This window comes from Rhyacophila brunnea, unplaced genomic scaffold, assembly GCF_057557595.1.
Source record: "Rhyacophila brunnea isolate RB1 unplaced genomic scaffold, BYU_Rbru_1.0 scaffold_4, whole genome shotgun sequence".
Taxonomy (NCBI): Eukaryota; Metazoa; Arthropoda; class Insecta; order Trichoptera; family Rhyacophilidae; genus Rhyacophila; species Rhyacophila brunnea.
The window spans coordinates 17,218,084-17,275,615 of NW_028233068.1; the positions used below are offsets into that span (position 1 = coordinate 17,218,084).

The window sequence follows — 57,532 nt, forward strand, 5'->3', positions numbered from 1 at the left end:
GGCCCGCGCATCTATTCGCTACAGAAGACTACTATCGGCGGCTATTGGCCACTATCGAGGGTAGTTTATCATATTTATATATTGGGGCGGTTAATTGTTACAATAAGATAACCGTCTGAACCGTCAAAAAATGCTATGTTTTAGCAGCACCTCTTTTATTGTAACAATTATAATACGTCAATCCATAATTATGATAAACTACCCTCGATAGCCACCGATAGCAGTCTTGTGTATAGAATCTGATGCGCTGATCAGTGTTGCCTACTGTTAGTCATAATAATATCCCAGATGGGGTAAGAAAATAAGCTAGATTTCAGAAAAAATGCAAGAATTTCTCAAAATTACAAAATCTCTAGCCTTTTACCTTTTCAAAAAAATTAGTATAATTATCGACATTTCTTTATGAGAATACTGATTGATGAAGATTTTTTTGTTTCAAAATTGATAAAGAGAGCAAAGAAAAAAAAATCCAGGTCCGAATTTTGGTCATGATTTATAATAATATATTACATCAAAATTGCGTGTAATTTATTGGTAAAATAGGCAGTATAAAATGGTTGCATATTCATTTTCAAACAAATCTAGCGTAATAGTCTAGCTTTTTTATGAGAAGTCGAAAAACGCTAAATTTAACGCTATACGCAAAATGGTAGATCTGGCAAGAAAAACTCTAAGTTGGCAATGAAGGCCCTGATTCTAATTACCATTAAATTAGTATCATTAGTTTCTAGATAGCGGCGTCGTACGGGTGTCTTGACAGATAATTTCGGATATTATGTCAAAATTATTTACAAGTTTAAAAGCAAGTAATTTAATAATATGTCAGTTTATACATAGAACTATATGGAGTATGTGTTTTGTTTTTTTATTGGTCTGTGTTAACTTATTCGATTGATTTTAAAAATGGTGAACATAAAAGAACTGCTATGTTTTGTGGTGCTTGTGATATCGTCAGCAATTGCGCAACAAGAAGGTACTTACATAAGTTTTTTTTTATTATTTTGTCTATATAGGTACCTTAATATCAATCCAAGGATGTATGAAAAATTATCTAAATTCTTGTTAATAGCTAGGAACTTTATGCTTATATCTATACTATAGGAACATGCCTCATGTTTACCACTGCAAAGGAAAATGTATTGGGTATGTAAAATTCTTATTACCACAATCATTAACAATTAAGTAGAAGAGCCAACTTTCAACAGTTAGCTATCTCGTTAGCAGTGCTCGAAATGGATTTTTTTGAACAGGAGTGCTCAATAATTTTCCGTAAATATTAACATACTTACTTAGTTATTTAATTTTATGTATATTTTATAAACACAAGTGTGTTAGATTCTTTTGCTGTCTAGCTTACATGGTCAAATTATTTTTTCCACGAGACGATAGATTTACGGAGCGATAATTTTGGGAATTTCATGTACCGGAACGGTCTCCGTTGCGCTCCAGTCCATTTCGAACCCTGCTCATTAGCTAGTAAACGCCAATTGTTATTACATATTGTGGACATTACAAATTATAAGTTTAAGACGTTCACAACATATATATAGCCAGGAATACGCCAAGGACGTCTGCCGCTCGTCTGACTAAAATGACTGCCCCCCCCCAAATTAGTCGACGAAACTTTTTACTATCCTTCACGGATCACAAGCTCGTGAAACAAATTGTTTTATTAATATTATAGGTAGGTAAATTTATCTCTCAGTTCATACTCTCATGACTGGGTTTTGGGACTTTCATCGCTCCTTAAACCAAACCGCGCGGTCGTTTCGCACCCTTAGCACTCCCGCTTGGTACGCCCCTGTATATAGCAATACAATTCATATAACCAAGAGAAATATAATCAGCTTGGAGAGGCCTTCATTCAGCTGTGGATTGAGCCAGGCTGATTACGATAAATTGTGATAGGTATATATTTTTTTATTATACACCCACGCCGCGGGTCTCAGGTTTGAATCCTGGGGCTGGCATGTACACATATTGTTTTTTCAATTTGTGTGTGAGTCAGAGTATGGACCTAATAGGTTGAGCAAGTGGCTGACATCCATTTCTCGTAAAAAACAAAATTTGTTAATACAAACCTCTACTCTGTGGAGGCCCATATGATCCTATTAGGATCGGACATGGTCGAAAAAAAAAATATGTTTTATATAATATTGTCGGGTAATATTAAAAATTTACTTGTAAAAATAAAATTTGTCAGTTTGACATTAATTTTTCTCTTATTTGTCACTTTTGCGAGGATCGTTTTTCAGATATATTTTCGAGTATAAGATCTACCATTGTAAGTTGGCAGCCGGTCGAATTTGAAACTAAAATTGTCTATCTAGGATAAATTTGTCACAAACGCCATTTAATTTTACAACATGTTTCTCGAATTATGGATTGCGCTTGCGTTTATTTAGCTCTCATGGCGTCAAAATATCAAACACACATTATATTTAGTGTTGATAAATAAAATATACCTACCTATTAAAAAAAGAGATCAACAAGTGAAAAAAGCTCTTTCCTTTTAAATAAGGAATGTACCTTATATATAATTTTATATTTGATATGGTATTTTATAATCGAATGAGTGTTTGTGGCTAATATAGGTAGGTACGTTGTTTTTCTTGCTCGCAAGATTTTTATTGTTTGTACATTTGAACACATAAAGAGCATTTTAGGTTATTAATAAACGAATGTGACCTTTTAATATTTGACATTATTTGATAGCTACTTAGCACCAATTATTTGGTAAGTATTTAAAGTAAGCTATATTTTAATATAATCAACAACGAATTATGTTCCCACGAAGAAATTAATGCAGACGAAGCGCAAACCGAAAATAACTTCGCAGTAAGTAGTGTTTACTGGTTGGGCGTTATGACAAATTTATTCCAGACTGAGTCAAATGTTTACGTTTTGAAACGTCAGCGTGCAGAATTCGGGATATATATTGTGTTATTGAAAATACAGAAGAAATAAGTATAGTGCATAATGGCAAGTAGTTCTAAAACAGTTCGTGGGAATGCCAGAGACATCATTTTAAAATTATGGCAATTCTGCGATGATTAAAAAGGACAAAAAGAATTGATTATTTATATCGATAATGGAATATAACGGCAAGCCGCCATGACAGTTGAAGATTTATTTTCAGTGTTACCAAGTTGCTTTTATATTACAACGCAAGTAATTTATTGTTTATTTTTAGTTTTGTTCAAAGATATGATATAAATAAAAATTAATGTCGGATAGCAATATAAATGAATACTTACTTATTATTTGTGTATGTAAACGGATTTATAAAGAAATTTAGTATATTAATTAAACTGACATTTACAAGTTTGAATTCCATGATATGACCTCGACTGGTTTTATTTTTACCGTAAATGGTCCTGAGAGTGACACAGAATCGGATCATAGTCTACCTGGAATTGAACCATTATAGTAGTTATATAATTTCTACATTGTTTGTGTAATTTATAGTTATCGTGTTTCATTTAAAATTCCATTTATATTGATACTATTTTACTGTCTTTAGAGTTTAATTTATTTTCGCTTTTTTATTATATTTTTTTCCATGACTAAAATATACACAATACTACTTTATATTTTCCAATTTCTGATTTTTCCAACTATGCATCTCTTCCTCGTGGTTATAAAAAAAGTAACACGTTTTTATTTTGATTGTGTTAATTTTTTATTTTAATAATATTTGTACAGAAATCTACTACCAATAAAAAATTATAAAATACCATTTTTTGTTAGTTATGGCAACATTCTCAATGTCATACTAGCGCCCTCGCTGAAATGCCAATTTATGATGGTAGATCTTAGTATGTATTTCAGTAAATAGTAGGTATAGGTACATTTTATTTTTTCAGTGAAACATGAGTCCGATAGATTGATCGAATGACCAACAACTATTTCTCTTCAAAGGTCTTTTAATTATTATACTCGTAACCTCCAATGTGTGAGGGGCGGTATGCCTGGCTTGGTATATGAGTGGAACAATAAATTATTTTTATGTCAGGAATTAAATAAATAAAAATCTATAAATACTATCGTAACGTAAAGAACGTAAAATTTGAAAATTTCTGAGGTCCTTTTGAATTTATATACCTCTTCCACCAAAAAGGCTTACCGGCGAATTCAAGAAATTCCCTTCAACGGGTTTTTTTTTATTTCGAACAACTTTTTTTGTTTCCTAATTCCAGGTTTCCTAATTTTCTTTTATTACGAGATTATAGTACTTAACACTAATTCATAGTACGGAAATATTGAAATTTTGGTACTTTTAGTGTATTTTTTTATGTTGAAATTAATCTTTTATCTTAAGATAAAACTATTTTTTTACGATATTCAAAATTATAGTATTTTGGGCTTAATAGTCTTTTTAATACCGCACATATATAATACGCGGACCAAAATTATTGTACAAATACTATAAATATAGTACGGTGAGCAACAGTAGTACTATAGTGGAATAATTATTTAACCCTGAACATGCAAAGATAGCTGTTATAATTTTCTTCTTGTGTGTATGGAATACAGTTGAAATTATTTATTGTTACCGATACTATTTCTGACTGCTCTTACATGAAGCCTAATAAGCTTAGTTTCCCACTTTCGGCATCGCTCCAACTATGTTATATTATTTTCTGTCAAAACTGTTGAACTTCACCTTTATGTGGTATGTTTATATTTATAAAGTTTATATCATAACATAACGTACATACCTACTGTTTAAATTATTGATAAGCAATATTATTAAAATTCTCCATAATTTTATTCAAATTAATGAAAACGAAAATCAAACATAATACTATAATGTGTTGGAAAATAATCTCACACCAGTTTGCTATAATACCTAGGTAGAATGGTGACAGATTTTTCTGGCATTGCGACCACGACGAAATTACGTTGGAACGGCGTTAGTGTTATTTGAAAGTACCTATTGGTAAACAGGGTGCACATGCAATTTCTAACAACAAATAAATTTATTATTTTAACAATATATTATTTATTCTAAAATGAGCTTCAATTGAGTTATGTATGAGTGGAAACATATTGGGTAGGTATATTATGATAATATATAAAACAAATCATCATATTATTATTCCGGTGTCATCTATATTCGTTTTACTTTCATCAAAATCCGTAGTATCCGTGTGTTGATAGTTTTATTACATTATTACTAGTAAAATAAAATTAATAATTATTTACTTTCAGAGCGCTTACCAAGTTTGGACCATCGGTCACTCAGATAGTATTTGAATCCTATGCAAATGCAATAAAGTGCATCGCGCATTAATACATACAGTATGATTTTAATCATTTTTTTTTCTAAAATAGGTGATGGCTGCATTTTTGCGCGAACCGCAACCGTAGGAACCTGTGTCAAAATCGAAAGCTGTCGAGCGGCTATTGCTAACATAAGACGAGGCATCGGCCCTCAGGTAAACCACCAATAAAAATATGGGCCGGTCCTAGCAAGTGCGCGGCCCAATCGGAGTATGTGAAGGGATTGCAATACCGAATGAAAATACCAATACCGGTTTTTCGGTATTTCTTATTGAATACCGGTATTCGTTGAAACATAAAAAAGTACTTATCAGTAAATATAGCTATTAAAATCTCTTTAAAACATCATTTTATAGTAAATACCTACCTGCCTACATTTACTATGTTGACATTTAAAATATGTATTGATCATAATATTGAAGAATTATTGGTGATTTTGACAAATAATTTGAATAAATTGATAATTTTAACTAAAACTCTTGAAAAGGCTAGTAAGACGCTTGTATAGTCATCAATAATTTTATTATAGAATAATAAAATTGAACATTTGTCACGGATGTTTTCTATTTCAACAAACGATAAATGATATAGGGAGTAAGATCATGTTAACGAGCGTGTTTGAACATGTACCTGACCGGAAAAAAATCGTTTTTTTAAACGGTACAGTTTCAAACACGCACGTTAACATGATCTTACTCCCTATATCATTTATCATTTGTCAATTTATGGCTACGGCCGTATGTTGCAGCTTAAACACTGGGAAATGCCAATAGAAATGGCGTATTTCAAAAAAATACTACCTTATTCTTAGGTCAATAATTTGTATAAAACAATCATTATTCGTAGGATGTTTATCACATTTGAATAGTCAAAGACAGTATCTTTAGAATTATCTTTAAATGTGTTAATCGTGCCCATTTTTTGAATAATAAAATGCCTAATCCTTGTCAAATTTGGGATCACAGAGATTATAAAATATAATTTTTTATCGTAAATATTTCACTATGTAATGTTAACATTAATTTTACTAATGGTATTATAAATGCGTTCAAAAATTGATAAGTTAAAAAATCTTAACACCACTGCACATGGATGTACTGAAATATAACTATAATCTAAAATATTAGATCGAGAGGTTAAAGACAATACTATTTAATGTAATAAAAATACTTTATGCAATCATCGAATGTTTAAAATAAATATAAAGGATAATAAGGCTTCAAAATTATATAAATAGATTATCTACAACGTTTAAGGAATATTCGGGCTAATGCTTTGAAAATACCATAAAACCTCCATTTTGACCTACGTTGGGCATGTGAGCCGTTAAGTGTAAAATATAATGGGATTTAGCTTTTTTCTTTTATCTTTCAGTTTTGTGGATTTAGTGATACTGGTCCAACTATTGTGTGTTGCGACAGCGGGGTGCCCCCAAACACTGTAACTACCACAACCACTCTTGCCTCACTCGGACGACCGCCTTCGGAAGCTCCCCCAAACACTGCTACTACCACAACCACTCTTGCCCCACCCGGACGATCGCCTTCGGAAGCTCTCCCAAGCACTACTACTACAAGCAAGACTACCACAACCAATCTTGTCTCACTGCCTTCGGAAGACGGATGTCCACCACTACCAGCAAAGACTGGTCAAAAATCATGGGATTGTAAGATTGTTTTAAAAACATTCATTCAAAAATACAATTAATTATTGATAACCTGATGGGTACATCGTGTCAATTGTCAATTTGTCAAGGATAAACAAACACAAAATATTATTAGTTTTTAAGCGGCGCCAGCAAACGCCGATTGTTCTTTTAAATAATAAAATATTTATACACAAATAATATCAGTGACGAAGACTCCATACTTGGCGATTATTTAAAGCTTACTTAAAAAAATAGACTTAAGACATTAGGTATACAGTTAAAAAAATAGCATAACCATCAGAATCTTCAAGTATTGAATTTAGAATTCGTATCAAAGGTAAGAAATTTGCGACAGCGCCATCTGTCTTGAACTATTGGATTTGTACAATTATTATATGCCAGTCAGATCAAGTGACCTCAGCCCCATCTACCGAATTGTATCTAATACGGTAGGCACGAAAGGCGAAGCCTAAAACTATGCGTTGAACAAAAACGAACCATAAGTGCGAGTGAGAAAGCATTCGGCACGCTTATATTCTCCGTAATATGCGTTAGAGGAAGATAGAATTTCTACGACTGAATTAAATATTTTTTGTACACGTCGCCGGTAAACATTGGTTTGGATGACTCCAGTCATTTAAAAACTGCGAGCACGTGTTGCTGAAAATTTATTGTTTAGTGTTAAATATAAAGTAATTACAATAGTTTAGATCTGGTAACCGTGCTGAGAAACAATATTATGCTAGTATAACGTTTCATAGTTAAGGTAATAATAATAAAATTGAGGTTCTACTGTGCGTTATATGTAAGAAACACGGTTTCGTATAGTAAAGTTAAACAATTTCCACTCTCTTTATATTATTTCTCTGAGGCTGAAACATTTCCGCATAATATTATTGTCTATGACTGAAGCTTTTTTTTTTTCGACCATGTCCGATCCTAATAGGATCATATGGGCTTCCACAGAGTAGAGGTTTGTATTAACAGATTTTGTTTTTTACGAGAAATGGATGTCAGCCACTTGCTCAACCTATTAGGTCCATACCCTGACTCACACACAAATTGAAAAAATATGTGTACTTGCCAGCCCCAGGGTTCGAACCTGAGACCCAAGGCGTGATAGTCCAACGCTTAAGCCGCGCGGCCACCTGTCCAGTCTGTCTCGCTAGATTTTGCAGAGGGCTTGGTGGTGTTGGATATTAATATAATTGGGAAGTATGTATAGACGGCGCCATAGTTTTCCCTTCGGGATGGAATTTCGCTGATTTGTCAGTTTTACGATTTGCAAGTCGGCACCGCCAATATAAATTTGGGGTCATATGCGTAGTCTATTCTGGAGTCTGGCCTTCACAATATTGTCTGACACCACCTCAGGCTGATAGGCCTAGCAGAACAGCTGGCAATTGCCGACTGCTACCACTGACAGAATACAATATGTTTATTTATTGCACTTTTTCATTCATACTTATTTGTTTTTGTTTAACTAAGAATAAATATTACACATGTTGTAGGATAGTTTTTTACAATTCATTAAACCCTGCCTAAACCAAACAATAGTAGTTAAAAATATTATTCTCTCTAATAAATATCCAAAATAATGTATGATTTCATGTTCATGACATAATTTTAAATATTTTATAGACAGGTGCATATTATGGCTTGGTTTCTCAGGGTTTAATTGAATTTTAAAAACTCACAGCACCATCTGTAAATTGTAGTCTTAGTTCAATGTAAACCATAACGTATAACTGACAAAGCTGAGTCTGTACTATCTATGGTGGATCCACCCTACCTCCAACCATCGCCACTGCAGGATAGTCTAATTTTTCATACATCTAGATTATTGCGTTATAATACGTTTTATTTATTCAATGGGGGAAGATTCCATTAGATTGAAAAAATGTGAAAACTATTTCTCATATTTTTTAAGATACTCGTTATTACCACTCTGAAAGGGTGTGTCCATATGATTTGCTTAGGAGCAAAAATGGTATTTTATTTTAAAATTAGTAAAGTACTTAATAATACTAATGAATAAATTACAACATGCTAAATTTATTATTTAACAAATTATCTGGATGGGGAAATAAAAAAAATATTATTTTTATCACGTACAAAAATGGAAAAAGTAGCAGGCACTTACTTATTGTACCTAATTGTGTCGTAAAAACGACATAATTGACTATAAGTAAATTATATTTCACTTAAAAGTGATCAAAGATAACATAGCAAACAACATGCATAATGTCATTAATAAAAGAAACATTATTGCAATTTTATTGAGTATTAATAGTTACTCATGATATAAAAGAAGAAGAAAGTATTACTGTAATTTTATATATAATTATTATTTTAAAATATATAAACATTATTAATTTTTAATTAGGTACTTGTATTAAACGTCACGTGAGTTTCATTTACCTACCTAAATATAAAAAATAATTCAATTATTACTGAATCACAATAACTACCTATCTATTTTATATGGAAGTATGTGATACTTACTATAATATTGAGAAGAACGTAATATGTACAATATAATATAGTTTCTTTTATTAGTCGTAAGTCTGAAATTATTCAATTTATTGATAGCAGTATTAAAATTATCTTCATCTTACTTGTCTTGATTGAAATTGATTATTTATGGGTGCTAATAGGAATTTCAGATTTTTTCGATTATTTCTGCAAATTTAAAATGTGAATTCTGACACGTCAAACAAACTTGTTATAGGCGTTTCGCGAAAGAAAACAAATGACAAACATTAGTCTATTAGTTTGACAGATAAAAAGCAGTGACATGGTTTTAGATTATATTTTCGTAGTAATTAGTTAGAAAATATGCATTTATTTCTTGTTAAAACTCATAACACGCCAATGTGCCTCTTACAGATTTGAATAGTTTTGTGGAATTATCATTGTGATTTGTGAAATATTGATTATCTAGAAAGTATTAAGCAACATTATAATTAATTTGCTCTAGATGGAAAGCAAGACGCAAAAATGTATGGTGAAGGATATAAAACACGATTTAAAAATGATATTATCTGTGATTGTGTCGAGTTTTATCAGATTTGTGCCAGATTCAAATTGAAATTAAATCGGGACTCTTTAAAAAATTAATTGAAATAGTTTGAAAATCAACGAAATGGTATTTAAATAAAAAAATTGGTGCGTTTTCCAAAATCTCTTAGGATAATAATATATAGGAGATAATCTCCATGGCATTTAATCACATATAAAATAGATTGTTTTTAAAAATAAAAATGAGTTTTATTAAATGATTTTATTTTACAGCATTTAATTGATTAAAGCTGCTGACCACTTAATGACCACATTAAATTATATTGTTAATTGCAATAATGGCTACGCACCAGGTGCAGTTTGCGCATTAAACGTCTTAAGGCTATACCTCAGTTGAGGCATGGTCTAAAAAGATCGTGGCTAGGCGATGCGCGGATTGCGGGTCGCGGGTGCAAATGACGCATGCCGAACGAAATACAATTTGTCATATAAATCCAACATCCGTCAATTTAATGTTCTGTTTATTGTTCTATTAGTAACAGAGGGCTCTGCCACAAATTCTAGAGTAAGACGTACACCGTGCAGCTCTCGGGTCTTTTGCGCTTTAAAAATCGAAAAGTGATCCGATTTTGAAAAAAAAAATATCTTTATTTTGGCTTGTAAATATCAACCTGGTGATACCAAATTTTTCCGAGAGATTCTTCTGGAAAGCCATAAAACTGGAAAATCTTTTTGAATGTTAGTTTTTTGATAAAGTGTAGAGAGAGAGTGTTTCAAAAATGTCAGTTTTTGCTCCCAGGCTTCGACGAGAGCCCCTTTGCATTTGAAGTCGTCGGAAAGTTTTCGGAAAATCTCAAGGTTTTCCGTGAATCGTGTGAAGACTTTTTTTTGTGCTAATTTTGACATTGTGAAGGCCCCCTTCAAGCTATAGTAACAAATTGTTTGTGAAATATTGGCGTACGTAGTTTTAACGTTTTGGTATTTGTTCGAAGAAATTCGGTCGAAACCAGCCGATTCTAGCTCCAAAAAACCATAATTTGTGTTGTGCCATTCGCCGAACACGTGAAAATTATTCATGTTTTGATTAGAACGATTTTCCAGTACTTTCTCGAATGATCTGGAACAATCGAATTTGGAAACCCGCGTAGGAATTACACTTACCTGCAAATCCTTCTGAAAGTTTCTCGAAACTTCTGGAGGAAATCGAAAACTTCGAGGGACTGACGCGTCACCCTTTTTTGTTAATAATATTACATGCATATATATTTTAAGTTTAAATTTAAATTTAGATTATTTTATTGAATTGAATATTATCATTTATTGTTTTTTTTAATCAAGAATCTCCACAGCAATTCCACAAGAAAAGCAACGGTATGGGAAAACCTGCGGTTGATCCGCCCCCGGGAGGGGATAAGCCAATAGTTCCCGAGGACTGGTACAATACGCAATCCGACCCCTCCTCCGAGGACTCTGACACAGATGCAGTGCTTGATACCACCAAATCCGAAAAGGAAACGATGAGAACCAGGGCTGAGGCTGCCACAAAGGCAAAAATTCTTGCTCAAAAGACTGCGGATCTGAAAGCGGAAAAAATCCTAGCGGAAGCTGCCGTGAAGGCCAAAGCATCCGAACGCCAAGCGGCCACAGAAAGAAAAGAGAGAGAAGAGGCGGCAGCCACCAAAGTTAAGGTGAAGGTCAAAAAGGTCAGGAAGGAAAGACGTTCCCTCGCTGAGGAAATACCACAGGACTCCCGAGGCCAAACGCCAAGAATCCGAAGAGCGTTGCTTCCCCCGGGGATAGGATAGCTGACTCGGATGTGACGGACTCACAAAACGGGGCTACTAAGGTTGCTCAAGCAATCCAAAGAGTGAAAGAATTACTCTCTGGTGACGGAAATATTCCCGCATCGACAATTAAGGCGATAACAATGGAACTGGAGGCAGTCGTCGCGGAGATTTGGTCTCTTGCAATCAAGTTTGAATACTGAATCATACTGGAAGATCGTGCCTCCTACAAAAACGCGGCTGCCGCTGCCACCGGTGACGCAGCCAGTGAAGGAACCAAGTATTCTTGGAGCGACGTCGCTCGAAAAGGCGTCAAGCCGGTCATACAAACTTCTCCGGAATGGCCAATTGTGCCACCAACAGCCGCCGCAAGGCCCGGCGTGTTTTTCTTTCCTAAACAAGAAGGAATGGAGTCTCCGGCCACTAAAAAAGTTGTCAAGAAAGCCATCGTGCCCGCGAAACTAAAAGTCCAAATAACGAGCTTGAGAATGATACGTGGAAGTGGGGTAATCATTCACCCCAGAACCGAGGAAGAGACTAAACGACTGGCCGCCACTCCCGGTCTAAAAGAGGCTGGTCTCCGGGCCGAAATTACAGGGAAAAGGCTCCCGCGGATTATTGTATTCAACGTGCCGGTCAAGACGACGGAGGACAACCTTAAGAAAGCCATTAAGGCCAACACTCAAAAGGTCACGGGTCTCCCCTCAGAGGCATACCGCCATGTTAAATTGAGCCACAAGGCAGGCCCCAGAATCGGGAAATGTCACATGGTGATATTGGTCCCGGCAAAGGTGAGGGAAACGCTCATCAATGACGGGCGCATATATATGGGATGGGAATCCTTCCCAACCAAAGACTTTTGTGGCGTCATCAAGTGCACAAAGTGTCACTTATACGGCCACATGGCAAATAATTGTTCGGCGAGAAGCGCCACATGCGGCCATTGCCCCGAGGAAGGACACGATAGGGCTGAATGCCCTAACATCAAGGCCCCCGGAAAGTTCCCGGCCTGCGCCAGGCACAAAAAGCCGCACCAACATGCAGCGATCGACCCTGATTGCTCAGCGCGCAAGTACGCAATGGCACAGGAGCGTAACCGAACGGATTATTTGATTTAATGATTCGGTTCGGTCAGTTAAATGCGGGCAAAGGGAGGGCTACAACGGCGGAGCTGATCAAGACGGTTCGGGAAATGGACATCGATTTGGTCCTGGTGCAGAAGCCTTACTCCTACGGTCCCAACCTGGGTTTCAGTGGGGGTCGGGTGATGCACCACGGCCTGGGGTCCATGGCCTTCACCTTCGTTGCGAATCCTACCCCAGTGGTGCTGAACCTTGCCCACCTGTCGAGCAAACTCTTTGCCGTAGCGGAGGCCTCCAACCGATCGGGGAACTCCATCGTGGTGTTCTCTTCCTACTTTAAATTCAGCGCAAACATCCTGAAATGCGTTGAGCAGCTCGGTAAAATTCAGGTTGCATGCCGCGGCAAACAGATTATAGTGAGAGCGGACGTCAACGTTCAATCAAGGGTGTGGGCTCCCTGGGGGCCTCGGTCTGGTCGAGACAATCCTGCGCCCCTCGAGGAACTCGTGGCAACTCACGACCTGACGGTGCTGAATACCTCTAATGGTCCAGCCACATTCTCCACCAACAATGGGGAATCTCACATTGATGTCACTTTGATATCCACTGGTTCTGCCGGACGCTTCGTAAACTGAACTGTCCATATGGACGCGTCAACAAGCGACCATCGTCTGGTCACGTTCGCCTACAGGACCGAGAGGGGCCACGCGTCTCTCGCTTCACTTGTGAGCGAGTCACTGCCGAGGCGTTTCAGGACCAAGGGAACCGACTGGGTACGTTTTGACCGCAAGTTTGCTGAGGGTCTGGACAGGATGGCTTCGCGCCCTCCGCCAAAAGACATGCACGCTGCGGCTGAGGACCTCACGAATCTCGTGATTGAAAAAGCGGAGAGCACTATCGGAAGGACGACCCCGAGACCGCCGGACCTCGCACCCTGGTGGAAACAGAGACTGACAAGACTGAGAGACGCGATGAGGAGGGCCAGAAGAGCCTTACAAGCAACGCGAAGAACGCTGGAGGGGCCGCCGCAGGCGGACCATCCGCTTGCGGTCACCTACAGGACCACTAGACTTAAGTTCAAAAAGGCAATCAGTAAGGCTAACAAGATGCACTGGAGGGAGTTCGTCACTGAAATGGGTGGCAATGATCCTTCACCAACTTCGCGTCTATGCGCTGCTCCCCTTAAACACTCCGCGATTCGCAGCCACTACCATGTCCGAACTAGGGATCCTGTTTGCCAGCCTCCTGGCCGGTAAAGCCCCGGGGCTTGACTGCATAGATAACGCGCTAGCGAGAAAGGCGTGGTCTCTTGCCTCACACGAGATCACGCAACTCAATGCATGAGTAGTGGCATATTCCCCGACTACTGGAAGAAGGGTCACCTCACGGTGATCTCCAAAGCCGGCAGTCGCCCTCCTTGTGACCCGAAAGCGTATAGACTGATTACGCTCCTTCCCGTCTTCGGGAAGATATTGGAAAGATTGATAAACAGCAGGATTGAGTCCCACCTGTCGGAAAACTGTCCAATCTCGCAAAGACAATTTGGGTTTAGACCCGGAAAGTCTACCGAGGATGCGATTCGCTTTGTGATCGATTCTGTGGAGAGCTCTGGCAAGTACCTCGTTGCTCGGATTTTTCTCGAAAACACGGGCGCGTTTGATACTGCGTGGTGGCTTTTGCTCCTGGCAAAGCTTCGGCTGAGACAAATCCCCGGGGACCTCTTTGCCTTGGTTCAAGGCTACTTTAGCAATAAGGAGATAACCTACAACTCCAGCCCCAGCCTGATTCACAGGAGAACCACCATGGGGTGTTCCCAGGGCTCCTTCCTGGGACCCCTTTTATGGAACATACTGTTTGACGACGTTCTGTCTCTGTAACTGCCTCCGGGCTGCACGCTCGTTGCGTACGCCGACGACTTGCTCCTGCTTGTTGGGGCGACGAGCCGACCGGCACTTGAGCGTGTAGCTACGGACGCCTTGGGCAGAATCCTCAATTGGGGGTTGCTGAACAAGCTGACCTTTGCCCCGAGCAAGACGGAAGCTGTCCTCCTCAGGGGTAGTTCTCGGGTCAACAAAATTCGACAGCTACCCACGGTTCGTTTTGGCCAGATCTCAATGCGTTTCTCCGAAAGGGTTACGTATCTGGGAGTAATTCTTGATGACAAGCTGTCTTTCATTCACCACGTCAAGACGGCCGTCTCTAAGGCCAATTCGGCCTATCAGAGAATGGCCCGAATGGCGGGCAGCAATTGGGAACTTAAGTCTAGAGCCCTTAAGGTTGCATACGGCGCAATTTTCATGGGAATTGCCGGTTACGCCTCCAGAATTTGGCATTCCCGAGTAAACTCCTTAACTCTCGTGAGATGCGCACTACTAAGCGGGCAGCGACTTGCGCTGATCTCGCTTACCAAAGCCTACCGCACAACTTCTACTGACGCGCTTGCCGTACTCGCGAGGGTGCTACCCCTCGATCTGCACGTCCAAGTCAGAGGATCGATCACCCTCCTCTTGAGGGGGATCAGCACAACACTCGCCGGTTTCCATCTGACACTACCGCAGAGATTTGAGGACGTTCCTTACAGGAAGACTGTGAGTGACATTGTGTACAAGACCGCATTTGCGGCATGGCAGGTGAGGTGGACCGCCTTCCCCAAGGGGCGGCACAGTTACCGTTTTTTTTCCAGACGTATTCTGCAGGCACCAAACTAGAAGACTCCAACTTTCGCACTGGATTAGCCAGTTTCTCACCGGCCATGGCAACTTCGCCGCTAGACTCCACGAGTTTGGCTTGCTAGTAGATGGGCCGGGTTGTACCTGCGGGCATGACCACCAAGATGTTGAACACATCCTCTGGGATTGCCCGTTTATGGAACTCGAACGAGCGGAGCTGTTTGCCAGGGTCCGTCCTCACACGGGTCCAATTGGTCATGGAGATCTGATAGCAACCGAGGCCAACTTTGCGGTATTCGAGAAATTTGCAGCGTCGTATGGGGAGCGGGACAGTCCCGACTCTTCTGTAGACTCATCTATTTCAATTAGTGACACTCAGTATGCGGGTATACAAAGCGCTTAACGTCAGCGGACAGCAGAGCCAGTCCAAAAAAACAAAATTTTTCTTTCTTAACTTTCTTCTTTAAGCACTACGGTGCATGGTTGCAGCATCAGTCCCGTGCGGCTCCGTCTCGGGACGGAATGAGCACTTAAAATCACTTCTTTCAGACACGTTTAAAGCGTCATAGAAAGCACCGTGCATATCCAATAATAATATATTCATTGATTTTTTTTTCTTCAAGTAAATGGGTAACGTTTTTAGTCATCTTTACACGATTTAAGAATTAATACCCCCGTCGCCATCACGAAACAACAACAAACGTATTCACACCTCGACGTTCACTCTCAGACTGCCAGCGAGTCCAAAATTTCGTCGCGCCTATAGTTGAAAATTATTTGCCGTTTCACTGAAGTATCGTCTTAATACAACACAATAAAATGGTTCAATGAGTTCAGTCATATACTAATATTCTTTGTTCAATTTTTTGATTTGATATATTGATGAACGTAATTTAAGATTTTTCTGATCTAAATTCAGTATTGTGTTTTCTGGATGTTGATAAATAAAATATCTGATATTGTATCTAAGTCATTCGCCAGTGTTTGAAATATATACGTATTTTAAAATGTTTAATTTTACGATTGAAATTGTAAATTGTAACAGATCGCACCTTAGGGGTAGGATTTTAAAATCTGATGCTTACATTAGGTATTACATAATTTAAACTCATCGTTGAAATAAATTATATCGTCAGTGAGTTACGAGTATTTAAATTTCATCGATTTAGTGTGTCGTGGTCATTAGTGTGTACCTATTCATCAGTAGTAATATCGTATTATATTTTTGTTTTCCATAAGTATAACTGATAGGTGTGCTCTTTTTTCTGATCTCCACAGCCTACCTCTTTCCAAAAGTAACCCGTCGCCACTGGTAGCTAGTTATTGGTAGTATTATTGTAAATTTGAAGAAATTTATTAGTTTAATTTGTGACAGATTGATGGAAAGCTATAAAGGATTATAGTCGGATAGAAAACACGATTTTGAAAATTATATAATATTTATGAAAATGGCAATTTAAATTCTAATGAATTTAAGTTCTATTTTAATAAGTTTAAGTCTAATTTATTCCATTTGAGTCGTTTTTTGCGACCCGGATTTGCCTTTCGGCATCTTCAGGCGCTGTATATAAATACTCACCAAAGGCAAACACACACTGACAACGAACACTCTTAACTCTAACTTATAGAATAAATCAATACAATAAAGTAGGTAAAAACTCCATTACCTACCTATCAAGTCAAGGGTCACAATAAAAATATAAAAACAAATTATGAATAGTTAAAGTGTTAGTAAAAAAAATCAGAAGGATTTCAAGTTATGCACATTTATATTTTTATAAAAATCGATGTTTTTTAAAATAAATATAAAAAATATTAAAACCATGAATTAGTCAAAAATCTGAAAGACGAAAAATTGAAAACTTCATAAACTAAATTTTAATAATAAATATGACCATAAAATATAATGTAATAATAAGATGTGGCCCTGCAACGAATTCACATTTTATTATATTTTTTTACAATTGTAAGTTTATCTTTAAATTAAAAAAAAAAAAAATCTTTTCAATGTTTTCAGATACATATTTATTAATTAACACAGTTGAAATTGTAAATTATCAAAAAAAATCTCAAATTGCAAGCTTCGTATTTTTCCGCTAGGTTCTCTGTTGGCATATCTCTCCCCCTTAAGAGGTGTAAAATCGTACATTCTAGGATCAATGGTAACGTATTGGAAATTAATGGAGTCAACCAATGAGATATTATATATATATGATATCATTCTATAAAAGTTATTAGTTAAACAATTAATATTCAATAATATTCTTAAATGGTACCTGCATTTTTATTTTTTATAATATATATTTTTTAAATACTTATAACAATAATAATAGTACCTAATCTATAAATACCGGATTTATTTTTAATTTCTATGGGGTATTTATTGTTTATCAATAATCTACCAACTGTGTTGTTACAATAAAATGCCGGTTGGACATTATTTTTGAAAATATGTTTTTTTAACCTTTTCACTGGTTTTGCCTATATAACTTAATCTACACCAATGATTAGCAATGACCGGTGTGGTAGGTTCTATACCTGTGTATAATAATTCAGATACTATTTTTTTTTTCTTTTTAATTAAAAGTTTATCTATAAGAGACTCCTCATATCCGTTGTAAGTAGCAATTTGTTTAATCGTTAAAAATTTGTTTTGAGAATTTGTTTCACTTAAGCTCGGTTCAGACACGGCGGATTCGGCGCGGATTGGACCGCGCGGTTTTAAAGGCCACAGTTACAAGTATATGTATATCCGAATGAAATGCGGCTAGTTTATATGCAGGTGGATGATTTGAAGAACTATGAATAATGCAATCCGAATATGTCGCCTTTCTTTAAATGTTAAACTCATGCTTGTTCTTTTCTATGTTAATACATAGATGTAGAAAATTAATTTTCTTAACACCAACTTCTAATAATAATAAGAGTAAGTAAACGAAAGTAAGTACTAAGTGATATTATCATCTACCCGAAAATATATAATATCATAATCACCAGTAGTAGTAGATGACGGCCTCTCCAAACTGATTATATTTCTATAGTCCTATGATTTGAACAATCGGCGTTTGCCGGCTAGTGAGACGCTGGCGGTCGCCAGCTGGTTCCGCTAGTTGATAATTATTAATATAATAAATTATATTACATATTATGTTGTTTTAGATTGCATTGACGTGGCCAACACACTCTACAGATGTAACAACAGTCTTTCGCTTGGAGGTCCGAGAGAACGAGAGGGATTGTGCTCTAATTATGTTGATGGTCATCGCGAGCGTAGAAATACAAGGTTCTATATTATTTAAATTCTTGTCGAAACTGAAAAACAATAGGACGGTGTTCTAAGAGACGATATGAACATTCTATATTAATATGAAGTCAATATTTATTTTCATGTTTCATTCAACCTTAAAACTGCTTAGTTGGTTATATGTGCTTCAGCAAATATATGGACACTAAATGGACCGGGGTGAATTAGATATTAGAAAAATAATTAAATATATATTATTTCACCAAAATTATAGAACAATGGTGAAAAAAACCGATGAATATTAAATTTATGATACATTCATAAGCAATAATGAGTTTTTTGGTATTTTTCTACAAAGAATTTTTTAGATGATTTTATTTTCGTTTCAACTTTACCGAACAAACTTTATTTTAATGGGATGTTCGTATGAAGCAAACAATGTGTGTAACCATTGAAAATAAATTGAATGAAAGTTTTTTTATAAATATTTTTTTTAAATACTTCATTTATTTCGTAAAATTCTAACAATATGGAAGATTTTCAAAATTTTTAAGTTCATTTTTGTTCTGCCACTATTGCGATTAGAACCTTGTATTTTTCAGGTCACGTCGTGTTGCTGGCGGTGTGCCTGCTGGATTAAATGAATTTCCACATTTGGTATGTTTTTTAAGCTAACTACCAAATAAACAGCTTCGCTTATACAGATATTAAATATATGTATAACACAAAGCATGTACCTACATTTAATGTTAAAATGAAATAATATTATGTATGTTTGTTCCTTCCAAATTTGAAAAAAAAATTTGAAGGATCGAAATGCATAGGTAACCAAGTTGAGTAAATCGTCTTCAAAGATAATATTATGCAATATTGTAAAAGTCAACATAATTATTTGAACATTTTCCAAATGAGGCATTGTTGTATAATACTCCACTATTGCTATTCCAATATTGACATTTCGTTGCGTTGAAAAGAATTGTGTTTGATAGGTACATGGCAGACAAAAAGATTCAAATTAGACTTATCTAGATAATATGTATAATTATATTTTTACTATCTACTTGTACTTTAATTAGTATATTATGTGCCTACTTTATTATATCATTCAGTACGGTACAAGAAATACTGCGAAAACTGCTGGAGGTATAGATTTTAGTATTGGATGGCAAATTTCGTGTTTTTTTTTTGTTAGCTGACGTCTAGCGAAAACAATAAAAGTTTAATACAAATTTAACAATATTTGAATTAGGATAAGTAACTCTTTTTACCGAACGAAGCAAAAAATAAAATGATTTGTCAAAATATGTTTACACAGGAAAATAATAATTAATTTGTTTTTAATCCGTATTGGTTTACCGTTTTTTTTTGTCGTCATATGCCGCGTTCTTTTTTATATTTTTCTTTTTTTTCAAATTCATATTATTTTTTTAACATAAAGGTAACATTATAAATTATTAATTTAAGACGTTCACAACATGGCATTTAGAAACAAAGAAATATTATTAAAAGTTATTAAACAGTAGAAAATACAAAATATATATAAGTATATGAATTAGTTACTGGGAAGTACCTACACCGAATGAGCTAAGCAGACCCTATTTTAAGAATTTATGAAACACTGCCCACATATACTCATTCTCACGCAGGTGATTTGGTTGAACACAAGTGAGTTATTGCCCTCCCAATTGACATTACCAATGGCAGGTTAGTTGTGCACCTTGAGAGAACAAACAACTGATGCTCCCGATTCACACAGGTCAATATTACCAAGAATGGCAGAGTTCTCATTTTCACCGCGTATGTCGGAAAAAATACGTTGCCAATTATAAATATCGTCTAGTGTTTGAGCTACAGTATGTAAGCATATCTAAGAGGGAGCCAGTTGGATGAAGCCACGGATAGTATCCTCAAGTGAAGGAGTCTCAAAAGTTTCTTTTGAACTCGCTCTACCATAAGCTCATATTTTAACTTATTCAGGGCCCAAACAATCGACCCACTCGCATGCCGGCTTCTATCTAAGGAGATATAGAGAATTTTTAATACCGTAACATCTGAAAAGACATGGGAAGTACGCAAAACGAAGCCCAAAATTTGTAGTTTACAAATGACAGCCATATGACCACCAAATGTCAGCTAACCATCAAACAAAATGCCAAGATCCCTTACAGATGGTATTCGCGAACGAACTCTAACATGCTTCGAATATTGAAAAAATAATACTCGCGATGCTTTAATAAACGATAACATTTTGCATTTATCAATATTGAAGTCCAGCTGGTTACGCTTGCTCCAATCTAATGTCGGAGTTGACGACAATCGTCCACGAAGAAGTCCACCCCCATGAAGAGTTTCAAGTCATCAGCGAACAACAAAAACATAGCATTTTTAATGACCATTGCTAATTTATAAAAATCGTGAACAACAATGGCCCCAAGTATGAGCCCTGAGGAACACCAAAAAATGTTTTTAAATATTCGTGACTGATAGAAGCCGTTTTGTCGTTTAACTGTATATTGAATGTTGAACAAAAATCGAAAGGAATGCTGCCACACTGTATCGATTTAAGTTGAACCTAAAAGATGGCGTACTACATATGGTGAAAGAAATAAGTTTGACGTGCCTTAGTTACTTTGGCAACTTGCTAGACAACCAGTTGACTGGAATAATGATTCACTGTAGAATCGACGAAAGTGGACAGAATCTCAACTTCGTTAAATTCAACTTACAAGTTGATGAACTTTGTTGAAATATGGTTCCAACTAATCAATTGAAATTCAACTGTCATTAAATATACGTTTAAACGACTACTAACGAAAACTACACCGTCACGTGCTAGCCTATAGGGTACTAATTCATCAATCATCATTCGACAATGATTTCATAAATAGCTGTTAACCTATGACAATCAAAATGTCATCATACAGATAAAGCAAGTACTGGGTGAAAGTTATATAAATAACAATCTACAACAAGTGTGTGTGCAGGACTCGGAAATCAGAAGAGCGTTTCAAGATTCAGCAGTCTGGACCACCTCAACATCAAGGGTAAGTGCCTGGATGAAATACCTGCTTCCGCTGTCCACCACCAATAACAAATCCATAATCCCTTTCATACAGTCCACAAAATATTGTCACCAGTTAATATTATTATTTCCGTTATTCTCTTGTACAGGCGCTATTAGGATTCAGTGATGCAGTTGATATAACGGAATGGCGATGTGGTGGTACACTTATTCACAAAAGATGGGTGCTCACTACAGTTTACTGCACTCGGATCCATCCTACGAAGGGGTAACATGAATACCAATTTGATTTAATGTTAATAATACACATAGATACCAAATACCTACAATAAATATTAGGTAAGTATTTAGTATTAGGTGGAAATCCCATCCAAGGACGCGGGACTGGCAATAAAATATAACTGTCTGTACTGTTTGGATCAATATCGAAAGAAGCGTGTACATCCTGGCGCGCTCATAAGGATTGGGGAGGGGGGGGGGGGGTTTCAGGTGCGGACCTTGTGTACGAAAAAGAAAATACCTAGTCCCAGGTATCTGACAGCAATGTTTAAAACGTTTTCAGCGAGTACAAAGACATCAACATTTAACTCCGCCACACCGGCCGGTATGGTCCGAGGAACAAAAATGTAGGTACCTAACAAGATTACAAAATATACTTCAAAGGAGGCTCGTAATTTTAGAACAGAAAGTAGTACGCCCTTTCCCCTCAAGAAAAGAGGTTTCCCGGCAGGCGCTAAGTCTCTAAGAGTGTTCGGCGAAATATCTCTGCAACCGTAATCCATAATTTACTTAAGCCAAATGTACTATAAGTGCAGTGCATAATAATTGAGTGACATAATAAAAAAAAGTGAAGTTTTCATACTTAAAACATTGTGTGTCTACGACAATTGACCGTTTCGCGGGGCTATAAGTGTCAATAATTAGTTCTACCGATGAAAGGCAAAACTGCACAAGTGATTGTGTACCACTTCTTCCTCTTAATTCATGTCCGATCCTTAGTTAGAGCAAATGATCAAGAAACGGCGCCTCCAAAAATCCTTATCGCTCATCATCCTTCTTGCGTCACTCTGACATCCCGTAGGCACTTCTGATAGATACAACATGTGGATGTATTTAGCGGCCTTCCAAGATGCCGGGATCACATTAGCTTGAAGAAAAGGCCCACCAGGTTCAGACTCTTTTCAGGCATTCGTAGCATGTGACGTAGCCTTGTCCAATGTCGTTTCTTCACCATCATTGTGACGAGGTGGGCACGGTTAGCTTTCTTATCTCTTACTCACTAAATTATACCACCAAACACCAACTTTCCGCTACAAGAATCTATTGTCGAAGCTCAGTATATGATAAGGTGCTATGACACGTAAAGTAGCACCATCACAATGAAAGCATTGAACAATTTTAATCAAGTAAAATTGTGAGTCCCAGACATCCCGCATCGAGTTGAATATTGTTCCAGCCTTTCCCATTTTGACAGCGAGCTTATTTTGCGCAGTGTCTTCCGATGATGTGCATCTCCAGGAATTTAAAGCTACAATCACACATTGTTTTGCTCCATGCTGAATAGGAGCAAAATTAGATCGAAACAGATGCTATTTATAGCACAAAAGGTTTGTTTTTTTTGTGAATTCTTATGCAGCCTGTCGATTTTCTATTAAATGCTTTCGAGTGAGTTGTCGAATGGTGCAGCGTCATCTGTGTACTCCAAGTGACATAGTTTCACCATGGAAGTGATAGCTTTACTTCGGCCAGTTGGTATTGACTTTCGTATTATGAAGTAGTAGTCGCAGTTTTGTATTAGCCTTTGTTATTCACTAAGAATTTTAAATTTGCTTCTATGTGATCTTCTCCTTCAAGCCAACTTTTAAATTAGTCATATAAATTCAGTTAAAGCACAGTTGAGTGCATTTGGACCGCAATCTTGAGTAACTGCTCCTACAATATTCTCAGTCATAAAACACACTGGTGCGTTATATTCAAACGTATGGTGTAACCTAATCCGAACAAAACCGGGTATGGTACGGGGCGAGTCTGGCTTGATCATAGTATGAAGTCAAAGACGATGATGATGAGAAACGGAGCAAGGATGTAAACCTTTTTACCCCAGTTGTGATCCTGCATCATTATGTGACAGTATAACCAATTCTGACACAGCATTCGCTGTTCTCATGCAGAGATTTGGTTGTGGAGAGGGTCTGATGAGGGTTTTGTATAACTTTATCTTAGTTTTCTTTGAGAGGAGTCTTGATCTGAAGTGTCTCTGTAAACCGTAGTAGGATTTGTTTGCCAGAGTAATCCTTCTGCTAACTTCTTGGCTGATGTCGTTTTGAGGGGTAATGCGTGATCCCAGATATATAAACTCGTCGAACCTTTCGAACTGATACGTGTCAATCATGAGTGGTGAGCTTGAAGGAGCCTCACTTGCAGGCATGTATTTTGTTTTTTCTTGATTCACCTGGAGTCCCATTTCCATGGCAGCTTTTTCCAGTGCGATAAATGACTCTTTTAAGGCTGTTTCTGATCTTGCCTCTATATCTATATTATCGGCATAGCCAAGGAGTTGCACAGATTTATTGTATATGACCCCTGTTGTTTGTATTTGAGAGTCTCTGATGACTTTTTTCAGTCCTATATTGAATGGCAAACAGGCAAGGGCATCACCCTGTCTGAGACCATTGTATGTGTACAGCACACCATAGAGTTCTAATTGTATCCTTACTTGACACTCCACTTTTGCCATTGACATCTTAACCAGGCTTATTTGCTTATTGGAGATCTCCATTTCATATAATGCTTCGTAGAGTTTTAGCCTATTGATGGAGTCATAGGCTGCCTTGAAGTCAACAAATAAGTGATATGTATCTATCTTATGTTCATGGAATTTTTCTAGGATTTGTTGTAGGGCAAATACTTGATCGAAGGTCGACTTCGTTGGGAGAAAACCACATTGATACTCGCCTATTACGCATTCCGTGTATTTAACCATTTTTCTGTACAGGATATTGGAGAACACTTTATAGGCTGTGTTCAGAAGGGTTATGCCCCTGTAGTTTGTACAATCCATAACGTTTCCTTTTTTATGAAGGGGGCATATTATTCCCATGTTCCATTCTTTGGATTTTTTTCTTCCTGCCACACCTTACTCATAAGTTCATGCATGCATGTTAAAAGGTTTTCACCGCCACATTTCATTAATTCAGCTGGGATATTGTCCATGCCAGGGAATTTCTGGTTTTTGAACACTCGTTCTACCACTCGAAAACTCAGTACACCACTTCTTGACATTCCGCTGGTTCATCACATTACCGTAATTGGATGTGAGACGACGATTGATTTCAACAGGGTGGACGCCCTCCTGGTTGAGAAACCGAATGATTGAACGCATCTCGCAGGCGGCGAAATTCGATAGCGGAGAGTCCATCTCAAACGGACGCAAAGGTCATACTGAAACAGCTACCAAGCCGGCTCACCACTCGTTCTGGAGAGGGAAGTCTACGCTACACCCAAGTTGCCATCTTTTGAGAAATAACACCCGCGTCGCCAAAAATGAATAAAGATCTTTAATTCTTGCACAACCTTCTTATTATAATTTCAAATTATTGCATTGGGCAACAGTCACTTAAGTGGATTTGCCTTTCAACAGTCATTGTTAATTTATAGCTCACGCTGCAATGTTAACGATAAATGGTGTACCAAAATGTTCAATATTAGTGGAATTTATTATTTTAATTTATTTATTATCATTACAGGATTGGACAATGGACATTATTATTATCATAACATAAGAATATTTAAGTTCTCTAAGTAATAAATAAAAGTGTTGTCTCATCGAATGATTTTATTTGCCAGTAATGCGCTGCGCTTACCATTTAAATTAGCTAACTTAATCGCATACAAGTTTCATGAAAAATTAACGTTATTTATGTCTTAGATCATATTATTAGTAAGTGTTTTTTGAGTGTCTATCAAATTGAAGTACCTGACTGCACATAGATAATAAGACTTAACAAAATAACACTGCTTATGCAAAATTATTGTATCTATGTTTATCTTTATTCCAGAAATTTAAAACTTGTGCTTCTTGGATCTCCAAATATAGGTGCACCAATCGACAAAAAAATGCTTTTTGACATCACACACATTGTGCAAAATCCAGACAGTACGACGTACGATTCAATTGCCCTATTGAAAATTGATAGAGAGTAAGTAACACGTAATCGTACGTAACTATTGAGCTTAAATTTTTTATTATTGTTTTACATTCTCATTTATATTTATTCAGATAAAAAAACGCACACTCAACAAGTTTATATTTATTAATATTATTGTTAAACTTCTTATCAATAAATAATAATGCCGCAATATTTCACATTTTGTATTATTACCTCTGTGCAAAATGCATGCTTAGCCAGCGTTGCCAACTTAGCATATTTCTTTCCATATCTAGCATTTTTAATAAGCAGCTAGCTTACATAATTATTGGCATCTGGCATGTGGAGATAAGATACCGCAAACAGCTTAAAACTTATTATAATAAAGCTAGAATACGAGGGTGGGTCAATAAGTCCTTAGAAAAGCCGACAGGTGGCGCGACTAGTACTGTAAGCGGTTTGTTTTCATGCAGCGGCACTACCGATTCAGTATGCTGCGAAGTTTCAATCAGATTGGTCGGGTTGTTGTTTTTTATTTTCGTACATTTAAAAAAAAAAAATGCTTGTTTACAAAAATGGAGAAAATTGAGTTTAGAGCTGTTATTAAACATTTTAATATAAAAGGGTTAACAGCAAAGGAAATAAAAAATGAGTTGGATTTAGTTCACGGCATATCTGCTCCTTCACTTGCAACTATTTATAACTGGTTAAATGAATTTAAACGTGGTCGTACATCAACAAAGGATGAACCACGCTCAGGACGTCCTGTAGAGGTGACTACACCAGAAATGATCAATAAAATCCACGATATGGTGTTAAGTGACCAAAGATTAAAGTTGAGTGAGATAATTGAGGTTACAGGGATCTCAAAAGGTAGCGTCATTTCTATTTTACATGACAAATTGGGCATGAAAAAAGTTTCTGCAAGATGGGTGCCGCGTTTGCTCACAGTCGACAATAAACGCAATAGGGTGGTGGTCTCTAAAGCCCTGTTGTCGCTCATGCAACGCAATCCGGATGAATTTTTTCGTCGCTTTGTGACTGTAGATGAAACATGGATACACCACTATACTCCCGAGACGAAAGAACAGTCAAAGCAGTGGATTGCGAAAGGCGAACCATGTCCAAAGAAGGCGAAAACCGTAAAATCAGCTGGTAAGGTTATGGCTACTGTATTTTGGGATGCACGTGGAATTATTTTCGTTGACTATTTGGAAAAAGGAAAAACAATAACAGGGGATTATTATGCATCTTTATTGGACCAGCTAAAAAACGAAATTGAAGAAAAACGGCCTCATTTAAACAGGAAAAAAATCCTCTTTCATCAGGACAATGCCCGCGTTCACACATGTTTACGATCAATGGCTAAAATTGAAGGATTGAAGTTCGAATTGGTCGACCACCCACCGTATTCGCCAGATTTAGCCCCCAGTGACTTTTTCCTTTTCCCAAATTAAAAAAAATGGCTAAGTGGACAACGTTTTTTTTCAAATGAAGAAGTCATCGATCGGACAAATGCTTATTTTGAGGACCTTCCGAAAACTTATTTTTCTGACGGTTTAAAAAAAATTGAGAAACGTCTAACCAAGTGTATTGAGCTCCAAAGAGATTATGTTGAGAAATAAAAAAAAAATACAAAAATAAAACTGTTTTAATGCTTTTTTCTAAGGAATTATTGACCCACCCTCGTATTTTACCAGGTATACTTGAATGCGACCTTTTGTCCCGTATATCTTTAAAATAAAATCAATGTTACCAAGACTGCATTAATTTTTAATTTATCGACAATTTTTTTTTCGACCATGTCCGATCCTAATAGGATCATATGGGCCTCTACAGAGTAGAGGTTTGTATTAACAGATTTTGTTTTTGACGAAAAATGGATGTCAGCCACTTGCTCAACCTATTAGGTCCACACCCTGACTCACACAGAATTTGAAAAAACAATATGTGTACTTGCCATTACCAGGATTCGAACCTGAGGCCCACGGCGTGATAGTCCAACGCTTAAGCCGCGCGGCCACCGTGGGTGTAATTTTATTAGTATTTTCTTAAAGCCTGGGTGTTTATGATTTTTTATCTTCCATTTCTAAATTCACTACTATTTCAGTACACTACCCTCATTGGGTCTTATGGTCTGTTGTAGTGTTAAAAAGAATATATATATGTGTTACCTCCACGTTTATACGTGTATAGAGGACCCCTCAAGGGTAAAGTACGAGCGAAGATATGGATGCCACATTCATGTTTCTTATAGTCCGCCAAGCCAAATGTCCTTCTATCGCCGCTCGATGAATAGAATGCTCTTTACTTTTATTTATTAACAGTACTAAAAAATGTACAAATTGCTAGATAGGGAGATAAAAGTTGGTCATGCGAGATTGGTATGATCGAGACTCGAAGGAAATAACTTTAGTTTTAAATCGTATTTGTATTAAGATACCTAATGTTATTTCTTTTGGGCTCAATTCCCCGAAATCGCTGTAACTCTTGACTACCTAGCTAAGAAATGACCTGGACAATCCTTAAGGTAAAACCCAGGTAAAGGCTAAGCGTTCTGCCGCAGGCGAGAACGACAGAGAGGGATGAGCGTTCATGGGTAGATCGAGAGGGACAGCGATAAGGCTGAAACGGGGACATAACCAGTCTGGCAGGCAGTTAGCCGAAGCCTCCGATACGTGACGGACTTCGTGTCCCGTTGATCTTTAAATTTTAATTGCCACAGCCTACGACGCCCATCATTAACAAATTTAGGGCTGTTGCAAAAATTAAAACCTGTGTAAAACTTAATAATTGTGTCCTGTGTATTGATATTGTGTATCCGTGTGTATAGCGAGTAACCTTTTATTTTTGTGAACCTAAACTTTGTGCTACGAACAACGTGTGTTTCATTGTGAATATCCACCATAATCAACTGTCAAGACCTAACCTTACACTGAACGTGCTCTACCAACCCAAAAGACAGCTTCGATTGACCGCCCTGAACAATTCACATCACTGAGCTAGTCGAAGGGTGGAAGCTGGTCGTGTGACTCACACGTACCGACCGACGGCATGCTACCAGGGCGTCATTAACGTCAGGTCGACCGGAGAGTTGTGCGCGGAGGTCGGATCGGGCTGTGCGGCCCCGACTCAACTCCCTACCCGGATTTCCGGGGTGTTATATGTATATTATAATTCTAAAATAAAAAGTGCAATATTTGCAAAAAGTATAATATTTTGAAACTACTTTTTCTTGATTTTCATAATATAACATAGGCTGTGGATATGATATACGATATAGTAGTGGCGAAGACTCCATACTAGCCGATTATTTAAAGCCTACCTTCGTAAGAAAAATAATTTGTATTTTCATGTTGACGTATTTATATAATCACAAATAATATTTTATTCAATATGCCCAAAGACATCTATCGTATAATTGTCATAATTTTACGATCTTTTCCCATATTACAATCCCATCCATCCATCCAACCATCTATGGCATCTCTCAAAAGTTTAAAAAAATAGAACACACCGCGTTTCGCTTCACATATTGTATAGGATTATTTTCGCGTGAATCGACGGGTTTTTCAATATGAAGTTTTTTTCTCATTATTTTAAAATTTCTGGCGTCCCGCATACAAATGTACAAGCTGTTTCGTTAGCGCTTACGTCGCGAGAGCACATTTATTCAAAATAATTAATAAGATAATTTAAAAAATAATTTATATGGGATTCAATCACATAAATATGTATTGATTGTTGTTAAAAATATAAAATAATTTATCTTGTGATTTTTATTTATTTATTAGTTCACTCATTAGACAATTTAGATATTTGATATTGTACCTACCTAAGTCTGTGTTTTAAATATAGAAGTATTTTAAAATGTCTAGTTTTACGGGTTAAATTATAAATTGTTATGGAACATAATATTATATATACAACAACGGATATTTTCATAGATGATGGGTAATATATTTTGAGCTTATGTTACTTTTATAAATGTTTAGGAAAATACATACGTAATTCAAACTAACTACTTATAACAATCTAATTAAGCTTTTGAAATTTCTTCGTTTTAGCGTACCTATTCATCAGTAGTAATGTTGGGTTATCTTCTTATTTCCCGCAAATATATCTGACAAGCATCGTTACTCCCACAGCCTACCTCTTTCAAAAAGTCACCCTTCACCACTGGGATATAGTATACTTTTGTAGTTGTGACCAACACTTTTTGGGCTCGATCTATTGCCAACTACCTTTTGCCAGGGTTTCCCAACTTTTTTATACCTACGGATCACCGGTGATAAAAGGAAAAATATTTTGCGGACCGCTAACTTAATAATAAAACGATAATTTAAGTAGTATTTTGTTTATTACTTTTTAAATCATGTATTATAACAGACATGACAGTCTGTTTACGAATAAAAAATAGAAATGTGATCAAGAACTTTTGCTGGTGCAGAGAGAACAACTACCGGCCAAAAATTCTCCACTGATGACTGGGTACAACTCTTATGCTTATATTAAATCGGCAGATTCCGTCTGGGCCGACCGTCTGCCACGATTGCGAAAAACTATTATCTACGGTTGAAAGTCACTTTTACGGAATCATGAGCAGTCGTGGACAAATTAGAACAATTTCTATTTCTCAGGCACGATTCACCTACCGAAGATTGCCGAGAACGTGCAAAAATATCCAAAGTAACCGCCCGTTTTGCAAGTAGCTATTAGCGTCATTCTGTCAAAGTCAACAGTCAAACGTCACAAACATCTCTTTTTTGACTCTTTCAAATACCATCAAATAATTATACTCAAGATGACTAAAAAACAGAGTGAACTAGCGCCGCTGTCTCATTCCTCGTTATTTTAATTACACTAAATTAGGGTTAGTTCTTTGATAGGATTCTTTGTAAAACCATGCCGTCCGCGCTGTTCTTCATGAAGCCAACTTTTGACCCAATATTTTTGTTTACGCTGAGTCCTTAACCGATAGCTGACATTAACCCAATTTGATAAGCATTTCATGCATTTTCAATTCGTCGTGATTAAGTAAAATGCCCATAGTTTAATTGGTAAAGCACACTGGCACAGTTCCAGTGGTTACAGGTTTAAGTCAGTTATCGTATTTTTTCAAAAAAGATTTTTTTCAAGTAGGTAGGTACAGGGATCGAAATAGACCGGAGCGCACCGGAAAGCCGTTCCGATTCATGAAATCCCCAAAATTATCACTCCGTCTCGTGAAAACAAAATAGTTTAACCATCTGAGCTAGATAGATAGGCCATATAACAAAAAATCGAACACACTTATTGTTATGAAATATACATAAAATTAGATACCTAACTATGTTAATATTTTTGGAAAATTATTTAGCGCTCCGGTTCATAAAATTTTCCATTCAGAGCGCTGTACCTGCCCAGGATCTAAGGTGTCTTCAAATTATGTATATTCAATATAAAGAATGTTACATTATCAAATATTGTGAATTATTTGTTGAATAAAAGAAATAATTTCTTAAAGTAACTCAAAGTTTCTGCCTCCAATTCTCAAAATGTGGAGGGAATTTCAGTTTGTAGCGGACGAGTCGACTGAAACTTGAGTAGAAAACATAGAGTTGGATGATACACATCCTCGCGTATTGGAGGGGACATGCACATACCAAGGGTCAGCAGGTGCAAAAAGACAAATGCAAGAGGCAGCCTTTTAGTTCGGCCGTCCGTGTGCGCCGTACAAATAAGACACATAAGCCCCTGCTTACATTTTAAATTTTCTGTCGAATCGGTTGCGTCAAAGAAAATCACACATGTGAATGTTTATGGTATTACGAGGCTTATAGTTGAAGATTTTTTATTCAATCTTGTTAGTAAATCATGATCGTGTCACTAACTATGTCCTACCTGATAAATAAATGTAACCAGCGCACGAAATGGAAAATTTTACGAACCGGAGCGACCGATAATTTTTCGAAAATATAAATATATTATCTTATCTGTGATATATTTTTATTATATGGCCTACCTAACTCAGACAGTCAAATTAATATTTTAACAAGACGGAACGATAATTTCGGAGACTTCATGAACCGGAGCTGCGTTCCGGTACGTTCTAGTCCAGTTTGAGACTTGAATATTATAACCATTTGTTTTTATTACAATGTGTATTATATTAGTTTCTTTTTACTTTGCAGTGCAACATTTGGTCCAGCTGTAATTCCAGCATGTCTCCATGTAGACCCAACCGTTAATATAAACAAAGCAGTTCTCGCTGGATGGGGAACTACTTCAGTAAATGGACCACGGAGTAATGTTCTACTAAAGGTACCTACTCTAAAACAGTTATCAATGTTGACAATTTTTCTAAAAATCGCACTTGGCGAATGCGATTTGATTGTTGTAAACTTTATAATAATTACACAGGGATTTAAATAGGATCATCGTCGCCACTCTGTATTAACTACTTTTATCATTATCCTACAGCATTTTCCATTTTGGCGAGCGATTGTCAAAATGTGTAGCGCGTGTTATGTATACGAAAAATCGATCAGCGACTAGTCGATGTGGTGAGCATTTATGAAACACTGACTAAGGAAACATTATAATAATATTAATAAATTATAATATAAGTTCGTCAGAAGATTAATAACAAATTGAAAAATTAAATTGAATCCAGCACATTTATTCTATACACAAGACTGCCATCGGCAGCTATCGGCAGCTATCGAGGGTAGTTTATCACTTTTATGTATTGAGGCAGTATAATTATTGTAACAATAAGTTAGCCGTTTAGCTGGTCCAACTACTTACTGTACAAACACATGTGCTCACATTTTTTCATAGTATTTTTGCAAATATAAAACATTATTATTATGTATAATTAAGTTTGAATCAATGCATATTCATTATAATATAAAAGGCGCACTGACGAGGCGGTCATTATGTTCGTGTCCGGAAAAGTGTATGTATGCATTTAACCGTATAACAGTTGACCGTGAGCTGTTATATAGCACCGACATCTAATTTATGTATGAATAAAACGTTTAAAAACACGTAATGAACGGGAAAAACGGAGGAAAATAGGTAGGTAAGTAAATTAGGAATACAGTCACATCGTATATATATATTGATATATAATTCTGAATGATAAAAGTAGGTTAATAAATAGGTGTTTGATAATAATGCCAGCGTTATTATCAGATAGTTGATACCAATTAATATTAAAGTATTGATCGTATCGAATATAATAAAATTGAAACATTATTATCTGCAATGATCCACGAACAACGCGTCAATTTTTGTTCCAATGCTATACGGCCATATATTTTTGGTACAACATCTCACGGTGTTTGTACTGTAATACGGTGAAATTTAATACATACAATTTACATGTGTCCCGTTACGTTGTCTGCTCCTCCCCCGCGGGTCCTATTAAACTAACACCGTAGACCAGGGTTTCCCAAACTATGTTCCGCGGAACACCAGTGTTCCGCCGAACTGAATGGGTGTTCCGCCACCATTTGGAAAGGTTTTATACACTGCACACACACAACAGATTTAAAGATATTCTACTAAGTAGAAGTAAAATAAGTAAAACTAAAATAATTAAAGAATCTACTTTATATTGAAAGGCGAGTGATGATCAATCTCCACTGATGTTTTGACGTCAAGTATCTAGATAGGTCATGGCTCCCACAAGGAGGGAGGGCTGAAAGATCTCTAGCCTGGGGGCCCGGCGTGAAAGATCGACCAGCCAAGTGAGATAAACACACATCACAAACATGCACTAATAGTAAAAAATGTCGCCTACGGCGCTGTTTCATTTCAAGCTTACTAAAATTTAATAGTATGTGGATTTCCCATACTTACAGTTTTTGATTATTGTCGATATTTGACATGTCCATAATTGTGCAAACAACGTAAAAGTGGGTGTATTAAAAATACATAAAAATCGCTAAAAATATCCTTAATTTTACCTCGAACACCATTTGGAATAAAATATGCAACTGTAGATCGTCATATTGCCTTTAACCTTAACGATAAGTAGGGGGCCCGCCAAAGATCCTAGCCTGGGAGCCTGCTTCGGGATGTGGGGGGCATGATCTAAATACAGACGAAGGACCATCTTTTCTCACACCGTGCGCATGAAAAAGATGGGGTACCTATATTGTTTTTAACTGACCGGCTGACAAGTCTTGTCTGTTTAACGACAGTCGCCAAAATTGGCAGAACGGTTAGCTGCCCTAATAAATAACCTAAAACTAAACTGACTGTTCCGTTAAAATTTCCGGGCTTGGGAAGTGTTCCATTGCAAAAAAAGTTTTGGAAACCCTGCCGTAGACTATCCTTCATGTAACCTTGCCAATGCACACAGTGACAAGGATTTGTGTGTTTACGCAACCGTATAAATGCATTCGTAAAAGCCGGGCACTCTATTGGTTTACACACGTACGCCGTATAATTGTATTAGTAAATTCCAAGCACCCGATTGGCTTATTCACGTTTCTATCTATTCCAAATGGAAAGGTTACGTGACAGAGAGTCTACCTACTGATTAAATAATGAACTCAATGCACTCATCGTATGTCTTTTTGATTAGGTGGAATTGGAAGAAATCCCGCACGCCCAGTGCTCTGCTTTTTATTTGACCGTAAATTTAACCATCTACAATGACGCATACGTTTGCTATGGAAGCAGAACGGAAGGGAAAGGGACATGCCAGGTAACAAAACAGGATTATTGTTATAATTGTTTTTTTTGTAGTACTTATTCCACTTTTAATCAATAGATTAGGACCGGTTTCGTCCGCCTCAGTGGGACATTTTCAACTGTTTCAATTAAATAAAAACAACACTACAATGATGTTCCACCATGAATTGATAGTTAACAAAATAAAAGAAATTATTGCTATAAGTTTGAGAAACCAAAGGATTTTTCCAGAATGGAACACACGAAACTCTCAGATTTTTTTCAAAATACGTTTGATGGATAATAAAATTGAACACGAATAAATGGGTTCACGCTATGATCAAAGGATGTTATGTGCAAATGCCGAATTATTATATAAATTTAGGTTATATATTTTTTTAAAAGACGTAGGTACCTACCTCTGTGAAGTTGGAAAAAATATTTAACCATCTTTTATTGGTTTTTCTTTAATTACCTACCCCAAGAATTAATATCAGATTAGGAACATAAAAAAAAACAAACTAATTATCGTCATGCATTTAAGGTTTATGTCTGTTGTATATTTTTTAACTTTGTCCGAAAGCCACGACAAAAACCTTTTTGGTCTTCCTGTAAAATTTGATTTCTGTGGGTGATATACTTTTTCCTTTTAACAGTGGGTAGATATCGTCCTTTACAGCTTTACACCGTCCAAAGTACAAAAGCACACTTTCGATTAAAAATAATGTTGATTTTAAAATCTAAATACGTACAATACGTACCTACTGATGTACTTATTTGTTTTATTATTATAAAATAAAATGAAAAAGTTCAAAGGGTTGATTTTTCTTGACCGGGTCTCAAAAACACTAGATTTTACGCGGTATATTTTTTGCTGGTTAGGTAGATGCCCATTCAAAAAAATAACTATTAATAATTTAATCACATTTTAATTTGCAGAGTGACTACGGTAGTCCAATTCAAATACAGAACAAGAACGTCTACTGCACATATACAATCGTGGGAGTTTCGACTATCCCTTTTGGCTGCGGTACTAAATCTATTCCAGACTTGTATTTGAGAATTGCTGCCTACGTCCCGTGGATCGAAAGTGTTGTCTGGCCATAATGTCACAATATTGACAGGCGTAAAAAATTATTAAAACAGAAAAACACGAAACTTATAATAATTTTCAAGTAACTGAATCAGACAAACTAAATAGATGTCAAATAACCTTTTTAATTAATTATCCGGAGACTAAAAATAATATGAAGGTGCAGCTGAAAAACGTTACTAAGATTCATAATAATAGTTGCATGAAGTTTTGTGTCACAGATTAATCTGTAGCAAGTTCACAGGTTTGTGATATGAGAATAGATTCCTGTTCCCAGGGCGGGTATGTTAGAACTTGCGAGTCGTATGGTCGAAAACCGTGTGGTATGACAAGTTAGTATCGCCCGTTTCATACCGTATACGATAACACCTATTTTTGAAGCCACTCGCTACGGACTATTTTAATTCGCGAGTGACTAGTTGGCAACATCGCCAAAACCGAGAAAATCGGTGTCTATGGTACAAGATGAAACGTCAAAAATGAAATGTCAAACGAAATCATTATTTTTGTTGGTTATGTTTGTGTATAATTCCTACAATATTCGATTGATTTAGTATAATATGATATAGATATATGTACGTAGAATATAACCTTACATAAATGCGAAACCATATAATATTATTACACTGTAAAACAAGATTTAACAAAATAAACACAGTGTCTTCAATAACATTTATTTTTATGTAGGTATTTATTCATTACAAACCATTATAAAACATTAACATAATTAATTGAACTCAAGATAACAGAGTATTAAGTAACATTGTGAATAGGTAATATAATAATTCGGCATCTTTATTGTTTATAAATTGGTAATGCCGTGTTCTTTCCGTCAGCGAACTCATTTATTTTGACGTTTTGATTTTCAAGGTCACTGTCACATACGAAACGAAATATCAAAATAAACATGGAAATCGGGTAATAGGTACATGAATTCACGTCCTTCGTCGTGCAAAAGTAGCAAAAGAATGGAGAGGTTTCAATTAAGTGATCTTAATAGAAATGAGGTAGGTGAGGTTATGTCCGTCTCAACATTATACCTACCTACGACTTTTTAATTCTCCATGGATATAATATTATAAACGTAATAATGTGTCAAAATATAACATACATCTTCTATGTCTTTGATTAATTTTAATCTATACAACCATATTCATTTTTTCGCATTGTAAACTCTTCACGCTTGTAGGTAGGTAGTAACATTAAACTTAAGATACCTAATAAACCTATATGGCGTGAGAATTTGTAAAATATATCTCACAAGCTCTTTGTTTAATCGAAAATTACGTATAAATAGTGCATCTCTGAGTGAAAAAGCATTTTGACATAAGTTAACATAATTATTTGATCTGTTTCGCGGATGATTACGTGATCCTAAAAGTGCCGCAAAAGTAACTATTTATGGGATTGACATATTTTACAATAATAATTGGGTGAACGATACAAATCTATAGCAATGCTTTGGCGAAATATAAAATAATAATATGTAGGTAATTATTCTCGCGAGCCCAATAATAAAATACTATCTTTTCGCAGCCTACCTTTCACTTTTATTTGACAGTTGAAAACTAAACTGCGTTATCGGCGCGAGACATCAGTGCGCATGCTCACATACTCAACTCGTATGGGGGACTATGGTCACGAGTGCCCTTTGGTATGGGTAATATTGTCGACACAGATTATGACTAATTCAGGTAGTGATAAGTTTCGACATGCCTTATTTCGATAACCTACGTCACTTTCGCGAATGACTACGATGTTTCACACGACTCGCAAGTTCTAACATAAGGCCCCAGAGCTGTTGTGCTGATAGAAAAACGGCTCCATCCACACAATGTGTGAAACACATCAAGAAAATTACAAACAACAGAAAATACGCTATAAAACAGTGGTTTTCAAAGTATGCGCTGCAATGTTAGAAAGTTTTCAAATACAGACAATCTTAATTCAATGCGTTAATGTATAGCACCTTATCTGCTAAGCAAATGTTTTAAAATTAATTTCAACAATATAATAATAACGGGATTCAAAATATGAGTCAAGCAAGTCCCAACCAACTAAAATTTGTGACTATTTCATATTATTGTTACTTGTGTGTTACTTTTTCGTTACCTATTTTTCTCTTAGTTTTATCTTTTGTTTGACTATAATTTTTAAGTAAAAAATTACCATGTGGCGTGGTGTACCTATTTTTATTTTTTACGAATAAAATACTCTGTTATATATTGTATTTTATAATATGCCAATCGTTTTTACTTCAAATTTCCGCATTCCTACCATAATAGCTAATTATCAGTCAGTTATTAAAAGGTTATTATAGTTATCGTAGCATTGTTACACTTTGAGTCAGTATTGTATCATTTATGATTTTATGACAAGAGAGACAAACGATTTTGAGAAGAGATACTGTCATGTACATTTACAGAAATTTTGTGTTATGTTCTGAGAAAATAATGTTATAAGTACCTACTTTTTTATATTTTTCAGCCGCAGATGAAAAATATTGTTCACATAAACTGTTATTCTGGAATAGGCTTAAGTGTGGTGTGTTTTATGTGCTAGATACATTTATTAAACAAACAATTTGGAACAGTGGAAAGAATTTCAATTCAATAACACCTCAGACAGTTTGAGATTTTGCTGATTTGTCCCTTTTACGATTTGCAAGTCATTACTGCCAATATAAATTTGGGGTCATATGCGTAGTCATAAGCTATTTAGGATTTTGGCCAAACGATATTTCGGCCATTTAGGATTTCGGCCTTCGGGAAGTCGTATGAGACCACCTCGGGCTGTTAGGCCTAACAGAATAGCTGGTAATCGCCGATTACTAGCACTGATGTTTTGATACAATTTATGTGTAGGTACTTTTATAAATCTTTCGTTATTTTCCGTGCATTTAAAAATGATAATTTCACTCAACCAAATATAAAGCAATACATGTGATTAGCATAAATCGTGATTCAAAATAATGTGAATTAACCTCCCATGTGTCCCACTTTGGTAATAGAAGAAGGTTAGCCACGTGAAAAATAGATTTAAACAGTAATTTGTCCTATTGTCTATAAAAGAACAATTGCTTGCAGCGATAAATAAATTAACACTATAAAAAATCAAATTTTGAACAAAAGTTTAGCGTCAAATAATATGACGTTTACTGGTGCGGGACGTTCATATCAAAAGAATGTTGATAAAGGAAGCAATGCACGGATCTGAAATGAGTGGAATTAGCTTGGAAAGGACTTCATCTGGCAGTGGATCGATCGCAACTGATGATGACAATAATGATATAAATGGGTATATAAAATTAACAATTATGACTACCTACATTAATTCACAGGACGCAGATTAGTGGAATCAGCATGGAGAGGCCTGGATCCAGCAGTGGAATGATCCAGTATAATGATGATAACGATGAAATGAATAAGGATATTATATTATATTATAACATAATCTTGATGTAGCAATATTTTTTAGCAAGTTTTGAGAGGCCTTCATCGAGCAGTGGATTGATCCTGGTTGATGATGATAATGACAATATAAATAGTTTGATATACGAGTATTATAATATCACCAATGTTGATAAATATATTAATTCATAAGACGAAGAGGGGTGGAATCAGTTTAGAGAGGTCTTCATTCAGGAGTGGATTGATCCAGGTTTATGATACGATATGACGATATAAATAGACAAAATATCACGAATTTTGATAAAATATAGAAATTCATTTGACCGAGAGGAATAGAATCATATTAGGGAGTCTTTCATCCAGCAATGGATTGATCCAGGTTGATGATGATAATTTATTTTTATTTATTTATTTAAAAAAAGACACGTTGAGCACATAACAAATTATTAATTCAGGACGTTCACAACATGACATTTAGAATAAAAAGTACAAGTAAATCAATTAGAGAAAAAACAAGACAGAAAAAAAACAAGCAAAAATTAATTTTATAGAAAATAAATAAAATTCATAAACGACAATAATTTAAGAAAATCAAATTAAACAATAAAATAGAGTTTAAAACAGAATACATAATGCATCACTAAAAATGTCTACATCTCTAGGGAGTGCATTGACCAGCCGCACGGCCCTCGCTATTGGTGTCTGGTGAGCCTGACATGAGGAAACAATGGCGTTGTAAATAGATAGGGTATATGATATAATATCACCGATTTTGATCAATTTAGCAACTCATATGACCGAGAGGAGAAAAATCAAGTTGGGAGATTTTTATCCGGCAGTGGATTGGTATAAACAGGTAAGTACCTAGATATTATAATATTATAATATCACCCGTTGTTACATAGCGTCTGTCACGTAGTAATTACATTATTTCAAATAAATACATATTTAAACATGTTTCTTTGTTTGCAAAAATAATCAGTAAATTCGTACTTGGCATATTGTGTAATCTATGAAAATTGTAGCGTCAAATATCTTTACGTTACGAACTATTCAATTAAAAATGAGTGTCTGAACAGCCGTAAAGAAGTATCATAGAAAATCTAATTTCAAATATTCCTTATCGTAGTAAATAGAAAAATCCAATGAAGGCGTTGTCAAACAATATGTGAATATTGTACAAGATAATAGTTTTCTCACCCAAAAAAAAAGAAGTGCGCGAATGCGTAGGTACATTCGATATTTGAATGTAAATGATCGGTTCTATCTATATCTATATATAGATCTTCAGAGAAATGGAAATTCGGAAGACCATACTTCCGAAATCACATCCTGGGAAGTAACCTGCGACTGCGACTGCGACTCTATCTAGTACGATGACGTCCCGAATAACCAGGTCACCAGGTTTTAGATAACATCAGTAAAAAGTCTACGACCGAGATCTCGAAAACGCAGGAAAGTACTTCTGATCCAGAGCGTGACGTTATAGACATTTCGGCTGTTGGACGATGTACTGAAGACGGAAATTGGTCTACAGTAGTGAAGAAGAAGCGACCAGCGGCTGTCCGTGGCAGCTTAGGCGGAGGATTGAAGGGGAGCGATGTAGTTAAAAACTACCACTTCTACCCCTTCACCCAGAGACATCTGCTGCGGATATGTCTGATTATTTAAAAAAAAACTTGCAAATTGTAACGCCGAATTTACAATTGCAAAGCTAAAGTCAAAAGGGCACTACGCATCTTTTAAGATAGGATCCCAGCTGTTAAACTGAGTACGTTGATTCTAAAGCCTGACAATTGGCCACGTTACTCATTCATTAAAGAATGGGTGTCAAAAATTGAAACACCACGGCTGCCAACCAGCTGACTTAACAATGAAAATAATAATTGCCCAAGGCAATTATTGTTCTACTACCAAAATGTACGTGGCTTAAAGACAAAAGCTGTCGATTTTTTGAGAAATGTTTTGGCTGACGACTATGATGTCATAGGGTTAACTGAAACATGGCTCAATGACAGTGTTTTTAATCGCGAATATTTTGGAAGTGAGTAGGTACTCAGTCTTTAGGAGGGATCGAGATTCCGGCGCAGGCCACACGCAGGGTGGAGGCTGTCTTTTGGGGGTTAGAAGCATGGAGGGGTAGAAGGCCGAACGTGTCCATGCTTTAGAGACTCCAAATGAGGACCTTTGGTGGAGTCACTATTTACGTTTGTGTTGTATATTTTCCTCCAGCCAGTGACGTGGAGGTGTATAAATGTTTTGTTGAGAATATGCCATCTAGTGTCAACTTGATTGGAGACAGAAGAATTATTGTGATGGGAGACTTTAATCTAACTTCAGCGCGCAACGGTGAAAGGGTCAACAGTGACCTGGAATTTATGTGCGCTGTTTTTGGATTTTCTCAGTTCAATGATATTTCTAACTTTAGTAATGGGCTTCTGGATAGGGTATTCAGCAACATCAATTTGTCAGTTTCCCGATGCATGTCCCCCCTTATACGGGAGGATGACTTTCATCCTACTTTGGTTTTTGTGCTCAGGTTTCGGTCGACTCGCCCGCTACGAACTGAAATACCCTCACATGAAACCGATCGGTGCAGGGGATGGAAGTTTGAAGGTGGAAACTTCAAGCTACTTTACTCATTAATGAGTGAAGTAGATTGGAGTGAGTTTCTCGGGATTTGTGATGTAAATGTGGCGGTACAATTCTTTTATAATACTGTATATAATGTGTTTGATGAATCTTTTTCAAGGAGGTCGCCATGTCGTGGTGGAAGGCGATACCCGAGGTGGTTTTCTCGAGAGATTATTGGGGACATTCAGATCAAGCATTGCCATCACAAAGCTTGGAAGGCTGAGCTTGGTCAACGCGACTATGAAATGTTTAGCCTTTATCGCTTGAGAGTGAGGCAAGCTGTTCAAATGGCCTATCGAACATATATGGAATCGGTAGAAGATTGCATTCGTGAAAATCCTAAATCGTTTTGGGATTATATTAAATCATTTAGAAGGGATGGTGGGTATGCCGATTCGATGAGTTGGAAAGACGAAGAGGTGACCGGAAATGGAGTGGCAGAAGCATTTGCTGGTCACTTCAGGTCTGTCTACGCAAGTAGTATTCCTTATTCGGATGTTGCCTCCACGTTGAGACAGCCATCATGCGGTGCCCAGTCCATTGATATTTTTCCAGTTGATGAGAGTGATGTGCTTAAATTTATTAAAAAACTAAAAAATACTCACTCTTTGGGACCTGATAACGTCCCTACATTTTTTTTAAAGGGGTGTGTTGATTTTGTCAAAGGACCACTTGCATATATATTTAATCTTACAATGGAGACAGGTATCTTTCCGGAAACGTGGAAGATGTCGAAGGTTACTCCAATCCATAAGAGTGGTACAGAGTCATCAGTGGAGAATTACAGGCCGGTAGCTGTTTTCTCTGCACCAGCAAAAGTTCTTGAGATGATCATGCACAACATGATTTCTCCAAAAATTGAGTCATTTATAATAAATGAACAGCATGGATTTAGAGCAAGCCGATCAACGGAAACTAACCTGATGGTATTTACCAATTATGTGTCATCGGCCCTGGATAGAGGCCACTAGCTTGACTGTTCTTACAATGACTTCTCGAAAGCATTTTTGACAAAGTCGATCATGATGTCCTGATGGAAAAACTCCAACTTATTGGATTGTCTGATCGATTTTTGAAGCTATTCGGGAGTTATTTTAGGAACCGTCAACAATACGTATCGTACGGCCTTTATCAGTCACAGATCTTATACACATTTTCTGGTGTCCCTCAGGGCTCAAACTTAGGGCCGTTGCTGTTCAAGATTTTTATAAATGACATAGCATTGTTAATAAAAAATGCTATGTTTTTGTTGTTCGCTGATGACTTGAAACTCTTTTTGGAAGTTGTCACCTTGGACGATTGTCGTCAGGTCCAACATGATATAGATTATATATTAGATTGGGGCAGGCGTAACAAACTAGAATTCAATATTGATAAATGCATTCTTTTGTCGTTTACCAGAGCCTCAAAAGTGTTGTTTTTCCAATACTCGATGCATGGCAGAGTTCTGTCACGAATATCATCTGTAAGGGATCTTAGCATTACGTTTGAGAGTAAACCGACATTTATAAGACATATAATTACCATTTGTAACAAGGCGCTTAAAATGTTGGGCTTCGTTATGCGTACTTCCCGGGTCTTTTCGGATGTTACGGTATTAAAACTTTTATTTAATTCTTTATTTCAAAGCAGACTTGAGAGTGGGTCTATTGTTTGGGAACCACATCAGTTGAAGTATGCCCTTATGGTGAAGAGGGTTTAGAAGACATTCTTGAGACTCCTTTATTTGAGGTTGTACGGATACTATCCGTGGCTTTATTCAACTGACTTTCTCTTAGGCATGCTTACATACTGCAGTTTGCAATTTAGAAGAAATCTTTATTTAGCTACGTATTTTTTTCGACTTATATGAGGTAAAAATGAGAACTCTGCCATTCTGGGTAGTGTTGACCTGTGTCCCCCTGATAACTATCTTAGAAATAGAGAACATCAGTTGTTTATTCTCCCAAGGTGCAGAACCAACTTGCCACTGGTAATGCCAATTGGGAGGGCGATAACTATGTTCAACGAAATTGCTTCGGGTGTTGATATATTCCACCTACGTGAGGATGAGTATAGGTGGACGTTATTTTATAAATTCTTAACATAGGGTCTGCTTAACTCATCCGGTGTACTTCCGTGTACATACTAATTAATATTTTTGTATGTACATATTTTTACTGTTTAATAACATACTATCTATCTCTTTTTTTATGTAATACTGTTTTATATTTCTTTGTTTCTAAATGTCATGTTTCTAAATGTCATGTTGTGAACGTCTTAAACTTATAATTTGTAATGTCCACAATATGTTAAAAATAAATAAATTGAATTGAAATTGAATTGAATTGAACCCATGCTTTAAATTACATGAAAAGTGGGAAAGACGGTCTAACGATAGATATCCTCAAAAAAGCGGGAAAGGATGCAAATGAAGTGCTTGCACAATTGTTCACAGCCTGCATACGCAAAGAGGATGTCCCAGAGGCATGGAAAAATGCCAGCATTGTCATTCTTTACAAAAAAGGTGACAGAGAAAACCTAGCAAATTATCGTCCAATAAGTGTACTCCCTATTCTCTACAAGACGTTCACGAAAATTCTCTCAAACCGTCTGCAAAATGTACTAGACGAGAGCCAACCGAGAGAACAAGCTGGATTTAGAGGAGGATACAGCACTATGGACCATATCCAAGTCGTCAGAGAAATCATAGAGCGATGCCAGGAATACAAACTGCCACTATGCATGGGTTTTATAGACGTACAGTTTGAGTAACAGGTTGAACATGCCAGTTAATACGTAATGACGGCCATATTGGTAGATATATCTACTGCGCCCATAGACGGACAGTTTTCGACCTGCCAGATGTCTGTCAGGTTCAAACTGCCAGCGGCCCCCCTCCCGTGTTTTTGTAAAACTGTTAGAATTTCGACTCGCCGAAAGTTCTCGGGTGACACTAGATGTTCATGACGTTAAGGGGGGACATACTCAGCGTACTGTTATGCATTAGATCGATACGTCGATAAGAGATTCTAATTAGAGAAACCGCAACTTCCTGTGATAACAATAGCATCCTCTGATATCAATAATATTGTCAATTTAAATATTGATTCATTTTATTCTAATTAATTCTAGAAAACCACAAAACTATAATATCATGTTATTTGTGTTTGATAATTGGAAACATCCAGAACATTATTCAATCTATATATGAACCATTGTACACGTAATGAATTTGTTAGTTCTTTGTCGACCATTGTACCTATAGTATGTAAGTTGGCTTTCTGTCAATTGTAATAAATCTGTATTACTTGTAATTTATCGCCGTTTAATAAATCAAACATCTATCAAAAGTTCTTCTATTTTCGATTTGATATCTCCTATGAATATATCCGCCCTCTTTCGCTATTCCTGACAAATCAAAAGAGACTTTTACAGAGTCCTATTTCATAGTCCTCTGTATAATAATAATAAAATAGCAAATAATACCTAACAAGTATAAAGACTATTTAATTTCGTATATTACGAAACCTAAAAGACTTAGTGAAAGTGATTAACTATCTTACTTAAACTATTCCACTTTTTGGGGACGTAACAACTGGTGTCATCCGTGGGATTTATCACAAAGAAAGTGACAAGCAGACGTCTTCTTCGAGACCTTCCAGTAACATCGGGAAAAAGAACCTTTGGGTTTTTGCTGCCGGGAGAGCCTCGCGGAACCGCATCTTCCAAGATTAATCTGTGAATCCACATCGACGCGAGAAGAAAGAAAACACAAGTGCACATTGTGACAAGACTTCTTCACGTAGATCATCGAGACATATCAACGCATCAAGATACAAGACATCAAGATAGAAGAATGAATTGCAATACATTACTGTGAGTACATGCAGAGAACTATCCATTAAATTTAAGTTTTATTATATTTTATATTCTTATATTTTTGAAACATAAAAATTTCTATTATTTTGTATAAAAATTATACGCAAAACTATATAAAAAATTACATATAGACTTCTACATATTTAAATTATTCAAAATGAATCCAGATAGTAATTCTAACACTTCAGAATCTAGTACTAAAAAAAAACCTTGCTCAAACTCTGATTTACGTTCATTTATACAACATTCATTTGATGGTAATAGAAAACAATTAAGTTCATTTTTACAAAATTGTGAAATCGCTTTTGAACACGCTGATGAAAATCAATATGACTTTCTACTTTCGTACATTCGTACTCAAATAATAGATACAGCTCAATTAGCTTGTAGAATTAGATCTTTTAAAACATTTGATGAATTGAAAGCGCATCTCAAACAGAATTTTGCTGATACTAGAACAGTTATGCAACTAGAACTAGAATTGCAAAAATGTCGCCAACAAAAAGGAGAATCAGTCTCAGAATTTATGATCAGAATAGAAACTTGTGCAAAGGAAATTAAAACAGTAATTAGTCACGAAGAAAATAATGAAAGATTGTTAGAAGGGCGATTCTTTTCAACTGATGAACAGGCTCGTACCCGTTTTATAATAGGATTACTCCCAAGCCTCTCAGAGAAAATAAGAAATATGAATCTTAATACTTTAACAGAAGCTTTGAAAGCTGCCACACATGAAGAAGGTCTAGTAAATTTAGTAGAAGAAACAAATAAAACTATTATGCAGAGCAAACCAATTTGCCAGACTTGTGGAAAGATTGGACATGTTTCTACAACTTGTTTCAAAAACAAAAATAATAATGTCAGAAAAATTTATAATTTCGAACAGAAAAATAATCATCAAAAGAAGCTTTGTAGCTATTGTAAGAAATCAGGACATTTAATAGATAATTGCTTTAAAAAAGACCCGTCTAAACGAGATAAATATCTCAAAGATAGAAAATCAAATATAAATTTTGTTTCAAAAGGCTCAAACGATCCGATGTGGTATGTTTCAACGGAATAGGTAATATATCGAGTCATAACATACATAATTAATTTAAGAAAGAAGAAAATTCTAAATCTTACTTTGATTACTCTCTATGAATATAATATTATAATATAATAAAATAAAAATTTAACTTTTTTTTGAACCAATATCTTTAGTGAATGAAATTAAGATAGATAAAAATCATTTTAAAAATTTACCATTTGTGAACCTTATTAAATAAAATTATTCTATCAATTATACGTTTCTAGTAGACATAAGAGCCGTAACATTTTCGATAAAACGAAATGTTTTTAAAACTTTTAATAGTGACATAAATTCGGTGTTAAGAAAAGATAAAATACAAATTAAAGGTATAGAAAATTCTAAATCTATATCAGGAATAAATAGAAAATTATATTTGAATTTTAAAAATTGAAAGTGTTAAGAATTAGACACATATATTGTCAAATGACATGAATTGAAAATATTAATCTCGAATTCGATGAAATATTAAGAAATAACCTTTTTTCATTAATAAATTATGCAAAATTTAATTATGAATCAAATATATCGAATACATTGAATAAAATTCGATTACCTTTAAATAAAAGAAAATTTAATTTTAGATTGAAATCTAGATAAAGATATTAAAATAAATGTTTAATATCTCTGACAATTGAATAATCAAGTTTATAATTTTAAAGAAAAATTATTATCATTTGAAGTTAATAAAAAATCATTAGAAGTGAATAAAAAATTAATAAAATCGTTACAATAATGAATTTAAATTATTGAAAGTTCTATTCGAAAGAAAATATTTAAATAAAAAACTATATGAAATTGCCGAAGTCAATTCATTAGTATACTAAACTTTGAAAAATACGAAATATCATCAAAATAACTAATATAAATTATGTAATTTTCAGTTAAAATACATCGCAAAATAAATTGAAAAAATGGATAAATTCAAACTTAAATTGAATCAAACTCTACAAAATCTAAAGTTTAAACAAATCAGGCAATGCGAAGCTTTCGTGTACTACAACTTGTGTACAAACGTAGCTGTAGGACACCATAACTTGTGCGAACAACATAGGAAATTAAAAAGATTATTTTGTAAGAAATATCATTTCATAGATCAAGGTTACGACGACATGAACTATCGTGTTTTAAACGAAGTAGAACTGAGTTGTCGGGAGAACTATGAAAGAATATTTAGAATCATACCCGATCACGGACATGAAATATGGAAAAACAAATTAAGAGAAAACATACGTTTAGAAATTTGGTATGAAGAAGATCAACAATATGAAAAAGAAGAAAATTTAAATCATTTAAAATATATCTTTAACTTAAAATATTAAAGAATAAATTATCTGTAAGAAAAATACATTGTTTTCAGGTATCTACTGTTAGAATCATTACAATAGAGTAGTTGCTCATACAACAAATTAATTCTATTCCAGATTTTTTCTGCTAACAACATGGACATGCGAATGTTCCCATACAGAAAAAATTAACGAAGGAAGTGGACTTTACTATGATGAAATAGGAAGTGCTAAACTTTATCAAGACTATTGGAACCTTGTGACTTTTCAGGAGACAGAAAATATTCTATCACAACATAAAATATTATATGATATATACGATAAAACTAATGCAATCTGTATGAAAATAATTCTAGAAAAAAGCCCAAATAATTGTAGATTAACATTGGCTAGTATAAGAAATGATATAAATGGTATCAATTCAAAATTTGAATCTATATTGCATCTAATAGGAAAGAATAGAGTAAAACGTGGATGGTTTGACGGTATAGGAACTGTATTTAAAACTATTTTCGGAACATTGGACGAAAATGATGCTAATTATTATAACGAAGCTATCAATAAAGTAGCGGGAGATGAAAAACAATTAATCTCTTTGTTAAAAGATCAAACTCAAGTAGTAACATCGACGATCCTAACATTTAATGAAACAGTAAGAAGATTTCAACTTAACGAATTAGTAATGAATGATAATCTTAAAAAATTAGAAGTGTTTGCGAAAGATATGAAACATGAAACTGTTGCTACAGAATACTTTGTTAAATTGCTTTCTCAAATAACCTTATTAAAAGAAGATGTAAGAAATTTAGAGAACCAAGTAGATAATATTATACAGTCTATATTATTTAGCAAGAATAATGTTATTCACCCTTCTTTAATCTCACCAATGAAATTATTTCAAGAGTTATCCAAACATGTAGGACAATTAACTCGAGGACGCGAATTACCAATACCTCTCACTATAGATAACATACATTCGATTATGGATATCTCATCCCTAACAGCATATTTTTATAAAACTAAAATAATATATGCTATATCAGTACCTTTAACAAGTACACAAGATTTCACTATATTCAAGGTAACACCTTTACCAATTCCGCATAATCCAAAAAACCCAGATGTATTCTCACTTATTCAAAATGAATATAAATATATAGGAATAACTAGAACAAAAATGCAATACATAAAATTCAACGATTTAGATAAATGCAAATCATTAACGAAAAAACATTTTATATGTAAAATAAGAGACATTTTCACTACATTAGATAATGGAATTTGTGAAACGAAATTATTAACAGAAACTATTTCAAAAATACCTTCTGATTGCTCTACAAAAACTATATTCGGAAAACTGAGTATATGGCATGAAATATCACATAGTAGATGGATATTTGTTCAATCAGAAAAAACAAAGGTAACTATCGATTGTCCTTCTAGACAATTAGAAGAATTAGACATATTAGGTACAGGTATATTAAAATTAGAAGCTAATTGCAAAGCTTATACAAAAACCTTACAATTCATAGCAAGTAATGATGTTTTAACAAATGTTACTGTGACTAAAAGTGAATTTAATATAGTAAATGAAGACTGTTGTATCAGAAATGAAAACTTCAATGCTACCATACCTAACTTGACCCCTTTAACAATAACTAATGCTAATTTAGATGAGCTTAGAGTAGCTACGCATAAACTTAATATTTTCCAAGATGAATTGAAAAAGATGAAAGAAAAACCGACGTTAGTTAAACATTCTAACTATTTTACAATCACGATATATATCTTAATCGGATTAGTAATGTTATATTTTATGAAAAAATTATATTCAAAATATATAAATGAAACACCACATGATAAAAATTGTATTCAAATATTTAATCAATGTCACAATACTAGGAGAAATACTCCAAGATCACGAGAAGATTATCCAGCGATTTCTTTAACAAATATTAATGCAGGATATAAGGATGATGAAGAGGAAATACCTGAACATCCTAGGCCCGTCACTAGAACGATGACTAAAAGATCATCCTTAATTAGAGATAATACATTCTCTTAAAATTAAAATTAAAATAAAAATTTAAAATTTAAAAATCTCACTAAAATAAAGATAAATGGAAATGGTTCATAGTTCACATTTTAATCGAAATAAATATTTCACATTTTTAACATGCATGTGATCAAATAAATATGCATATAAGTGATCAAATAAAATTGCATATATAAGTAATTGATCAAAAATAAAATTAAGTGACACATAAATACGTATATAAATAAGTGTTCCAATGTAAAATATCTTTGATATATGAAAATATTGATAATGGTTATAATTCTATCCATATAAAAATTACTGTCAGTCTGTCAATCAGTCTGTTAGCCAACAAATAATGGTTATAATTCTATCCAGATAAAAATTAATTGGTTATAATTCTATCCAGATAAAAATTAAATGGTTATAATTCAATCCAAATAAAAATTAATTTAATACGTATGAATCAATAAACATGTATATCAATATCTTTAATATATAAATATGTTGATAAAATCAATAACATGTATATCGATTTTCCCCCCGATATATAAATATATTGATCATGATTAATCAAAATAAAAACTTAAAACGCGTTAGAATAGGAAAAACCCATACAAGGTTAGAGTAAAGAAAAATTTCCGTTAGAATAGGAAATACTTTAAGAAAAACTTCATAAGTTAGAATAAGGAAAAGTTTCCATTGATATAAGAAAATTAAAAAGGTTTTTTTTAGGGTTTTCCCTAGAAAACTTCTCTAGAACCCTTAAAAAAGTTAACCCTAGAATCCATGTAAAAGTTAGAAGTTATGGAAACACTTAAATAAAAACATGAATAGAAAGTTTAGAAAAAGAAACATAGAAAGTTTAGAACGAAACACATTAAAACAAATTTATTCAATTTACTAATTATTAATAATTGATATAATCAATAATATTAATTTGATTATCCTTTTTCTAATTAAAAATATTATCTTTAATATTAAGAAAAATCTATGTACTTATTCTATATTCTTTTGAATTATATAAAATCTTAATGTTAAGAAATGAAATATATAATGAAATATATAAGAAAATGAAATATATAAGAAAATGAAATATATAAGAAAATGAAATATATAAGAAATGAAATATGTTATTCATTGATCTATAAAGATCTTGACAATGTTCAACCCCTGTCTACATATTATATTTTGTCAACCTTTGAATTATATCAAATAAAAAGTTTTGAATTATATAGAATCCAAATGATTAAAATGAAATGAAATACTTTCTCTCTGTCAAAATAAAAATTATATTATATGTAAACATTTATATAATATTCATTATATTATCTTAGTATATAAACAAAAATGAAGATGTATCAAAAATAAAACAAATCTATTTTCAAATATTCAAATAGATAATTTAAACTATTTACAACATGTTGTCTATAAAAATGAAGATGTATCATTAGACAATAACAAAACTGTTTTAGAAATACCTTATTATAATAACAAAATTGTTAATTATTATAATGACGATGTAAAACTATGTAAAGAATGTATCAATCAACATAACTACAAAAGAAGATTACGTTCATGCAAAAGAAATAAAAGTTCTCTAGAAATACAAAACAAGATGCCGAAAGATAAAATAAATAAGATCCTCATGTCAATCAAAGATAGGAATTTCAGACACTTCAACTAATTTACTTAAAAAATATTAGTTTCAGTCTTAAAGAGGGAGGTGTTATGCATTAGATCGATACGTCGATAAGAGATTCTAATTAGAGAAACCGCAACTTCCTGTGATAACAATAGCATCCTCTGATATCAATAATATTGTCAATTTAAATATTGATTCATTTTATTCTAATTAATTCTAGAAAACCACAAAACTATAATATCATGTTATTTGTGTTTGATAATTGGAAACATCCAGAACATTATTCAATCTATATATGAACCATTGTACACGTAATGAATTTGTTAGTTCTTTGTCGACCATTGTACCTATAGTATGTAAGTTGGCTTTCTGTCAATTGTAATAAATCTGTATTACTTGTAATTTATCGCCGTTTAATAAATCAAACATCTATCAAAAGTTCTTCTATTTTCAATTTGATATCTCCTGTGAATATATCCGCCCTCTTTCGCTATTCCTGACAAATCAAAAGAGACTTTTACAGAGTCCTATTTCATAGTCCTCTGTATAATAATAATAAAATAGCAAATAATACCTAACAAGTATAAAGACTATTTGAGTCGCTTAGAATCATAACTCACATTTTGCAATTTTGTCGTTTTTGAGTTAAATATGCCAAGTGATTCTAAATGCATTAATCTATATACAGAAAAATAGTTGGCTATCAAAAGTCGCTTTAAACTATGTGAAAATCGTTGACAAAGTTCACTGTTGGAGTCAAAACTCACATAATTCAAAGAATAATGTGAGTTTTGACTCCAAGGCCTTTCTAACCAATCAGAGAGCTCTATTCCACAAAATGTCATGGCGGATTTGGCATCTCAAAAAGAAGTTGCTGTTCAATTGTGTAGTCATTGTTTTTGATAATTTCGGCATTATTTGATAAAAGTTGACTAAAAATTATATATAATTATTCAATATGGATATAAGTGTATCCCCAGTCACAGGTGGAGTGGCAAGAAAGAGAGGAAAATGCCTGAAACTGGAAGAAAAATAATGCCAAGACTGACAGGTTAGTACCAAAATGTGATATTGAATTTCGACTGATAATAACTTGTGTTTTGTCATCACTTATACCTTCTGTATAAAATATAAAGTTTAATAAATATTCTTAGTAGTCTCAGCAACTTAATTAAGCCTTTTAATGAATTTGTCATTTTCTGTTGCCAGCCAATTTGCTCTGGATCTATAGGCTCTATTATTTGACATGACATGAGTCACATGAGTTTGTAAAAAATATTTTCAACTAGTAAGTATACACATTTGAACGAAGTTATAATATTACGTTAAAATAAGTTGGTATGTATTATTAGTTATTTTATTACTTTGCACAATGACACTGTCAAATAAATTCAGCTCAATGCTTTAATGATATATTAAATCTAACTATGAATACCTATAAAAGATTCCATTGAATTATCAAAATAAACTTTACAATGAGTGAGACTTATTTTTTCCAAGAGCTAATTATATTTTAGTAGGTAGGTATCTACGTATTCCTTTTGTTCCACAATAAAGGGCAAATACTAACAAGGGTTTATTAAATTGGTTTGTTTTATTTTGGTTTCAGATAAAAGGCGAGTAGAATGCCTATAATATGCCTTATGTATACACCAGAAAGCAGCTAATCTTTGTAAATCGTTGTCAATCAGAAGAATGCAAGAATTTGATTATAAAAAAAAATGTAATATCAATAAAATTCAGTGTCTGGAGTCACATTAGGAAGATGATCTAATATTATTCAAAAACAATTTATAATTACTGCTAATAATTACGTAAGAACAAAATAAAATATTACAGAATGTCCTACAATAATTAGTTTTATTCAAAAATCCAATCATTCCTACCAAATTTTTATAAAAAACATGATGTATCTACAATCTACATGTATTAATATGTATGTAGCTTGGAATCAAAACTCACATTATTCCTACACATTGGGATCATAACTCACATATTCGCAAAGTTGGTGTCAAAACTCACATTATAAAAATTTGAAATGCTTCCCGTAACCTTAGGAGTATTATATATATATAAAAAAAAATATGTCAATCGACTCACTCACTCATTAATATTTAATGGTGTTCAATACTTTTCTTCTAATTACTAAAAATAGTGCTCTGGTGGTTTTTTGCGATTATCTCAAAACTCGATTTTTGGAATATGTGAGTTATGATTCTAGGCGACTCATTTAATTTCGTATATTACGAAACCTAAAAGACTTAGTGAAAGTGATTAACTATCTTACTTAAACTATTCCACTTTTTGGGGACGTAACAGTACGTTAAAATGAAGATTTTATGCTATTTACAGAGCACAACCCTGGACATTCCTTGAACGTTGTAGATAATTTATTTATATTATTTTGAAGCCTTATTATCCTTTATATATATTTTTAACATTTGATGATTGCATATAGTATTTTTATTACATAAAATAGTATTCTTTTAAACCTCTCGCTCTAATGTTTTAGAATAAAGTCATATTTCGGTAAATCAATGTGCAGTGGTGTTAATATTTTTTAGATTTATTCATTTTTAAAAGCATTTATAAAACCATTAGTAAAATTTATGTCGACATTATTATAGTGAAATATTTACGATAAAAAATTAGGCATTATTTTATTCAAAAAATGGGCAAGATTTACACACTTAAAAATAATTTTAAAGATACTGATTATAAGCTATGTTTTTAATAAACTTTGAAATGTAATAAACATTCTACGAATAATGTTAGCTTTAAAAATAGTTATTGACCTAAGAATAAGGTAGTATTTTTTTGAAATACGCCATTTTTTTTGGCATTCCCTAGTGGTTAAGCTACAGCATACGGTCGTATTCATAAATTGACAAATGATAAATGAAGTAAGGAATAAGATCATGGTAACGCGCGGTTTGAACATGTACCGTTTAAAAAAAAAAAATCGGTTAGGTACATGTTCAAACACGCGCGTTAACATGATCTTACTCCCTACTTAATTAGTACAACCATCTTCTTCTTCTTCTATTCGTATGCGTTCCTATACCATTCATCCGATTGCAATGAAACTTTGGTGAGTTGTCGTGCGCACGCCCGCGAAGGTTTTTGAATTAGTACAACCACATTCTTCTTCTTCTATTCGTATGCGTTCTTATACCATTCATCCGATTGCGATGAAACCTTCGTCAGGTGTTGTGGTAACACCCGCAAAGGTTTCTGAATTAGTACAACCATCTTCTTCGTCTATTCGTATGCGTTCCTATACCATTCATCCGATTGCAATGAAACCTTCGTCAGTTGTTGTGGTAACACCCGCAAAGGTTTCTGAATTAGTACAACCATCTTCTTCTTCTATTTGTATGCGTTCCTATACCATTCATCCGATTGCAATGAGACTTTGGTGAGTTGTCATGCGCATGCTCACGAAGATTTCTGAATTAGAAAATCATCTTCTTTTTCTATTCGTATGCGTTCCTATACCATTTATCTGATTGCGATGAAACTTTTGTCAGTTGTTGTGCGCACACTTGCAAAGGTTTTTAAATTAGTATTATATAAAATACAAAGTTTGTTGTTTCATCCAATTTTGATTTTTACACATTACTACATATTAATAACAATAATAACGTTTTCATATTTTGGATTCCATTTTGAATTTAGTGTTCTTTTGTTTGACCTTTACTCCTATTAGAATTATTTTCATATTGCCATATTGTATTACACAGATATTTAATATTAAAAAAATAATTCACTCTTATTATTTTTTAAATATCTGAGATACGAGGGTGGGTCAATAAGTCCTTAGAAAAGCCGACAGGTGGCGCGACTAGTACTGTAAGCGGTTTGTTTTCATGCAGCGGCACTACCGATTCAGTATGCTGCGAAGTTTCAATCAGATTGGTCGGGTTGTTGTATATTTCTCGTACATTTAAAAAAAAAATTGCTTGTGGAAAATGGAAAAATGGAAAATGGAGAAAATTGAGTTTAGAGCTGTTATTAAACATTTTAATATAAAAGGGTTAACAGCAAAGGAAATAAAAAATGAGTTGGATTTAGTTCACGGCATATCTGCTCCTTCACTTGCAACTATTTATAACTGGTTAAATGAATTTAAGCGTGGTCGTACATCAACAAAGGATGAACCACGCTCAGGACGTCCTGTAGAGGTGACTACACCAGAAATGATCAATAAAATCCACGATATGGTGTTAAGCGACCGAAGATTAAAGTTGAGTGAGATAATTGAGGTTACAGGGATCTCAAAAGGTAGCGTCATTTCTATTTTACATGACAAATTGGGCATGAAAAAAATTTCTGCAAGATGGGTGCCGCGTTTGCTCACAGTCGACAATAAACGCAATAGGGTGGTGGCCTCTAAAGCCCCGTTGTCGCTCATGCAACGCAATCCGGATGAATTTTTTCGTCGCTTTGTGACTGTAGATGAAACATGGATACACCACTATACTCCCGAGACGAAAGAACAGTCAAAGCAGTGGATTGCGAAAGGCGAGCCATGTCCAAAGAAGGCGAAAACCGTAAAATCAGCTGGTAAGGTTATGGCTACTCTATTTTGGGATGCACGTGGAATTATTTTCGTTGACTATTTGGAAAAAGAAAAAACAATAACAGGGGATTATTATGCATCTTTATTGGACCAGCTAAAAAACGAAATTGAAGAAAAACGGCCTCATTTAAACAGGAAAAAAATCCTCTTTCATCAGGACAATGCCCGTGTTCACACATGTTTACGATCAATGGCTAAAATTGAAGAATTGAAGTTCGAATTGGTCGACCACCCACCGTATTCGCCAGATTTAGCCCCCAGTGACTTTTTCCTTTTCCCAAACTTAAAAAAATGGCTAAGTGGACAACGTTTTTTTTCAAATGAAGAAGTCATCGATCGGACAAATGCTTATTTTGAGGACCTTCCGAAAACTTATTTTTCTGACGGTTTAAAAAAAATTGAGAAACGTCTAACCAAGTGTATTGAGCTCCAAGGAGATTATGTTGAGAAATAAAAAAAAAATACAAAAATAAAAACTGTTTTAATGCTTTTTTCTAAGGAATTATTGACCCACCCTCGTAAATATAACCACGAAGTGACCCTGTGCGAAGCCGTGTACTTCAGCTAGTCAATATATAAATTATATATATTGTATTCTAAAAATATGACCAAATAGATAAATACTGACTCATAATATGTCCATTAAAGAGAATAATTTATTCAAAAGAAAAGATTATGGCACATATTTTATATTTACACAAATGTGTATAAAAAATTGTTCCGGTGAATCGATAAAATACACAATCCTCTATTGAAATCATGATTTATTTTACCAACATCATTGGTGTGTATTTTATTGTCAATTTGTTTCTAATAAAAACAATATAATTATAATCAATTATGACAAAATTAAATTTAAAGTAAAATTATTCGTGTATCAATATCGTTCAAGTATACCCTTCTTAAAACTAATTTAAACACTACCCCTGTGTATTATCTCCGCGAACCTAACCTCCATAGTTTTTGACACTTGCTCTGCCACAGACAATAAATGTACGTATATGGGCACTTCTGTTGACAGTTCGACAGATTTAAATGGGATAGTTTGAACTGATCTGTGGTGTACCCACTAACGTACAGTTATTGTCTGTGCCATGTTCAACCTGCTACTCAAACTGTACGTGTATGGCTACCTTATGAGAAGGTGTTCGATTCGACAAAGAAATGTTCAATACCAACTCGAAGCACTAAGAAATCAAGGAATCCCTGGGCGCTATATAAATATTTTCAATAATATATACAGTAGCGCAACAGCATCTGTCAATTTCCATAAACCATCGCGCAGATTTCCTATCAGCAAAGGAGTCCGACAAGATGATACAATCTCACCTAAACTATTTACAGCT

General features: G+C 34.7%; 2 protein-coding genes across 3 annotated transcripts; both read left to right on the forward strand.

Annotated features, from left to right (window-relative positions):
* The first annotated feature begins 716 nt into the window (after positions 1-716).
* On the forward strand, positions 717-38,256 carry LOC147067010 (venom protease-like). 2 transcript variants are annotated; one of them, XR_015071528.1, is made up of 11 exons: positions 717-973; positions 5,338-5,441; positions 6,661-6,952; positions 18,650-18,773; positions 19,337-19,391; positions 21,906-22,024; positions 25,815-25,955; positions 32,078-32,207; positions 34,483-34,605; positions 35,511-35,900; positions 37,442-38,256. XR_015071528.1 is itself a non-coding variant. In XM_085954616.1 (10 exons), the coding sequence occupies exons 1-10, from the start codon at positions 904-906 to the stop codon at positions 35,676-35,678; spliced, it is 1,326 nt and encodes a 441-aa protein (XP_085810742.1). In that variant the 5' UTR covers positions 717-903; the 3' UTR covers positions 35,679-38,256. The 2 variants fall into 2 exon arrangements, 1 of the variants encoding a protein (XP_085810742.1); XM_085954616.1 differs by having other exon boundaries at positions 35,511-38,256.
* A 7,134-nt stretch (positions 38,257-45,390) lies between these two features.
* Positions 45,391-50,948, forward strand: LOC147067011 (uncharacterized). The gene is made up of 2 exons (XM_085954329.1): positions 45,391-45,566; positions 48,063-50,948. Exons 1-2 carry the CDS (start codon positions 45,547-45,549, stop codon positions 49,987-49,989), a joined length of 1,947 nt encoding a protein of 648 aa, XP_085810455.1. The 5' UTR covers positions 45,391-45,546; the 3' UTR covers positions 49,990-50,948.
* Positions 50,949-57,532: the final 6,584 nt, after the last annotated feature.

Bases quoted from the DNA above. Each gene is read 5' to 3' on its own strand.
- LOC147067010 (XM_085954616.1), top strand. From the start codon at position 904: ATGGTGAACATAAAAGAACTGCTATGTTTTGTGGTGCTTGTGATATCG. The intron at 5,442-6,660 runs GTAAACCACCAA...TTTATCTTTCAG, and splicing joins GACGAGGCATCGGCCCTCAG to TTTTGTGGATTTAGTGATAC. The intron at 19,392-21,905 runs GTATGTTTTTTA...TCTCTTGTACAG, and splicing joins TAAATGAATTTCCACATTTG to GCGCTATTAGGATTCAGTGA.
- LOC147067011 (XM_085954329.1), top strand. From the start codon at position 45,547: ATGAATTGCAATACATTACT. The intron at 45,567-48,062 runs GTGAGTACATGC...ATTCTATTCCAG, and splicing joins ATGAATTGCAATACATTACT to ATTTTTTCTGCTAACAACAT.